Source organism: Dreissena polymorpha, chromosome 13 (genome assembly GCF_020536995.1).
Source record: "Dreissena polymorpha isolate Duluth1 chromosome 13, UMN_Dpol_1.0, whole genome shotgun sequence".
NCBI classification, from domain to species: domain Eukaryota; kingdom Metazoa; phylum Mollusca; class Bivalvia; order Myida; family Dreissenidae; genus Dreissena; species Dreissena polymorpha.
This window is the reverse complement of record NC_068367.1, coordinates 38244062-38316150: the sequence shown is the minus strand read 5'-3', so window position 1 is coordinate 38316150 and position 72089 is coordinate 38244062. Positions and strand designations below refer to the sequence as shown.

The following is a 72089-nucleotide window of genomic DNA, read 5'->3' as shown; positions in this document are numbered from 1 at the left end:
AAATGATGAATACCCCTAGACATCACCATTATTAATATCAAGTTTGTTGTAACGATTCAGAGTTCAACTAAGGGGCATGGCCTTTTTTGACCCCTAAATGAAATTATTTTAACCACACTCAGTAAAATGTTTCATACCAAATATTAAACCTTTGTGGCTTGTGGTTTCAGAGGGAAACAAGAGCTGTCACCATAGGATGACATATGCCCCTGAAAAACGCAATGATAGAAGTTATGAGCATTTTTTGAAACCTAAACGCAGAAATCAAAACCTGAACCCGGACCCTAAGTTCAAGGTCAAGGTCACAACATTTTTGTGCGTATGGAAAGGCCTTGTCCATATACGCATGCACACCAAATATGAAGGTTACATCTGAAGCGACATAGAAGTTATGAGCATTTTTCGAAACAAAAACGCAAAGTGTGATGGACAGACAGACAGATGGACATAGCGATCACTATATGCCCTCCTTCGGGGGGGCATACAAAATCTGTTAAAAGTTAAATTTTGTTATACAAGTCTATATAAACATGGCTTTTTTTCTTGATTTGGGGAAAGTGACGGGTCTACCATTTTGGGGGAAAAAATAATCCACAAACTTGAAAAATCGGAAGAAATTTCGCAAAGTAGGTTGAAATTAATGGGGAAAATTGCATCATTTTAAAGAAATTCTCCAACTGGGGAAAGGGCCTTTCTCATGGCTTTTTATATAAGGAATATTGTAATCCATGCATGTTGGCATGTTTAACCTTAAAAAATGTAGGATATTATCTCAACACAAATATATGTCTACCAACAGACAGACAAACAATAGACAGGCACTCTTACACACATACAGAGACGTCCATGGTGATTCCAGAATACCAATTTACTTCTTTTTTGAGGGACATCTTTGTATCTATGGAGAGTCACAGACGGATGGACAATCAGACAGACAGATGTCCAGGATAATTCAAGTAGATGTCCCTTTAGTTCATATCTGGAGGTATAATTATAATCATTATATCATAATCAAAATTTGCAGACTGTTTAGGTGATGTCGCTAAAATGAAAAGTTTCAAGTACACAGACAGATCTACCCCAAAAGCTCATTTTATCATACCACTGCATTGATATCTGCATGATATAACATTGCCTGATATATTTTTTCCATATCATGGTTAACAGGAAGTTCTTATATTAATCATGTGTGGAGGATGGTCATATTACTCTGAATCAACTATAAAGTAATCATTTTTAGTTAAATCGAATTAGATTCAACAAAACAAACCAATACCAAGATGTAATATATTTTAAACACACGTTTAAACAAGCGCGCGTGCTCATGACATCATTATTAACAAGTCAAACGACAAAAGTCATATTCCTTCTCGCTAAAACTGAAGCTTTTTAGCCATTTTTTTCATTCTTTTTTTTTTAATCAGGGACGTAGAGGTATGATAAACAGAAACACAGGTTATTGCTTGACCTTTTTGTAATATATCAGGCTCGACACGAATAAAATAACAGCTCGGTTAGCCTCGCAGTTATATTATTCTAAGCCTTGCCTGATATTATAATTACAAAAAGATCAGGCAGTAGCCTGTTATTCTCTATGTGTGCAGATTTGCTAAGATGAGCTCAAATGAGTTTGTTAATCGCATAAATTTCAATAAATACAACTAAAACTAGAATGGCACTCAATTCTTATTACATGCATCAATGCAGAGTTTATAAGGTCCCTGTTAACGTTGTATTACCTTGAAAAGAAATAGTAACCGTTTTGTATTGCTAAGTTACAACAGTACTACCAAATTCATACCAAAAAAAACATTATCACCACATGCTTCCTTGACAATGAAATGATGCCCCATTGGTCACATGGTTAAGTGTCACATCGTACAGTTTACCTTTTTGCACCAATGGGATGATTTGATCCACACCACCAGAGGTGGGAATCATGTGAAAAACAAGATGGCGATGTCCATGCTGAATCGAGACAGGTATTTTTTGCCGCTTTATACCCTTAATTACTTGTGTTAATTGTTTAAATGCAGCTCACTTTCCTGCCATTTCAACAAACATTAAGAGCTGTCAGAAGACAGTGCACTCGACCTTGTGCTTGACAGTAAAACGTAAGCCATCATGGGGAAATTGTTCATAGTCAATAAGGTCAAGGTAATATAGTCATATTCTAACTGGAAGAGGACCATAATTGAAACATATTGATCGCTTATGTTTTAAAGAAGTGGTACATTATAGGCGATTCTGAGTTCAGGTATCTTTTCCACAATCTATTGAACATTTGTAAAGACATAAAACAAACTAATAAGAATATATTTCAAGTTTGATAGCAATAGCTTGGATGGGATGGTTGGACGGTCCTTCAAATAAAAATAAATATTTGTGTTTTTTAAACCATGTTTCATATAAAAATCTTTTGTGGGGGGGGGGGGGGGGGTGGTGGAAAGGGGAATAATGTGTGGGTGTGGTCATTTATAAGATGATATTTCAAAAATAAGAAGAAAACAAGAGCTGTGTTTGTGAAACACAATGCCCCCCTAAGCTACGGTGCCGCTTTCAAGCCATATATTTGACTTTTGACCTTGAAGGATGACCTTGACCTTTCACCACTCAAAATGAGCAGCTCCATGAGATACGCATGCATGCCAAATATCGAGTTGCTATCTTAAATTTTGCAAAATTTGACCTTGACCTTGACCTTTGACCTTGAAGAATGACCTTGACCTTTCACCACTCAAAATGTGCAGCTCCATGAGATGCACATGCATGCCAAATATCAATTGCTATCTTCAATATTGCAAAAGTTATGACCAAATGTTAAAAGTTTTCGGACGGACGGACAGACACCATATATTTGACCTTTGACCTTGAAGGACGACCTTGACCTTTCACCACTCAAAATGTGCAACTAAATGAGATACACATGCATGCCAACTATCAAGTTGCTATCTTCAATCTTGCAAAAGTTGTGACCAATGTTAAAGTTTGACTGACACACAGACTGATGGACAGTTCAACTGCTAAGGAAAAAATTTTTTTTTTATTTTTTTTTTGGGGGGGGGGGGGGGATTCTGGGGTGGGGCGTTGGGGGTGGTTTGGGTGGAGTTCATTGTGGTATGTCAGGCAAGTGTTGTTTTGTCACAGTATGAATCAAATCTGATCCTAAATAAAGAAGTTATGGCAATTTAAGCAAAATTTATTTATTTGACCTTGAGAATCAAGGTCATTCAAAGGTCAAGGTAAAATTCAACTTGCCAGGTACAGTACCCTCCTGATCTTAAGAAAGTATTTGAAGTTTTAAAGCAATAGCCTTGATACTTTAGAAGTAAAGTGCATGTAAACACAAAATATTCAAAGTTACTTAGTCAAAAAAGTGCCATAATTCCGTCAAAATGCCAACAAGAGTTATGCAACTTGTCCTGTACAGTCTCCTTATGATAGTTAGCGAGTGTTCCATGTCTGCAAGCAATAGCTATGATACTTAAGGAGTAAAATGGACCAAAACACAAAACTTAACCAAATGTTAAATTTTCTAAGTATAAAAGGGGCCATAATTCTGTCAAAATGCCAGTCAGAGTTACATAACTTTGCCTGCACAGTCCCCGAATGATAGTTAGTAAGTGTTGCAAGCATGAAAGCAATAGCTTTGATACTTTAGGAATAAAGTGGACCTAAACACAAAACTTAACCAAATTTTCTATTTTCTTAGTATAAAAAGGGGCATAACTCTAAAAATAATGCTGACAGAGTTAAGCACCTGGACCTACACAATTGTCTTGTTGCCATAAAGAAGTATTCCAAGTTTGAGTTAATTATCTTTGATAGTGTTAAAGTTATTTGACTTAATAAAAAACTTACACCAATGGCGACGCCGACGTTGGGGCGAGTAGTATAGCTCTCATTTTTCTTTGAAAAGTTGAGCTAAAAAGTGTATTTCTTAGTAATATTCGCTCTTTATCTCGACTTAACTCGCTACAAATTTTCTTAGTGAAAGCTGTAATTTTGTGACCCGCTAAGAAATGTTGCAGCGAGTAAAGTCGAGATAAAGAGCAAATATAAAGGCTATAATCGCTTTTTTTGCTGATATGGTTGGAAAGTTAGCAGTATTAAAACAATTAATACTCTAAATAAGAGGTATAAAACAGCCAAAAATACCCGTCTCGGCATGGACATCGCCATCTTGTTTGTCACGTGATTACCCCCTCTGCAAACTCCTACAAAAGAAACATATCGCCACAAAATTCTCTGACAAAGAAATTTGATACTCATCTCTTGTGACTCAACATTGACAATAATTAATTGAGAACGCAAGTAAAAACACAATCAAATCTATCAATATATAACTAGAGTGTTTACAATTTAAATGTTGACACCTGATGACAAACCACTGACAAAAGGCGAAAACGAAAGCTCAACATTGTGCTCTGGCAGGCCTTTTCCTGGCCATTTTGAGAAAAAGTACAATTTTGGGATTAGGAACTTTGTCAGAATGTTACCTTCAACTTGCTGATTTCCTTCAATTTTGTATTCATCCCATATCTCAGCACCAAAATGCAATTGGGGCAAGGTTTGAACATCAAGAACTCCGTCTAAAAATACGCAACAAAACAAAAACTCAACAATGATAAGATGCCTGAAAGCTTCTCTATTACAGATTATAATGACTTTATTTAGTAGTTATAATTATTTATGCACATTTCTGCAAGATGGTGACATTAACCCTTTCAGTGCGGGAACCGAATTTTAAAGGCCTTTGCAAACAGTTTGGATCCAGATGAGACGCCACAGAATGTGGCGTCTCATCAGGATCCAAACTGTTTGCTATTCTGATAGTATTCTTTGAAAAAAATCGAAGAAAATGCTAATTTTAGAAATTCAGCAGACGACATTTTTGCAGACGACAAATTTCCCAGCATGCAAAGGGTTAAATTATTTACAGAAAAAAACCCACAATGGACATCATTATTACATTTACCATATATGAATGAATGTTCAATTGTAGCAATTTTTTGCGTTTTATAATGCTGAAAGATACGTTGAGAACAAATTAAATGTGTATAGTTTTTTAAAACTTGTTTATCAATATTCAAATGTAAGAATTCAAACAGAAAGTGTGAAACAATTGTAAGAAGTAAACAAGTACAGTGTTTCTTATTTAAGTGTCACACTTTAAGTCATTAAGCCCACGTTTCCAATCTTAAAAGTACAAACTTTTCACAAATGACATCCTTAAATTCCCATTGGATATTTTAAAAAATGTAAAAAAAATTGTTATGCATCTCTTTTTACAGTTCTATGAGTTAAAAACTTGGCAATTATTATGTAAAATAAAAACAAATTGTCAATTTATTGCATTATTGCATTAAAAATTTAGCAATTTTTCCAATCCAACGGTCATGTGTCTCATTTCCAAAATGGAGAAAAAAAGACTGGTCAGTGTTTGCATGCAAACATGTCCATAGGCATGATTAACATGTTTACACCTTAATGTCGGGCCCTAATGGAAGGAATATAACTTGTATCGCCTGATTTATCAATCTTCTGTGTAGGCAACTTAGCAACGTAAGAACGAGCCCAATATGAGACTCCAACCTGCGACCTTCTGCTTCCTTGGTTACGGCCCTTGTCACTGGCCATGGAGACAGATGTACATGTATTTGACAAGCTTATACTGCAAAGAAGAAACAAAAGGTATAAGGTTAACCCTTGAAATAGGTGTCAATATACTGCTAATAGTGTATCTAACTGAATAAATGGTCTCTTAACAATTCATAATTTGCAAATATTTTGTCATAAGTAAAACAAAATTGTAAACTTAAAATTGAAACCTGGACATAAGCTCTGACGGACAATGGTTACAATAATTGTAATTTTGACATTGGTTCCTATGTTATTTTGACTACAATTACAATGAATCCTCTGTAACTTTGAAGGCAGGACATTACAAGTTTCTAAATTGTATTGACTCCCTGGACTTTTGCTCCTGCATTTCATTATCAGCCTGGACATTTGTTCTTAGATTATAATGACACCCTGGGCATTGCATGGTTTCTACATTAGCTCTTTCAGTGCTGGAACTGAATTTTGAAGGCTTTTGCAAACTGTTTGGATCCAGATGAGACACCACAGAACGTGGCGTCTCATCAGGATCCAAACTGTTTGCTATTCTGATAGTATTCTTTGAAAAAAAATCGAAGAAAATGCTAATTTTAGAAATTCAGCAGACAACATTTTAGCAGACGACAAATTTCCCAGCATGCAAAGGGTTAATGCTGCTCTGACCATTTGTTTCCATGTTATATTTTATAAGAATTAGTGCCAATTCAAAAAACAATTATGATACAATATCAAATACAATAAAATAAACATGAGACCAGCTAAGAATTTTTTGTTTTTCTCAAGTGAACTTGCAATTATGATGTTCTGCAAAAGACAGTTCAGAAATAGAAATAAGCACAAACTTACATTTATATACTTAATTGTTACTGTAATGGAATATGCACAAGGAAGTAAAAAAAAAGGAACAGAAGCACATATGTACATTTATATAGATATAAACACAATCAAATATACATGTTGAATATAGCTGCAATGTACACATGTCAACGATATTAAGAAAAAACAAACACCCTAGTGCTCAAAATAATGTAAGAACAAATGTCCAGGCTGACAAAATAACAAAGGAAAATTGTCTAGATAGTCAGAATAACCTAGAAAATATTGCCAGTGTTGCCACAAGAAAGTAGGAACCAATGTCTGTTAGTCTAAAATTAGCATAGAAACCCATGTCCATAAGAAGCAATGTCCGGATATAATTTTACAAGACAGTGAACTTATACTCAAGGCAAAGAAATATTGGTGAAATTTTTTTCCTCCGTTCAATACAGTTCATTTTCCTCATGAATAGGTGTGTGTGTTGATTGCATATTATTGGTATTGGTATATGTATATTGGTGATTTAAAAATATATTTTCTTGATTAATATCCAACATTCAAAACTGATACAATTATCAGCAGTTATAAACAATCGTTGGATACCCTGGCCATCATGTATCATATGTTGTGACAAAAAAAGGAGATAAAAAGTATAAATGGCTGGAAGATTACCACATGAGATTTTTTTTATCTCAAATGTCCCAGTTTCAAAATAAAATAATCCAAGGAAGATTCTGTGTAAACTTTTTTAAAATATAATTTGTGTTTGTTTTACATTGCTCTAGTGACTCAATAAATTGGCAATTTTCAAATACAACATAATTCTGTGAACAGGACCCTTCCTGATATTTCTTGCAGTGTATTTAAACAAGACGGCCTGACAGACCCAAAGTCGCTCACCTGAGATTCAAAAGAACTGACTTGTTCTATGCAGCCCAAGATGTCATTAGAACAAATGTTCTAACCAACTTTCATGAATAGTGAACACCCTGGCGGCAACGTTTTTCAACAGACCAGAACCATTTTTGTACATATCCAATATATCATTAAAGCAAATATTCTGACCAAGTTTCATGAAATTTTTACAATAGCCATATAAGGAAAAATGCCCCGCCCCCTGGTGCCCATGTTTTTCGTCCAACCAGTACTATTTTTCAACTCATCTAAGATATCATTGGGACAAATCTTCTGTCAAAGTTTCATGAAGATCAGACAATAAATGTGGCCTCTAGAGTGTTAACAAGGTTTGACTATAGCCATTAGCATGGCCTCTAGAGTATTAATAAGGTTTGACTATAGCCATTAGCATGGCCTCTAGAGTGTTAACAAGGTTTGACTATAGCCATTAGCATGGCCTCTAGAGTGTTAACAAGGTTTGACTATAGCCATTAGCATGGCCTCTAGAGTATTAACAAGGTTTGACTATAGCCATTAGCATGGCCTCTAGAGTGTTAACAAGGTTTGACTATAGCCATTAGCATGGCCTCTAGAGTATTAACAAGGTTTGACTATAGCCATTAGCATGGCTTCTAGAGTATTAACAAGGTTTGACTATAGCCATTACCATGGCTTCTAGAGTGTTAACAAGGTTTGACTATAGCCATTAGCATGGCCTCTAGAGTGTTAACAAGGTTTGACTATAGCCATTAGCATGGCCTCTAGAGTATTAACAAGGTTTGACTATAGCCATTAGCATGGCTTCTAGAGTATTAACAAGGTTTGACTATAGCCATTAGCATGGCCTCTAGAGTGTTAACAAGGTTTGATTATAGCCATTAGCATGGCCTCTAGAGTGTTAACAAGGTTTGACTATAGCCATTAGCATGGTTTCTAGAGTATTAACAAGGTTTGACTATAGCCATTAGCATGACTTCTAGAGTGTTAACAAGGTTTGACTATAGCCATTAGCATGGCTTCTAGAGTGTTAACAAGGTTTGACTATAGCCATTAGCATGGCCTCTAGAGTGTTAACAAGGTTTGACTATAGCCATTAGCATGGCCTCTAGAGTGTTAACAAGGTTTGACTATAGCCATTAGCATGGCTTCTAGAGTATTAACAAGGTTTGACTATAGCCATTAGCATGGCTTCTAGAGTGTTAACAAGGTTTGACTATAGCCATTAGCATGGCCTCTAGAGTATTAACAAGGTTTGACTATAGCCATTAGCATGGCCTCTAGAGTGTTAACAAGGTTTGACTATAGCCATTAGCATGGCCTCTAGAGTGTTAATAAGGTTTGACTATAGCCATTAGCATGGCTTCTAGAGTATTAACAAGGTTTGACTATAGCCATTAGCATGGCTTCTAGAGTATTAACAAGGTTTGACTATAGCCATTAGCATGGCCTCTAGAGTGTTAACAAGGTTTGACTATAGCCATTAGCATGGCTTCTAGAGTGTTAACAAGGTTTGACTATAGCCATTAGCATGGCCTCTAGAGTGTTAACAAGGTTTGACTATAGCCATTAGCATGGCCTCTAGAGTGTTAACAAGGTTTGACTATAGCCATTAGCATGGCCTCTAGAGTGTTAACAAGGTTTGACTATAGCCATTAGCAATATAAGAAAAATGCCCCGCCCCCTGGTGCCCATGTTTTTCATCCAACCAGAACTATTTTTCAACTCATCTAAGATATCATTGGGACAAATCTTCTGACCAAGTTTCATGATGATCAGACAATAAATGTGGCCTCTGGAGTGTTAACAATTCGGTTTAACTATAGCTCTATAAAGAAAAATGCCACGCCCCCTTGGTGGCCATGTTTTTCAACCAACCGGAACCATTTTGGAACTCAACTAAGATATCATTGGGACAAATCTTCTGACAAAGTATCATGAAAATCGGACAATAAATGTGGCCACTAGAGAGTTAACAAGGTTTTACCAAAGCCATATATAGCCATATCAGGAAAAATGCCCCGCCCCCTTGTGGCCATGAATTTAAAGCAACCGGCATCATTTTCAAAAATGTTCAAGATATTATTGGGATGAATCTTTTGACCAGGTTTCATGAAGATCGGACAATAAATGTGACCTCTAGAGTGTTGACAAGGTTTTACTATAGCCATATATAGCCATATAAGGAAAATTGCCCCGCCCCTTGGCTGCCATGTTTTTCAAGCAAACGTAACCATTATTGAACTCATCCAAGATTACATTAAAACCAATCTTCTGACCAATTTTCATGAAGATTGGACAATAAATATGGCTTCTACAGTGTTAACAAGGTAAATGTTGACGCCACTCGACGCACGACGCACGTCGGACAAAAGACGATCACAAAAGCTCACCATCAGCTAAAAAGAGGGAATTAGGTGAGCTAAAAAGAGGGAATACTTCTACTGACTTTCAGAAATTACTTTTGTAAGTTACTTCCCTTGTAAGTTGTAACTGAAACCACAAGTTCTATTTGTTTTTACAAATTATTTAATCAGAAATTTAGAACAATTTAATAATCAGCAATACATACTTTTGACATCATACAATCCTGTTAAACGTATAAACAGTCAGAGGAAGAACAGTTGTATAAGAAAATAGTACATATTGTAATTTAGTATAATATCTTTGGGGATTTTTTTTCCTGTTCTAGCAAATATGTACCAGTCTTCACAACGGCCATGTGTCAGGACTGACCATATCTGCAACAGTCATAACCGCCCCAAATATCATTAACTAAACTAACTTGCAGAAAAACTAAACTAACTTACAGAAAAAACTAAACCCAAAATGATCAAATGCTAAAATTTGATGTTTTTTTATTATTAAAATTACGCAAAAATGTATATGAGTGTAGAAGTGCGTGTTTCAAAAACATCTATTAAACACTGGAAGTCTCGTTTTAACATTTGCCTACACACAATATAACAAATTACATGTTGTACACTTTTGTTTTAATAGTGTGTGCATACAATTTCATTATTTTAGCAAAACATTAATAAAACATTTTAATCATTCATAAATACATGTAAATAATGGTTTCACAAAGATTTGTCATACATTCTTATATCTATATAATTTCTCTTCAACATTTTTTAATCCAGAACAAGTATTGACAGGATTAAGTTGCTATATGGAATTTACTCTTATACAACTTTGTGTAATATTAATGCTTGTTTTTAGCAAGTTTGCTTTGGTATCTATTGTCAATGTTATTTGTATAGTCCTTGCCAATCAACAAACATCTAAAGTATGCAATATGTATCACTTCTTAATCTTAGATTCCTTTATTAGTTTAGTGTTGTTTATTTTTGGTTTGATTTGACAAATGTTTTATGTATTGGTTTTCTATAATCACCTGTTGTAACGCCAAATAATCCTTTAAAACACTACATTAGTATAAAAGGTGATGTGGACGCTACATCTTCACTGCATAATTAGTTTGAATAAATGTGTTTCACTATGGCTTTGCAGTCCTGGCTTCCTCATCTACTTCTCACAACAAATTTAAGAAGTCATTAGTCCAAATAAACGAACAAACAAAATAGAAGAACAGTTTCGTGACATAGCATTGCCCATAACAAATCGTTGTTACAATTGTTTAAATATGAAGCCAAAAGTTTCTATTTAAGATACATGACAACATCGGATCAGATTTACTTTGGACAGTTAACCTGCTCCGATTCTTGATAATCATTCTTTGGAATAGCTGCACACATTTTGAAAATGACAGATTACTGTTTATATCGGAGCCTACAAGTGTTTTGCTTGTCTTTTTGTGTAAAGACTATTCACAATAACAACATTGATTTCGTTCAAACACTTTGATTGACAGACTCTGATGAAAATATGTTTTCTCTTAAATTATATTTTTCATTCAAAGTTTAATTAAGAAATAAAAAAAATTCATTACCAGTTGGTGCAGGAAATTGCATAGACTATGTACCTTTTCAGGGTATCATAAATGTGAAAAAAAAGATGCAAAATTGCACAAACTAAAATTTTATATACATAATATATTACAATTGTACATTCAAAGGGCAGTATGTAATTTCCAAACTGTAAACGCACAGCCCTGGTCTTGATTCATGTCTACTTGAATGTGAGAATGTGGATTTATCAGTACATGCATGTTTCTACATCACTTAAGACATCTATTGTCTATAATTGAGGATGAAACTTTACAACAACTTTTCTTGATTACATTCTCATTGTTTGTATTTTTATTCTGAAAGTTCACTAGCTGGTTAAGTGTAGTTTCCTCTGCTTATGTTCAGGGACATAGCTTCATAATTTTTTTTTAACCCATTTATGCCTAGTGGACTCTCCCATCCTTCTAAATTGGATCAATTTATTTCCAAAATTAGAGATGTGTAGTATATTTATTTCTATATTTAGAATATTTCTTACAGAAATTAGCATCATGCGTCTACGCTGTTTGCCAAGGCCTTTTTTCTAGACGCTATGCATAAATGGGTTTAAAAACAAACAACAATAAACAACAACAAATAAGTGACATGCTTAAACAGTAGCTGCTAATTGTTGAAGTATTTTTTTGCACTGAAATTAAGCTTAACAAAGCAGGAGTGTTTTATGCATTGATAAGTGTAATTCATGATCAATTACGTTAAAGTCATACACAATGATATTCATCACATAAAAATGTTGGTTTTTGACTCCCATTTTAAGAGCCATCCTCTGCATTTTGCAATACTTTTTATATTTATTGGTTTACTTTCATCTCAATCAATTCTATTGATAGTAAAGGTCCCAAAACAGGGATAGATATTAGAGGTTGCCTATGATGATGGGGCATGTAGATTTAAACAAGTTGATTTCAAAAGTTGGTAATAAAACCTGGCAACTAGCTTTTCAGAAAAACTTGAAGCTTTGTTCCCCACAGTTTATTACTTTATTTTATAAAAAAATGACAAAATAAGGCTCATGAAAGGCGAATATGCATCGAGTAATGTCTGTTGTTAAATAATTTTTTTTTAACCCTTTACCTCATAGATACATATTCTTACGCATTTGTTGTCCCTTACAAAATTACATTTAATTTTAGACCTTTCTTACTGTATTTAAGTTTTATAGGCTTCATTTCTGACCCTTAGATACTGACAAGCAGCAAACATCATAAAACCTGAACAGACTGCCAGTCACTCGCAAGTTGTTCTGGTTAACTGGTTTTATGCTGTTTGCACATAGCCATTTTCACTTTGCTTCTGAGTGGGAGAGGGTTTAGTGAGCATCAGACAGTGTTTTTTTTCCATTCAAAATTGGGTCCGGTAATCGGCCCCATTCCACATTGAAACAAGAGCTGTCTCCATAGGATGACATATGCCCTTGAAAAATGCTTTGATATAAGTTATGAGCATTTTTCGAAACCTAAATGCAGATTTCGAAACCTAAACGTGGACCCTAAGTTCAAGGTCAAGATCAAAGGGGTCAAAATTTGTGTGCGTATGGAAAAGCCTTGTCCATATACACATGCATACCAAATATGAAGGTTACATCTGAAGCGACATAGAAGTTATGAGCATTTTTTTAAACCTAAACGCAGATTTCAAAACCTAAACGCAGACCCTAAGTTCAAGGTCAAGGTCAAAGGGGTCAAAATTTGTGTGCGTATGGAAAGGCAGTGTCCATATGCACAAGCATATCAAATATGAAGGTTACATTTGATGCGACATAGAAGTTATGAGCATTTTTCAAAAAAGTGTGACAGACGGACAGTGTGATCACTATATGCCCTCCTTCAGGGGCATAAAAAGTATATATTTTTCCCAAATGGGAGCTAAAAATTCTAATGGAAGGTTTCCAAAAAAAAAATCTTTTTTTTTTTTTAGATCTCAATATTTTGTTCATCTCCCATCCATATGAGTTCAACCTTAGTAAATATAATACTGAAAACACGTGTATTCTCAATTTTGAACCTTTCTAAGCAAAACAACAACAAAACTAATTTCCCAATTTTAGTCAAAACACCGCGAATTTTCCCAATTCAAAATGCTGGAAAAAAACTAACAGATAATTATGTCATGAACTTGGTTCTCGGCTCCTTAGTCTTTGCATAGTGAACAAAAGCACTAAAGATAGTTGCCCATGTGGGCAAACCACCTTTAAAGTTAGTTGACATCCTTGATAAACATTATATTTATATCTTCTGATTTCAGTCCGAAATTCACCTGAGAGATTCTATCTAGGACCTTTCAAACTCTAAAGCGGCATGCTGTCAATGGCCTTAAAATTGTCCTTCATCATGTTTACCAACGCCCCTGATGTTATGACAATGATCACTTAAGTTAAATTTGTGAGTTAAGTATTTACTTATCACACTGAAGTGCAATCTTACATGCCTTTGAATTTTGCCGTATTTAAAAGCTGAACATGTCACATCCGCACAGTAAACAAATAGAACAACTACACTTGAATGTGATCATATGACCCAAGAGTTAAAGATAACTTAAACCCAACGTAAGTATGTACTAAGTTCAATCAATTAGCAGTTATAAACTGACGGTTACAATCGGTGTTTAACTGTGCCGAAGAGATTTGGCTATAATTATTTAAAGTAAAGAACAGGACTTAATGCATACTGGACACAGTTACCTAAATCTGTAGATATCAAGCGATTTACTTGTTTTCGTATCTCAGTTTCATCTTGACATTTGGCGGGAGAAAATACCAGGACCAAACCCGAAGACAACCGAATGTGCAGAAAGCGCGCATAAAGGGAGATCAATCTTACGAAGAAAAAATGACAGCAAACGCGAAAGCTGACTCCAAAGATTTGTTTCAATATTTAGCATTGTACGACGAAAACAGCGAAGATCATGAAAATTTCGTGCCTTTCTCGATGGGAGCACCTGGAGCAGAAAGTCTTGCAGGATGCAACCAGCTGTTAGATAAAGCAACACGCATCTTATTGGTAAACGTTCACGATTTTATCTAATTAACTAGATAATTTAAGTTTTTGAGACTTTTATCAGTTTTCAAGGGACATTTTCACAGATTTTGGCATGTATTGGAGTTTTTCATTAAATGCTTTTAATTGATAAATGGAAACATCGGAGCTAAACAGCACCAGTCAAAAAACAAGAGTAAAATTAAAGAAAGAAAAAAGTAATTTTACTGGGATCAACAATATACCCTTGGAAGTTGGAGTAAAAGTCTAGCACTTTTACCACTCGTTTATCTGTGCTCATATAATCAAGTGGTATATTTTATACTTTATTGTTTCATGTTTGTTACTGTTGATAATTTTCAGGTTTTTTCAGGTTTGTAAATTGTCTTAAGATGACTATAATGAGTATATTAGAGATTAGGTATACAGACTATACGGACCATGGACCATACGGCCCAGATCATAAGTCCCAGATTAGCGGACTATACCGCCAAGATTAGCAGACTATATGGCCCAGATTAGCGGACTATACGGCCCAGATTAGCGGACTATACGGCCCAGACCATACAGCCCAGATTAGTGGACTATACGGCCCAGATTAGCGGACTATACGGCCCAGATAAGCGGACTATACGGCCCAGATTAGCTGACTATACAGCCCAGATTAGCAGACTATACGGCCCAGACCATACAGCCCAGATTAGTGGACTATACGGCCCAGATTAGCGGACTATACGGCCCAGATAAGCGGACTATACGGCCCAGATTAGCTGACTATACAGCCCAGATTAGCGGACTATACAGCCCAGATTAGCGGACTATACGGCCTAGATTAGCGGACTATACGGCCCAGATTAGCAGACTATACGGCCCAGCTTAGCGGACTATACGGCCCAGATTAGCAGACTATACGGCCCAGATTAGCGGACTATACGGCCCAGATTAGCGGACTATACGGCCCAGATTAGCGGACCATACGGCCCAGATTAGCGGACTATACGGCCCAGATTAGCAGACTATACGGCCCAGATTAGCAGACTATACGGCCCAGATTAGCTGACTATACGGCCCAGACCATACAGCCCAGATAAGTGGACTATACGGCCCAGACTAGCGGACTATACAGCCCAGATTAACAGACTATACGGCCCAGATTACCAGACCATACGGCCCAGATTAGCGGACCATACGGCCCAGATAAGCGGACTATACAGCCCAGATTAGCGGACTATACGGCCCAGATTAGCGGACTATACAGCCCAGATTAGCGGACCATACAGCCCAGATTAGCTGACTATACGGCCCAGACCATACAGCCCAGATTAGTGGACTATACGGCCCAGATTAGCGGACTATAGGGCCCAGACCATACGGCCCAGATTAGCGGACTATACGGCCCAGATAAGCGGACTATACGGCCCAGATTAGCTGACTATACGGCCCAGATTAGCGGACCATACGGCCCAGATTAGCGGACTATACAGCCCAGATAAGCGGACTATACAGCCCAGATTAGCGGACTATACGGCCCAGATTAGGGGACTATACAGCCCAGATTAGCGGACAATAGCCAAGTATGCTGTGATACGATACATGTGTTAAAACTAAAAAACGGGAAATGAAACGTTTGTGTTCATGATTATTTCAATCAAGTTATTCATTTTCTCAGATTTGTTACTCATTTTAATTGTGTCATCAATTCTTCATTTAAACAGTATGCATTCATGAATAAAATCTATTTTTTATAAAATTTGACATTAATACTTATTAAACTAATAGATGCAGCTTGGTGACAACGTTAATTTTTACTCAGAATTTTTATGTGTGTTAAATTGTTATATATTGATAACATTAATTTGCAATAACACAAAATAGTCAAGAAAAATTAAACATTGAAGACGAATTTCATAAAATGCAGCAAAGACAAATAAGCGCCCGAGACGATTGTGGCGAAGATATTTCAATGTTCAAATATAAACGAGTATTTTGTCATCAATGGCATTACAGTTATTTAATATTTTAATTAATTTATTGATAAAATATTGAAAGAAGTGGAACAGGAAATGAATAGTATTATAATTAAAAAAAATGTCATCAATGTCATTACAGATACTTTAATTTATGTATTGATAAAATATTGAAAGAAGTGGAACACTAAATTAATATTATATAATAAAAAAGTATTTTGTCATCAATGTCATAACAGATACTTTAATAATTTAATTTATTTATTGATAAAATATTGAAAGAAGTGGAACACGTAATAAATATAAATATAATAAAAAAGTATTTTGTCATCAATGTCATTACAGATACTTTTATATTTTAATCTATTTATTGATAAAATATTGAAAGAAGTGGAACACGTAATGAATATTAATTCAGGCATGTTCCGTATGGTCCGCAAATCTGGGCCATATAGTCCGCTAATCTTGGCTGTATAGTCTGGTCCGTATAGTCAGCAAATGTTCAAATTTAAACAATTATATTATCATTAGTGTTATTACAGCAACTTTTAATATTTATTAAATTTATTGATACAAAATTGAAGGAAGTGGAACACGAAATAAATACTAATATAGACATGGTCTGTACGGTCCGCAACTCGGGGCCGTATGGTCCGCAAATGTTCAAATTTAAACAACAATGTTGTCATAAATATAATATAGCAACTTTTAATATTTTATTAAATTAATCGACACAATATTGAAGAAGTGGGACACAAAACGAATATTAATTCTGACATGTTCCGTAGGGTCCAAAACTCTGAGCCGTATGGTTCGCAAATGTTCAAAATTTAAACAAAAATGTAGTCATGAATGTCATGACATCAACTTTAATATTTTATTTAATGTATTAATACATTATAAGGAAGTGGAACACTTAATGAATATTAATTCACACATAATTTGCATGGTCCGCAAATCAGGGCCGTATATTCCGCAAATTTGGGTCGTATGGTCCGCAAATCTGGGCCCTATGGTCCGGTAATCTGGGCCGTATGGTCCGCTAATCTGGGCCGTATAGTCCGCTTATCTGGGCCGTATGGTCCGGTAATCTGGGCCGTATGGTCTGCTAATCTGGGCTGTATAGTCCGCTAATCTTGGCGGTATAGTCCGCTAATCTGGGCCGTATGGTCCATGGTCTGTATCGTCCCTAATTCAGAGATTAGAGCATAGTTAATTTTTAGCTCAACTATAATATATGAAATATATATATAGTGGAGCTATCCTACTCACGTCGGCGTCTGCGTTAGCGTGCAAATGTTAAAAGTTTTCATACTACCCCAAATATTTTCTTTGTCCCTTGACATATTGCTTTCATATTTTGCATACTTGTTTACCAACATGACCCCAACCTATAAACAAGAGCAGACAACTCTATCAAGCATTTTGTCATAATTATGGCCCCTTTTCCACTTTGAATATGCAGCAAATGTGAAAGTTTTGGTACTACCCCATTTATTTTCATTGTCCCTTGACATATTGCTTTCATATTTTGCATACTTGTTTACCAACATCACCCCAACCTATAAACATGAGCAGACAACTCTATCAAGCATTTTGTCATTATTATTGCCCCTTTTATAATTAGAATATGCATATTACATGTATTGATAAATCTATGTTAAAGTTTGCGTACTACCCCAAATATTTCCTATATCCTTTGACATATTGCTTTTATATGTTGCATAGTTTTTTATGTCCCCCACTATAGTAGTGGGGGACATATTGTTTTTGCCCTGTCTGTTGGTCTGTCTGTTGGTCTGTCTGTTGGTCTGTCTGTTTGCGCCAACTTTAACATTTTGCAATAACTTTTGCTATATTGAAGATAGCAACTTCATATTTGGCATGCATGTGTATCTCATGAAGCTGCACATTTTGAGTGGTGAAAGGTCAAGGTCATCCTTCAAGGTCAGAGGTCAAATGTATGTGGCCAAAATCGCTAATTTTATGAATACTTTTGCATTATTGAAGATAGCAACTTGATATTTGGCATGCATGTGTATCTCATGGAGCTGCACATTTTGAGTGGTGAAAGGTCAAGGTCATCCTTCAAGGTCAGAAGTCAAATATATGTGGCCCAAATCGCTTATTTTATAAATACTTTTGCAATATTGAAGATAGCAACTTGATATTTGGCATGCATGTGTATCTCATGGAGCTGCACATTTTGAGTGTTGAAAGGTCAAGGTCAAGGTCATCCTTCAAGGTCAGAGGTCAAATGTATGTTGCCCAAATTGCTTATTTTATGAATACTTTTGCAATATTGAAGATAGCAACTTGATATTTGGCATGCATGTGTATCTCATAGAGCTGCACATTTTGAGTGGTGAAAGGTCAAGAACAAGGTCATCCTTCACAAGGTCAAGGTCATCCTTCAAGGTCAAATGTCATATAGGGGGACATTGTGTTTCACAAACACATCTTGTTTACTAACATGACCCCAACCTATAAACAAGAGCAGACCACTGTATCAAGCATTTTGACATAATTATGGCCCCTTTTACACCTAGATAATTGAACATTTTGCTTAAATTGCCTTAACTTCTTTATTTATGATCACATTTTATTATTAGTTTGACAAAACAACACTTACCTGAATACCACAATGGATTCCACCCAAACAATACCCCACGCCCCTACCCAGAATCCCTCTCCCCCCCCCCCCCCCCAACCTCCCCCCCCCATTTTTTTTTAAACATCATCTAATAAATTACCCCACCCCACATTATACCCCCTCTCACCCCCCGACCCCTGCCCCCCCCCAATTTTTTTTTTTAAACATCATCTTATAAATTACCACACCCCACATTATACCCCCCTCTCGACCCCCCTACCCCCCCCCCCCCCCCCCCCCCCAAAAAAAAAAAAGGTGTTTTTTTTCCTTTTTTTATTTTTGAAAGATCGTCTAATACATGACCACACCCCCACATTATACCCCTCTCAACCCCCCCCCCCCCCCCCAAAAAAAAAATCTTTTGTTTCCTTTTTTTATTTTTGAAAGATCGTCTAATAAATTATTGAATATGAACAATTTCCCCATGATGGCTTTCGTTATACTGTCAAGCACTCTAATAGTCGAGTGCGCTGTCCTCTGACAGCTCTTGTTAGTATTACTGTTTCCTCCCAAATAGCAAAACTACAACAAAAATATGCAAATCTGAAACAATTTTCTTTTATTTTGTCAATTAACCAAAATGTGGAAAGGTCCCTTTTAAATCTTACATCTTTCGGAGAAACATCTAATAATTACATGTATCATTATATTAACCTGGAGTAAGAATGACAAAATTCATGGTAAACGAAAGATCCCCTGTGGGATATAGGCATTTGACAAAATCTATTGAATTAATTTGTTGTTTAAATGACACAATTTTATTTTGCAGTTTATAAGAACATTTTACATTTGCTATTTAAGTTAATCAACACAGAGATATAAAAGCATCAGTGAAACAGTATAAAGCAAAGTATAGAACTTTTGACAGCAATATTCATTATCCTTTAGTTGTCACACATGTCTGATGGTTTTTATAGAGTCTTTTATGCTGTAAGTTTGTTAGCGATGTGGCAAACGTAAAGTTTGTAAAAGAATAAAGGCCCTTTACAAATAATAAACTACTTCTTTGATGGATAATATTTGCATGGAAAAACTGAATAATTAAAAGTGTATTTGAATGTTAATTGAGTAGCGACACAATTTTTTTTACTTCTTTTGGACTCTGCGTTAAGATATTTTACACGTTGCAATAAAATTTACATACCTGGTAAAATGTTCCAGATGAATGACTTAAATACTTGATTTTCTTTCATCATTTCCAATTAACATACATGTCCACATCATGTCTAAAATGATATTAAAATTTGAAAACTGACTTTGAAAAAAGGTACTGTTTGACATCTCTAGAAGTCTGATGAATGATTGAGTTACAGTTTGGACCGGCAACATCATACCTGATTTCATAGTGCAAATTTGACTTCTTGGTTAGAGACATGGATCTTTCATGTCACATTTCTTCTCTTCATGGCGAACATAAAACATAAATATTTAATTCCTAGACACATTTTTATTTTTGAATTTGGCCGAGATATCATACAAATTAATGTGTTTTGTCAAAGTTTCAGTAAGTTTGCGCATTTCTAATGGTAGTCAATGTCCCCGCTTCATATACTTACCACATTGAACTGAGGTCCCATTTAGGCTGTTACGCTAAAAAAAATGTTTTTGAATATGTTTAAACCATAACAGACAGGAAAATAGTACATATCAGTTATCTCAAACATTCAGTGTTAGAAGTTATAAAAAATCCAGCTTAGGCGTAAAGTGTCGTTCCAGATTAGCCTGAGCAGGTTTCGGATGCAAAAGAACGCGATATTTCCCAATCCAAAGCTACCCGGCCCCATTCCCCAAACGTGATATTTCCCAATCCAAAGGTACCCGGCCCCATTCCCCAAATGGTGAAAAATACACTGGGTATTTTAACCCTTTGAGCGCTGGAACCGGATTTTGAAGGCCTTTGCAAACAGTTTGGATCCAGATGAGACGCCACAGAACGTGGCGTCTCATCAGGATCCAAACTGTTTGCTATTCTGATAGTATTCTTTGAAAAAAATAGAAGAAAATGCTTATTTTATAAATTCAGCAGACGACATTTTAGCAGAAGACAAATTTCCAGCATGCAAAGGGTTAAGGGAATGATGACTCCATTGCTCTTTCAGTCTGACGATGGGGAAGAGAGGTTCACATTCCAGTATGGGCCGTGTAAAGGGTACCCAGGCTTCTGTAGGGAGATGGCAAAATTTCTGTCTTCAGAATATGGGCAAACTGTCAGCAGGTATTTGTATAATTTAACTGATTCCAGCTCAGAAGCAAAGGGAAAATCGCTAAATGCAACCAGCGTAAAACCAGAACAGTTTGCAAGTAGCTTACAGTCTGTTCATTTTGTATGCTGTTTGCAGGTCAACCGTATGTTTGAACATATCAAAATAAATGAAAACTACACAAACCATTTACAGTAAGCACTTTATCAGTTTTTTTTTGTTTCAAAGTTGGGCCATAATAGGGATCCATTCCCTATTACAATTTCCAATTGAATGTTTCCAAAAAACCACTGTTGAATACTATAAATCAATGGTGACATAATGGTACAAATCTTATACCAGACTTGAGGGATGACCTGATAATAGTAATGACCAGCGCCATTTAGTGCCTTTCTAAACATTGTAACTCAACTTCATGGATGACATAATGGTAACGTTGAATACTAAACTCCAGGGATAACATAATGGCTGGTATACTTAACAGGGATGACATAATGGTAAAATAAACTACTAAACTTCACGGATGACAATATGGTAACAGTGGGTGCCGCCAAAGAATATTGAATACTAAATTTCAGGGATGATATAATGGATACCACTGATGCCACCCATTTAAACATTGTATACTAAACTCCATGGATGACATAATGCTAACTTTGTATACTAAACTCCATGGATGACATAATGCTTACTTTGTATACCAAACTCCATGGATGGCATAATGCTGACTTTGTATACCAAACTCCATGGATGACATAACGCTAACTTTGTATACCAAACTCCATGGATGGCATAACGCTAACTTTGTATACCAAACTCCAGGGATGACATAATGCTTACTTTGTATTCCAAACTGCAGGGATGACATAACGCTAACTTTGTTTACCAAACTCCAGAGATGACATGATGCTAACTTTGTATACCAAACTCTAGAGATGACATAATGCTAACTTTGTATACCAAACTCCAGAGATGACATAATGCTAACTTTGAATACCAAACTCCAGGGATGACATAATGCTAATTTTGTGAACCAAACTCCAGGGATGACATAATGCTAACTTTATATACCAAACTTCAGGGATGACATTATGCTTACTTTGTATACCAAACTCCAGGGATAACATAATGCTAACTTTGTATACCAAACTCCAGGGATGACATAATGCTAACTTTGTATAACAAACTCCAGGGATGACATAATGCTAACTTTGTATACCAAACTTCAGGGATGACATTATGCTTACTTTGTATACCAAACTCCAGGGATAACATAATGCTAACTTTGTATACCAAACTCCAGGGATGACATAATGCTAACTTTGTATAACAAACTCCAGGGATGACATAATGCTAACTTTGCATAACAAACTCCAGGGATGACATAACGCTTACTTTGCATAACAAACTCCAGGGATGACATAACGCTTACTTTGCATAACAAACTCCAGGGATGACATTATGCTAACTTTGTATACCAAACTCCAGGGATGACATAATGCTAATTTTGTAAACCAAACTCCAGGGATGACATAATGCTAACTTTGTATACCAAACTTCAGGGATGGCATTATGCTAATTTTGTAAACCAAACTCCAGGGATGACATAATGCTAACTTTGTATACCAAACTCCAGAGATGACATGATGCTAATTTTGTAAACCAAACTCCAGGGATGACATAATGCTAACTTTGTATACCAAACTTCAGGGATGACATTATGCTTACTTTGTATACCAAACTCCAGGGATGACATAATGCTAACTTTGTATACCAAACTCCAGGGATGACATAATGCTAACTTTGTATAACAAACTCCAGGGATGACATAATGCTAACTTTGTATAACAAACTCCAGAGATGACATAATGCTTACTTTGTATACTAAACTCCAGGGATGATAATGCTAACTTTGTATAACAAACTCCAGGGATGACATTATGCTAACTTTGTTACTTTGTTTAACAAAGTCCAGGGATGATATAATGCTTACTTTGTATAACAAACTCCAGGGATGACATAACGCTAACTTTGTATTCCAAACTGCAGGGATGACATAACGCTAACTTTGTATACCAAACTTCAGGTATGACATAATGCTAACTTTGTATACCAAACTCCAGGGAGGACATAATGCTTACTTTGTATAACAAATTCCAGGGATGACATAACGCTGACTTTGTATAACAAACTCCAGGGATGACATAATGCTAACTTTGTATACTTAACTCCAGGGATGACATAATCAGTGTTCATTCTGGGCAGCGCCATTGCGGGATTCCCGCATCAAAATATTAATGGGCGCATTCTTAAGAATATCAGTGGGCCAGTCGGGCGCAAACATAATATAATTGGCACATTAAAAATTATATGAGTGATTTAATTATAAAAACCAATGCGACGGAATCGTATTGCTAATTTTAAACACTTGTCTGCTGAGTCGAAATGTTGATGGAAAATAACCGTTGCTTGGCTACCGCGGGCGCACTGTGTTGAATCCTGCACTTCCATTGGTTGATAGATGTCACATGTAAGCAAACTGTGTATACTTCATCAGAAAGTGTTGAAAACATTTGTCAACATATTTTGTTGTGATTTTCAAACATTTTAAATAAAAAATAAAGTGTTTAAACATGTCAAAGTGTAAAGCAGAAAAGGAGAGCAGCGAGGGACGAACTCTCCTACATTTTTTAAAAACAAAAAACCAAGGGAATGTGAAAGGGCTTCTGATTAGGAAGGTGGCAAAACAGCAGATGCTTTGGCTGAAGCGAGTATGCCTACATCGTCTGCTGGTTCAAGCGAACAAATGAAAGGTTCGGAAAATGTAGATGATCATAAATTCCAGAAAGGTTGGTTAGAGAAATTTACGTGGTTGTCGTACTATGACACAAATAATTTAATGTTTTGTGACATTTGTAAAAAGCATAGTAAAAGTAACATGTTTATTAACTGCTGTTCGAATTTTCAGACAAGTACTCTGAATAGACATGCAGCTGGTAGTGATCATAAATCCTGCAATCAGGTGGCCCCTACAAAATCTTTAAATGGCCCACTAAATTTATGGCTGATGGGCCATTAATGGCCCACCAGAAATCTGGCCCAGAATGAACACTGCATAATGCTAACTTTGTATAACAAACTCCAGGGATAACATAATGCTAAGTTTGTATAAGAAACTCCACTGACCAGGGATGACATAATGCTAGCTTCGTATACCAAACTCCAGGGATGATATAACGCTAACTTTGTATAACAAACTCCAGAAATGACATAATGCTAGCTTTGTATACCAAACTGCAGGGATGACATAATGCTTACTTTGTATAACAAACTCCAGGGTTGACATAACGCTAACTTTGTATAACAAACTCCAGAAATGACATAATGCTTACTTAGTATAACAAACTCCAGGGATGACATAACGCTAACTTTGTATACCAAACTCCAGGGATGACATAATGCTAACTTTGTATACCAAACTCCAGGGATGACATAATGCTAACTTTGTATACCAAACTCCAGGGATGACATAATGCTTAATTTGTATGCTTAACTCCAGGGATAACATAATGCTAACTTTGTATAACAAACTCCAGGGATGTCATAACGCTAACTTTGTATAACAAACTCCAGAGATGACATAATGCTAACATTGTATACCAAACTCCAGGGATGACATAATGGTAAATTAATTAAACTAAATCAACATTTTAAACATTGAATAATAAACCTCAGAGAAGACACAATGGTACCCACTGGTTCCTAGGTTAACTACACTAACCATCCTATGATTCTATTCTTCAGGGAAGACATTATGGTAACAGCAGGTGCCACTCAGGGCCTGCACCTGGTTGCCACGGTGATGTTCAACAAGGACACGCCTGTTTTCATGGAGGACCCAACCTACTTCATTGCTGTCAAGATCCTTAGGGAGGACTTTGGAATGAATATCATACCAGGTATCAGGCCTTTTATCAGCAATTTTGGTGGAAAAAGCAATTTTTGGGATCTGAAATGTTTTGCGCAAGAAGTCCACTGATTTGGGAGATACTAATCTAATAAGTATCTTTATTATGCCCCCCTTCAAAGAAGAGAGGGTATATTGTTTTGCACATGTCGGTCTGTCGGTCAGTCCGTCCACCAGATCATGAAACTTCATAGGTACATTGATCATGACTGGCAGATGACCCCTATTGATTTTCAGGTCACTAGGTCAAAGGTCGGTCTGTCGGTCGGTCCGTCGTTCGGTCCCTCCACCAGATGGTTCCGGATGATAACTCAAGAACGCTTATGCCTAGGATCATGAAACTTCATAGGTTCATTGATCATGACTGTCAGATGACCCCTATTGATTTTCAGGTCAATAGGTCAAAGGTCAAGGTCACAGTGACTCGAAATAGTAAAATGGATCATGAAACTTCATAGGTACATTGATCATGACTGGCAGATGACCCCTATTAATTTTCAGGTCACTAGGCCAAAGGTCAGGGTCACAGTGACTCGTTCATTCATTGTATGTGTATGTGTCCAAAAACTTAAACCTTGGTTAAAGTTTTATAACTTTTGCAATATTGAAGATAGCAACTTCATATTCAGCATGCATGTGTATCTCACTGAGCTGCACATTTTGAGTGGTGAAGTCAAGGTCAAGGTTCAGGTCACTAGGTCAAAGGTCAAGGTCACAGTGACAAAAAATGTATGCACACAATGGCTTCCACTACAACTGACAGCCCATAAGGGTGGCATGCATGTTTTACAAACAGCCCTTGTTTTTAATTTTGAAATTTTATTACCATATTGATTTGGGAATGGGTCTGTTTTACTGACCAGTGTGAATGGCTGTATAAGGCCTAAGCTATACTTATTAGTGTTGCTGAACAGCGTTTGTACTCACTACATTTACATTTGGATACTTATTGCCAGATTTATTGGCATCTTTGGGGTGAAAAACTGGTCAGAATTTGGGGAAAATCATGTTTCTTGTTAAGCCCCCAGATCGAATGATCAGGGGTATATTGTTTTTGGCCTGTCTGTCTGTTTGGCATTGTATGTGTCTGTCATTGTATGTGTGTGTCTGTCCCAAAACTTTAACCTCGGTCATAACTTTTGCAATACTGTGAAACCATTTATTTTCGTCAGCACGAAATTTCGTCCTTTTAAAAAAAATGACTATTTAGTCAGCACTTAAATTCGTCCATTTCTGGTTTTGAAAAAAAAAGCGTCCAATTTGTTTGTAATGTTTGTAATACATGTAATACGCGGTTGCGAAAAAATCGTGCTGGGGAAAGAGGGGTGACACTTGGTAGTCACTTGCAGGAGGTGGGCCTTGTTTGGCATATGCCAATTAACAAGTCTGTTATTTCAGGTGATAGTAACTGTCCCTTATTATTTTATGTCATTGACACGTTCTTTGTTATGATTTGCGAATAAGTGGGACTGAATAACCGTTAACGAGTGTTTTAAACAACAAAGCCAATTGCCAATTAGTCTTTTTCCATTACAATCACGGACAACCAAACATAAATCAATATGTTCTTTATTAATTTGTAATAAAAGCGCAGAATATATTTCAGTCAGGTGTTGATCACACATCGTCATATTTTAATTGCGTTAAATTATAGTATTGTCTTTAATCCGGATTCGCCGCGTGTTGGCTGTATAATCTGCAACACCCCTGAAAAACACAATACACACAGTGGGTAATAAAGTTGTGAACAATTAGCGCTAATCAACACTATTATACCTAAACGAAGTCAACGCATTCGATACAGCCTTATTGCATTCGCGTTTTACAGGAAATGTCAGTTGTCAGTACACTGTATAATGTACACCCCTTTGTGTCAAAACCGGATTTAACTTGAGTGTGAATAGTCGACTGTTTCATGTTCTTTGTATCAATACCATCCGGGTATCTGTATTATAAGTATACCAGTCTACAAACAAGGTGCGCGCTTCCGCATATGGGTATTCAGACGTTCAAAAAATTGACCTACGGTTTAGCGTTCACGCCGTCGAACGCATTCAGCAATATAACTCGTTTTTTTCACTATTTCTTTACTTGAAAAAAATACTAGTGGCTTATAACTTACCTTGCAATCTTTTTTTCTCGCATTTTGCGAGTGTGCGAGTGTTAATTTCGAGCCCTGTGTATATGCCTGGATTACGCTGGATTTAAATGCCTCATGCCTACGGTAATTCAGTCTTATTTGTTACAAATAATATGGGACATGATTTTTCATAAGGATCTTGAATTCGTCCAAAAAGACAAAAATTAATGTCTGACGAATAATAATGGTTTCACAGTATTGAAGATAGCAACTCGATATTTGGCATTTATGTGTATCTCATAGAGCTGCACATTTTGATTGGTGAAAGGCCAAGGTCATCCTTCAAGGTCAAAGGTCAAATATATGGCTTCAAAGCGGCGCAGTAGGGGGCATTGTGTTTCACGAAAACAGCTCTTGTTGATATTGGAAAACGGCCTGTAAATGGCAGTAATTTTTTTGGGGAAAAAAACACGGAAGGAACACTGTATTTCAGTGCCAACCGACAGCGAAGGTATCAATGCAGAGAAGCTGGAGTCAATGCTGGTCCAACACAAGCCAACCTCCATTGCTGGACAGAAGACTCCGTTCTGGGGCATGGTTTACACAATACCCACCTTCAATAACCCAAAAGGCTACTGCATGTCTCCAGGTATTTTTATGTGAGAAAGTTTTGTTTAAACCTATTGATTTTAGCTCAATTGCATCGAACACCAAAGGCTTATTGAAACACTTTTTTGTCTGGTTCCTGGGTAGAACCCTTACTTGGTATCTTTGGGTTACATCGTTCCAGATTTGGTAGGATTTTATTTTTTGTTTAAGATCTACATTATGAAAAGAAGCATCATTTTCTTTTATATTTTGAAAATAGTGAATTCATTTAGGTTCATAATAAAAAGATAAATAAACCTAAACTAAAAAAAGTAAAAATAACAATGGTAAAATTATTGTACCACGTGGCTAGGCTATCATCACATGGTTGGTTATGAAGGCAGGGGTTTGATCCAGCAATGCAGGTTTCAGTCAAATATCTGAGCAGAGGTTGCAAAAAATGCATCCTCAATTGGGATCAAACCAGTGAGTTACCTGTCACTAGTTGGACACCATATCGTCGCTGTCGTTCTCAAACCTCGTAGCTACAAAATGCCAACTTTTCAGGAGAGAGAAAAAAACGTCTCTTTTTTTATAGGAAACCTCGTAGTTGTAAATATTTTTTTTTATGAAAACGTTTTTGTCAAATTTGTCCAAACGAAACGACGGTGAAATGGCGTTGGTACGACTTTTTGCCGGGAAAAAAGCCAACAATCATTCTACAACATTTCGTCACTTCACTTGGCTTTTTCAAGGGCTCTGATTGGCGTAGAGCTAAGAGATATAGCACAAAACACGCGCCAGACTTCATATATTCGGAAAAGACGAAAAAAATATTTTGAAAATTTTGGAGCTACGAGGTTTGAGAACGACAGCAACGATATCCAATATGCCACTTTGAAATCTTGGTATTGTTGTGTGTTGAACTTTTGTACAAACAGCATAGTGCTGTTTGCTTCTCATCTGTTTACAAGTATTGGAAAACTGAAGCCTTTCAATCTAGTGAGAAAGGTCTTTAATTGTCCCCTACTGGTGAAACCGGAGGGGACTTATGGTTTGCGCTCTGTCAATCAGTCTGTCACACTTTTCTGGATACTGCGATAACTTTAAAACTTCTTCATATTTTTTTCATGAAACTTAAAACATGGATAGATGGCAATATGGAGATTATGCACGTCATTTCATTGTGTTCCTACGTCAAGAATTCTGGTTGCTATGGCAACAAATAAAAAATATAAAAAAGTATATAAATTCTGACAATGGTGGAGTTTCACCGGTAGGGGACCATATTGCTTGGCAATCTCTTGTTTTATTTGGTTTTCTAAGGGACTTCAAACACATCAAAATGCATTGCATAGCCGTAAATGGTTAATTTTTTCCCATATTTTGTAGAGCGTTGCAGAACGCTTATTCGGTTAGCGCGGAAACATGACGTCCTGCTGTTCACAGAGGACATCTACAACATGCTGCATTATGACGACAGTCCAGTATGCCCACCGAGACTGATGTCGTATGATAATCAGTAAGATTCTCACATGGCTGTGTTAATTTACCTCCCAAACCGACTTCACTTTAACCCAATTGTTGTAGTGCAAGTTTACCTCTCCCCCTAGTCCTTACTGTACTAACGTCCGAAGATAATAACCATTATTTCATAATATATATATAAGTAAGAGCATGAGATGTTGTGTGGATATTTACCCCCTCCCCTTCCAACTATATATTCCTTCCTTTTTGGGAATTTTATAACTCCCAATTACCCAAATCAACCCACCAGATAATTTGTGTGATTTGTTCACATTACCCAACTCAACCCACCAGATAATTTGTGTGATTTGTTCACCTGATGATTTGTATGTGTTTGAATTGTTGCCTTATTTACCCTCTATCGAAAATCTCAACTTTTCACTAATGTTTTATAATAAACATTTTTCAAGAAAAGTCACATTTGATTTTGTTATGCCCCCCGGTAGGGTGACATTTAGTAGTCGCAATGTCTGTCCGTTTGTCCGTCCTGCATTCCGTTTTCTGGAAAAAAAAAATACGCTACACTTTTAGATATAAAGCTGATTTTTGGTATGTGAGTCTACCTACATGACCAACAGATCCTGTGTGGTATTTTTGACAAATATCATTAAATCAATTAAGTAACAAAACTGTTAAATTCGGATTGATAACAACTATAACACATAACAACAACAAAAATATTGTTTTGTAATTTGCCTGCCTTGAGGTTTGAATCTTGGAACTCCTAAATCAAAAGCTAGCCTTGTTACTGCAACAAATTTGCATAGAAGTTTAAACACTGTCAGTAGTACACATTTTTTCTAATATTCCATGAAAAGAGTTACACTCACTTATTTCTCCATAATTTGTTGATTAATTGCAATAAACCAACATATAATTTCAACATTTTTCTCAGTCATGAGTGTTATTTTTGCTTGTTCGTATTTAAAACATACATTCTTTGTTGAATTAAATATAATATTGCATGGAGTCATCAAAGTACCATTCGTGTGAGCTTTTTAGCTCACCTGATTGCTAAGGTGAGCTTTTGGGATCGGTCTATGTCCGTCGTCCATTCGTTCGTCGTCGTCCGTCCACATTTGGTTGTAAACACTCTAGAGACCACATTTCTTGTGCGATCTTCATGAAACTTGGTCAGAAGATTTGTCCCAATCATACCTCAATCAAGTTTGAAACTGGGTCGTGCTGGGTCAAAAACTAGGTCACTAGGTAAAAAAAAAGAAAAACCTTGTAAACACTGTAGAAGTCACATTTCATGCCCAATCTTCATGTAACTTTGTCAAAATGTTTGTCTTAATGATATGTTGGTTTAGTTCAAAAGTGTTTGTTGAAAAACAGGGCCGCCAGTGGCGGGGCAGTTTTCTTAAAAGGTTAAAAAGGTTAAAGGTGCGGTTTATAGTCTGCTTCGATAACGTGCGCATCTTCAGACGACTTTGACATTCTTTACCAACATGACCCCCAATCCATAAACAAGAGCAGACAACTGTAACAAGCAATTTGTTACCTTTTTATGCTTAGAAAATTGAAAATTTGGTTAAGTTTTGTGTTTAGGTTCGCTTTATTTCTAAAGTATCAAAGCTTTCATACTTGCAACACTTAATAACTATCATAAGGGCACTGTGCAGGCAAAGTTATGTAACTCTGACTGGCATTTTGACAGAATTATGGCCCCTTTTACACTTAGATAATTTAACATTTGGTTAAGTTTTGTGTTATGGTCCAGTTTTCTCCTCTAAAGTATCATAGCTATTGCTTTCAGACTTGGAACACTCGCTAACTATCGTAATGGGACTGTACAGGGCTAGTTGCATAACTCTGGTTGGCATTTTAACAGAATTATGGCCCTTTTTTGTCTTAGTAACTTTGAATACTTTGTTAAATTTTGTGTTAAGATCCACTTTACTTCTGAAGTATCAAGGCTATTGCTTTCAAACTTCAAATACTTTCATGCTATCATGAGGGTACTGTACCTGGCAAGTTGAATTTGACCTTGACCTTTGAATGACCTTGACTCTCAATGTCAAATTAATACATTTTAATTAAATTGCCATAACTTCTTTATTTATTATCAGATTTGATTCATACTTTGACAAAACAACACTTACCTTACATAACACAATGGACTCCACCCTAACCATCCCCATGCCCCACCCCAGAATCTCCCTGTCCCCCCCCCCCCCCCCCCCCAAACAATTTTTGTTTTCCTTTTTTTGTGAAAGATCATTAAATAGATGACCACAACCCCACATTATACACTCCTCTCCACCCCCACCCCCCACCCAAAAAGATTTTTTTCTTTGAAACATGGTAAAAAAAACACAAATATTTAAAAAAAATAAAATTGAAGACCTGTCCAACCATCCCACCCAAGCTATAGCTATCAAACTTGAAATTAAATCTTATTACTTTGTTTTATGTCTTTACAAATGCTCAATAAATCGTGGAAAATATACCTGAACTCAGAATCGTCTATAAATTACAACTTCTTTAAAACATAAGCGATCAATATGTTTCAATTATGGTCCTGAAACCGGACCGGGGGAAATCTGTGCCCTTGTTATGATTAGCACAACACAACTCGCTTGCTGCGTTTACTCTTTTATTCATTCATTATAAGTTCTCATAATTTCTCATCAAATTCCAGCCTCCTATTTCCAACTGTCTCTCTAACTTGTTACTGACTTTCTATTTTTTTCTTACTGATTTCTACTTCCTTCCTCCATAAACTAACTTGTCACTCTTTTGAAACCCTTTCATCCCTAATACCAAGTCACACCCACACATCTCACTGACCAATCATATCTCTCATTCATCCATCGATCATACAGATCCTTAATGCCAAGTCACACCCACACATCTCACTGACCAATCATATCTATCTCTCATACAGTACCTTACTTCCTTACTTCTATAAGACTGTAATTAATTAGCACCTAGTCTAAGAATCTTTAGTCACAGTCATTCTTTATAGCTAGAACTGATCAGCATACAGTCAGCACACAGTCTGCATATTGAGTGTGAATTTAACATGAGAAGACTTCCAAGACTGAAACTAACACAATGTAATCAATATCAAGTTAAACATGTGGTTCCAAGTAACCTTCAACTGCAATTCAGAAGACAAAGAAATCATATTTAATAACTATGATATTGTATGAATTTATAATGCACTCAATCAAAATCATATAATAATAAAATAATATTTGTAACTCTGTGACAGTCCTCTTCCACTTAGAACATGACTATATTACCTTGACCTTATTGAAAATGAACAATTTCCCCATGATGGCTTACGTTATACTGTCAAGCACTCGAATAGTCGAGTGCGCTGTCCTCTGACAGCCTTTGATTTGATAATCATACACCGTCAGCTCAATACATTATATCCATGGTAAGAATAAGCTGATCGTGCTGTAAATACCACAGAAAGGTACCATGCTTTTGCCCCATCTACATGTATGCCTGATTAAGTGTGAACCATTTCTTCATATATCACACAACTTTAAAGTGTTTACCGTTGATGCATTTAATTTCATTGACAATACAATTTTTTAAATCATCAACTAATCTTTTGGATCTTCAATTGTGTGAATGTTCAATGATACCTGATATAAGATTTCAGACATATACATTTGTTTGGCGTTTTATTTCATTTTTCAGCAGACTCATAAAAATGCATGGAAATGATCGTTCCACTAATAATAATGGTTTTACAGTTATTTTCTTAGGTTTGAAAACTGACTGCAAATAAACAACCACTTTTTCAATACCAATTTAAACAGACATATTTTTAAGTCATTAGGCGTTCAGAACTACAACTTAGTTGTCGTATATTTACGGCGCTAGGAATTCACAATGTAGATTATTGGACTCCTATATACGACGCTAGCAACTCCACTGTAGATAATTGGACACATATACAACACTAGGGCTGAATGGGTAAAGCATTTTTATTTAAGCTCAATTGCATCAAAAGCCGTAGGTTTATTGAAACTCTCAAATCAGTTCCCTGGGTATAACCAGTACTTGGTGTCTTTTGGGGTAGATCTTGAGAACACTCAAACGTTTTTTATTGATTCTGGAAACTCCTCATTGCTAGATGGACACTATATCCATTATGCCGCTGGGACCTCTTTGTATTTGTACCAAAACTGATGCCCATTGTGCCTTTTCATTCATGGCTGCAAGATTAAAATGATTTGCAACTGTAAACCCATCTTAAACGTTTCTCCATCAGAAGCAAAGAGAAAATGGCTTTTGCAAATAGCATAAAACCAGGACAGCCTGCGAGTAACTCGCAGTCTGGTCAGGTTGTATGCTGTTTGCTTCTCATCAATATCTAATGGTTGGAAATGAAGACTTTAAAACTTGAATTTAGTAAGAAAGATCTTTAATTAAATTTAACTTACAAAGGGACCACAAATGCGTCAAAATATGTATCTAAGAAGTAAAGGGTTACGGTTTTGGTAAAGATTGCTGTTAATCAGTTAACCTCAGCTTAGCTTAGATCATTAGTTTGAAGCAATTATTTGGACTTGTGTTAACCTTCCTATTTTCAGCATGGATGAAGATTTCCAGGGTCATGTTCTCTCCAACTGCACGTTCTCAAAGATTCTGGCCCCTGGACTTCGGCTGGGCTGGATTGAGGCGCCCCCTAGGATTATGAAGTACTTAGAAAAAAGGTGAGATCAATCAATAATTTTACTTTTTAGCTTGGCCTTGGGAAGAAAAGGCAATAGACGATATTAGCCTCGGCGTCGGCTTTCAAGCTAGGTTTAAGTTTTTTGTAAGTTACTTTCTCAAGGAAAGCTTGAGGGATTTTATTCAGACTTCAAACATGCAATTTAATTTGAAAATGATTCCAAAGGTTAAGTTTGGTAACTGTAGTTTTATTGAAAAATATGTTGAAAGTAGGGGACCATTACAAATTTAGAAATGTTAGCATACACTATATAGGCAGGTTACATCAGGTTATTTCAGTAAGCTAGTTTCTCAGGAATGGCTTGAGGGATTTAAGTGAACTTTGTTACCTTTATTCTCCATAAGAGACCCCACTAAGTTTGGAAGTTTCAAATTTGCATGTTTACAATAAAGGGAGATTTCGGTAACCTAGTTTCTGAGGAATGTCTTACAGGATATTATTCTTCATATTGTTATGACCCTATAAATTTGAAATTTGTCATAATGCGGGCTTTTTTATCCAGGTTTTCCGAAGGAAAAAACTGGTTATTAGATTGGCGAATGCGGGCGGGCTGGCTGGCTGGCTGGCGGGCTGGCCGGCGGGTGGAACAAGCTTGTCCGGGCCATAACTATGTCGTTTATTGTCAGATTTTAAAATCATTTGGCACATTTGTTCACCATCATTGGACGGTGTGTCGCGCGAAATAATTACGTCGATATCTCCAAGGTCAAGGTCACACTTTGAGTTCAAAGGTCAAAAATGGCCATAAATGAGCTTGTCCTGGCCATAACTATGTCATTCATTGTGAGATTTTAAAATCATTTAGCACATTTGTTCACCATCATGGGACGGTGTGTCGCACGAAAGAATCACGTCAATATCTCCAATGTCAAGGTCGCCACGACTAAAAATAGATTTTTTTTAAAAACAAACTTACAAAGGGGGTTAATTTTGTTTGTTCATTTCAAAAGTTCAGTTTGAGTTTTCTCCCTTTATCAGATTTTTTTTTCACAATGAAAACCTGGTTTTGTGACAATTTTGTCCCTTGTTACACTTTGAAATGTTACATATTAGCTTTATAGACAGGTTACAGCTAATCATGTAGAATCTTTGAATAGAAAACATACTCCAGGATTAAAAATTGAGATGTTTGTGATAACCATGCCTTACAGACTAAAATGCAATATCACTTTATGTGTCCCACCATGAAAGTAAATGTCCCAACAATGTTCTCAAAATGTTTTAATTTTTGCAGAAAAAATATGGTGTGTCTTATAATAATTCATTGATAATTGGAAGAGAACTAATAACAAATGCATTTTAGATTGCAAGGAACTGCATTGACAAGTGGAAATGCATGCATAACAATTTGTGTAAAATAATTCACTAGAAGTTTTTTTATGCCCCCGGTAGGGTGGCATATAGCAGTTGAACTGTCTGTCAGTCTGTCCGTCCGTCCGAAAACTTTAACATTGCCCATAACTTTTGCAATATTGAAGATAGCAACTTGATATTTGGCATGCATGTGTATCTCATGGAGCTGCACATTTTGAGTGGTGAAAGGTCAAGGTCATACTTTAAGGTCAAAGGTCAAATATATGGCTTCAAAGCGGGGCAGTAGGGGGCATTGTGTTTCTGAGAAACACATCACTTGTTTATAATAAAGTTAATATTTTCTGACCTTTACAGTGCTACAGCCTGGAGTGGTGGGGCATTTAACCATTATACATCAAAAGTGATAGCATCAGCCTTGAAGGAAGGCTTGATAGCCAAGCACTTGAATAAGCTCAGGAAAGAATATAGGGTAAGTGATAGCAGGGCACTTGAATAAGCTCAGGAAAGAATATAGTTTAAGTGATAGCAGGGCACTTGAATAAGCTCAGGAAAGAATATAGGGTAAGTCATAGCAGGGCACTTGAATGAGCTCAGGAAAGAATATAGTTTAAGTGAAAGCAGGGCACTTGAATACGCTCAGGAAAGAATATAGTTTAAGTGATAGCAGGGCACTTGAATAAGCTCAAGAAAGAATATAGGGTAAGTGATAGCAGGGCACTTGAATAAGCTCAGAAAAGAATATTGGGTAAGTGATAGCAGGGCACTTGAATAAGCTCAGAAAAGAATATTGGGTAAGTGATAGCAGGGCACTTGAATAAGCTCAGAATAGAATATAGGGTGAGTGATAGCAGGGCTCTTGAATACGCTCCGAAAAGAATATTGGGTAAGTGATAGCAGGGCACTTGAATAAGCTCTGAAAAGAATATAGGGTGAGTGATAGCCGAGCACTTGAATAAGCTCAGAAAAGAATATTGGGTAAGTTATAGCAGGGCAATTGAATAAGCTCAGAAAAGAATATTGGGTAAGTGATAGCATGGCACTTGAATAAGCTCAGAAAAGAATATAGGGTGAGTGATAGCAGGGCACTTGAATAAGCTCAGAATAGAATATAGGGTGAGTGATAGCAGGGCACTTGAATAAGCTCAGAATAGAATATAGGGTGAGTGATAGCAGGGCACTTGAATAAGCTCAGAATAGAATATAGGGTGAGTGATAGCAGGGCACTTGAATAAGCTCAGAAAAGAATAGTGGGTAAGTGATAGCAGAGCACTTGAATAAGCTCAGAAATGAATATAGGTTAAGTGACAGCATGGCACTTGAATAAGCTCAGAAAAGAATATTGGGTAGGTGATAGCAGGGCACTTGAATATGCTCAGAAAAGAATATTGGGTAAGTGATAGCAGGGCACTTGAATATGCTCAGAAAAGAATATTGGGTAAGTGATAGCATGGCACTTGAATATGCTCAGAAAATATTATAGCGAAAGTGATAGTAGAGCACTTGAATAAGCTCAGAAAAGAATACAGCCTGATTGATAACAGAACACTTAAGTATGCTCAGACAATAGTATATCCTTTGTGACAGCAGAGCACTTGAATAACTCAGAAAAGAAAATAGCGTTGATGGGCACTTGAATAGTTTAGGAAGGAATAAAGTGTAAGTGATAGCAGAATATAGGAGTATAATAAGGAAGGAATATAGTCTAAGGAATAGCAGTGTTTTATTATGCCCAGAAAGGAATATAGTGTACGCTACATAGTGTTATATGGGCCTGGTATCAGGAACATGCTTAAGTCAATATTGTAACTCAACTTGAGTTTGATCAAAATGCTCAATTTAGTGTTCACATGCAATTGTTTTGTGTCTGACTTTAAAAATTTCATGATGTTTTTCGAGGAGGAATATGCACATATTCTTATAGCTGAGATTTGAGATGTTTATGCGCTGACCTACATTCTCAATACTCAGGCGAGTGTCAATACTCAGTCGAGTGGAAACTCAAATCTGATTTTCTGAGTTGAGCTCAACAATTGAGAATGTTTATGATACTTGGTGATAGTCATTAGTAATGCTGTTTTTAACACTAGTTTGAAGCACCTCGAGCCCACGTGGCTGTCATGTTTATCTTTAATGCCAGATACAGGAGCGCATGGATATACCATGTTGACAAGCTTTAGTTCACATGAAAGTCACATTTTATCTTCAATATTTGACACAGGATCGCATGGATATACCATGTTGACAAGCTTTAGTTCACAGGGTAGTCACATTTTATCTTCAATATTTGACACAGGATCGCATGGATATACCATGTTGACAAGATTTAGTTCACAGGTTAGTCACATTTTATCTTCAATATTTGACACAGGATTGCATGGATATACCATGTAGACAAGGTTAAGTACACATGGTAGTAACTGTTTATCTTCAATATTTGACACAGGATCGCATGGATATACCATTTTGATAAGCTTTGTTAACATGGTAGTCACATTTTATCTTCAATATTTGACACAGGAGCGCATGGATATACCATGTAGACAAGCTTTAGTTCACATGGTAGTCACATTTTATCTTCAATATTTGACACAGGATCGCATGGATATACCATGTTGACAAGCTTTAGTTCACATGGTAGTCACATTTTATCTTCAATATTTGACACAGGATCGCATGGATATAACATGTTGACTAGCTTTAGTTCACAGGGTAGTCACATTTTATCTTCAATATGTGACACAGGAGCGCATGGATATACCATGTAGACAAGCTTTAGTTCACATGGTAGTCACATTTTATCTTCAATATTTGACACAGGATCGCATGGATATACCATGTAGACAAGCTTTAGTTCACATGGTAGTCACATTTTATCTTCAATATGTGACACAGGATCGCATGGATATACCATGTTGACAAGCTTTAGTTCACAAGGTAGTCACATTTTATCTTAAATATTTGACACAGGAGCGCATGGATATAGCGTGCTCATCCCTGAGGAAGCATTTGCCCCAAGATGTGAAGGTAGACTACCCGAAGGGTGGCTTTTTTATCTGGCTGGAATTACCTCCCTCCGTGGACACAATGCTGCTTCTAAAACTGGCTGTGGAGAAGTACAAAATCAACTTCATATTTGGTGCTAGGTATGCAAATATTAAAATCACAAAAAACTTGTTAAGAACATTCTCCATAAGTTAACAAAATTCTGTCTGTCACATTCCATTGACATGCTATTAAATTGAAATATATGTTATCTTGAAATGGCTATGTACTGATTGTATTCGCAATTAAAATTGTCTGTCATTCTGTCTTAAGAGTTTGCCTGTGTGAGTATTTTAGCTGGTTTATCAATTCTAAGTGCTGATACTTATGCCAGTAACTGACTACTGCCCCTCTCGAATCAGGGGTAGAGAGAAATTAAGGCCTTAGAAATAATTTCATGACCAATCCCAGATTAAGGGCTAAATTCACGAAAGAAGGATTGAAATATGCCCTGTTACAGAATTAAATTAATAAACAATTATTTTAAATCATGCAATAAGCCCGATGTTCCCTGGGGTGGTATTCCAGAAACATCTTAAGTCATTTCTTAAATAATTTCACTTAAGTTCAAAATTACAATGTTGTGTATTTCTTTACCAAATGAGAACACATGTTTTTTTTTGCTATTCCTTACGTAGCATTTGCACAATCATGTTATTTCAATGTATATCTTGATTTCAATCTATTGCAATATGAAATGAAACACTTAAGAAAATTTCCCAATATAAGAATAAGAATACAATTTAACTTAAGAAGCTTCTGGAATACGACCCCAGAACAAGGCTCGAATTATTAACTTTTTCAGCACTTCTCCCACTGGAGGTTGCCGAAACTGTGCCCGCCTATCAATCAGCTTCTGTGATAAAAAGAAAATCGAGAAAGGCATCGTCGCATTCTGTGAGGCCCTGCAAGAGATGATGGAAACGAGCAAGGGGCAGTAGCCAAAAAGGTGTTCATTTAGGCTTTGTTGTGGTATTGTATGTTGAGTCTATAGGTTAAAGGTCAATTATGTTGCATACATAAAATAAATTCTGTACATTGCGCAATAGCTCAATCTACTTCACCTAACCCTGTTTGGATTGCATCTTTTATGTTTTAAGTATTCATGTATTGTATAGCATATATTTTGCATTTCTGTTTCTATGCAAGAATCAGCTCAAAATATACCATGCCTGTTGTTATGGAGGCATAGTGACAGTACATAGACAATAACTTTAACAGAATAATCTATTTTTTGTAAGTGTAATATCAAATCATTGTTACACAGTCTTAACAGTCTTGCTAATACAATAGCCAAATGGATACTACATATTTCTTAAGTATTGAAAGTGACTTCATGTCATTTTTTGCTGGTGACAAAAAATGAAAACTGAGCAGTATGAATATAAGATGCATGTTTGCCCTTTTTGTTTTTGCTCAATATAAATAACATTTCTTTATGCATAATTAGCATATGGTAGGTTGCATTTTCATATTACCGTTGATTTGAAGGAATTATATTTTGCTATCTTGTTTATAAAGTAATTGAAAAATATATTTAATTACAACTTTAGTGATTGTTTTAATTATTGTCCAATTTTTATGCCCCCCGGATCGAATGATAGGGGTCATTGTGTTTCTGACAAACACATCTCTTGTTATATACCATTTATTATTATTGTATTTGTTAGTTTTGTTATAAATTTTATTAAAAGTCTATTTATTCTTGTTTACAACCAGATATTTGTGAATGCATTACACTTTCAATGAAGTTTCTTATTAATTCTTTGTTCAGATATTTTTGATAAATATATAACTAATCTTTCACATTAATTCATGATTATTTGTTTAAAAATTATTTTAAAAATATGAATTATTGGAATAAACTCTTTACCAACAATCTGTTATTGTAGTTGCAAAAAAAACACTACAGTCCATGTTCTTTGCATATAATAATGTAATCAAGCATAAAAGTACATAATAACATATTCAGTCATATCTGTTAGCACTTGTATGTTTTTGTAAACATTTCACTGAATGCCACAGTCTCCAAGAATTCTTTGATGTTGTATTTCCCGTCGCTGTCAAATTCTAGCTCCTCTAGGATGACCTTTGCTTGTTCACGGTCAAAACCTTGACCTGTCAGGCCTGTGTAGAAACAATAACAATCAATTAAAGTCAAAGGAATAAAACATGTTGTTGGCCTCTATGCACCAAAAAATTCTTAGACTTACGAATTTAATTTAATTTTGAATATTCATTTGCTCTAATTTTATGTCAAACTTAGTTTAGTTAAAACCTATTTATTTTAGCTTGATTGCATCGAAAGCCTCAGGCTTATTGAAATGGTCTCAAGTCTGTTTCCTGTCCCTAGAACCAGTACTTGGTGTCTTTGTGGAGATCTACAGAACGTTCTCACAGTGGGGATTGAACCCTTGACCTTCCGGTTGCTAGGCTGACACCATATCCACAACACCACGGCGACCTTTTAGTCAAACTTGACACTAACTTCTCTATCTTCATGTAGAGCATTTTATTAATGACATTTTCACCAGTGGTGGTTTATATATATTCAAATTGAGGATGCGCATTTATTGATTCTAAGTCTTTTCTTTATTCTTAAGTCTTCAGAATTTTTTTGTGAATGCAGTCTCTGGATTTTCCCCATTGGACGTTTTGAAAATAAGCGCATAGATTAGTGTTATAAAAATACAAAGGCAGTTTATTAAACTCTTTTAGTTATAGTTTGAGTGTTAATGTAATGACTTTGAAGTTACATCATATCTTTAAGTTTTCATTTGTAATCTTCCAGTATTAGAAGCGACTTGTTAAGGACTGGGCATATTTTATATGAGTGGTAAATAATGGCTTCTGTTTGTTTAATATATTGATTTACTCTAACAAACAACATTAAACAAACAACAAGACAGAGAGCTCTTTCTTTGTTTACTAGTTCAGGAATTGCATTAGGGATTATAATATGCATTTTTTACCATTATCATCTTTCATTATTTATATAAGCGGCGCTCTGTGGGTCTAAATGAGTGTGCGTAGTGTCGGTACAAATTAACCTGTACAGTCTGCTCATATTAACCCTTTGCATGCTGGGAAATTTGTCGTCTGCTAAAATGTCGTCTGCAGAATTTCTAAAATTAGCATTTATTCGTTGTTTTTTTTTCAAAGAATACTATCAGAATAGCAAACAGTTTGGATCCTGATGAGACGCCACATTATGTCTAAAACGACAATTTGCTAATCTGAAACATTTTTATGCCCCCCTTCGAAGAAGAGGGGGTATATTGTTTTGCACATGTCGGTCGGTCCGTCCACCGAATGGTTTCCAGATGATAACTCAAGAACGCTTTCGCCTAGGATCATGAAACTTCATAGGTACATTGATCATGACTCGCAGATGACCCCTATTGATTTTCAAGTCAAAGGTCAAGGTCACGGTGACTAGACCAGTAAAATGGTTTCCGGATGATAACTCAAGAACGCTTACGCCTAGGATCATGAAACTTCATAGGTACATTGATCATGACTTGCAGATGACCCCTATTGATTTTCAGGTCACTAGGTCAAAGGTCAAGGTCACGGTGACTCGACACAGAAAAATGGTTTCCGGATGATAACTCAAGAACGCTTACGCCTAGGATCATGAAACTTCATAGGTACATTGATCATGACTCGCAGATGACCCCTATTGATTTTCAGGTCACTAGGTCAAAGGTCAAAGTCACAGTGACTCGAACCAGTAAAAGGGTTTCCGGATGATAACTCAAGAACCCTTACGCCTAGGATCATGAAACTTTATAGGTACATTGATCATGACTCGCAGATGAACCCTATTGATTTTCAGGTCACTAGGTCAAAGGTCAAGGTCATGGTGACTTGACACAGTAAAATGGTTTCCGGATGACAACTCTAGAAAGCTTACGCCTAGGATCATGAAACTTCATAGGTACATTGATCATGACTCGCAGATGACCCCTATTGATTTTCAGGTCACTAGGTCAAAGGTCAAGGTCATGGTCGGGTGACTCGACACAGTAAAATGGTTTCCGGATGATAACTCAAGAAAGCTTACGCCTAGGATAATGAAACTTCATAGGTACATTGATCATGACTGGCAGATGACCCCTATTGATTTTCAGGTCACTAGGTCAAAGGTCAAGGTCACAGTGACAAAAAAACGTATTCACACAATGGCTGCCACTACAACTGACAGCCCATATAAGGAGGGGGTGGGCATGCATGTTTTACAAACAGCCCTTGTTCTTTACAATTTTGTCAATTTACCAAAACACGAAAAGGTTTCTTTTATGCCATGTATTTCACAGAGCGCGGTTCATATACACTGTTGCTGTGTACCTGACTCCAGTTCCTCCTTGCTGAGACTTCCGCTACCGTCTTTGTCCATGGCTTTAAACTGTTGTTCCAGTGATGTACTGCAAACGAATACAATTGTGCCTTGTTCTGAGAAAACTGGGCATAATGCATGTGCGTAAAGTGTTGTCCCAGATTAGCCTGTGCAGTCCGCACAGGCTAATCAGGGACGACACTTTCCGCTTAAACTAGATTTTCTGTAAAAAGGGACTTCCTTTAAACGGAAAATACCATTTAAGCGGAAAGTGTCATCCCTGATTAGCCTGTGCGGACTGCATAGGACACTTTACGCACATGCATTATGACCAGCTTTCACAGAACAAGACAGAATTAATGTCAATTAAATTAAACCTTTTACATGTTTACCTGGCAAACTTGTCGAGTATACCTGACACACCCATAAAAACAATGCTTCTATTAAAACTTATTTTGAGTACTAATATAAACACTTTACATGGCATATTCTCTTCGATAAAAATGTTCACAATTGTTTTTGTGCTGTGCTTTCAATGTACATGTATGTTATAATTACTGGGGTTTTAAACGCCAAATACATGGGGGGGGGGGGGGAAATAATGATCTGTTTAAATATTTTCGTGTTTAGTTCTCTCCAGTAACAATAACATGCGCGTATGTAGGTATTTTGAAGATGATGTGGTCTTTAAGCTAAATTATGTGAGGACTGGGAATTCGTACAAGTTCTTCTGCCTAATTGATTAACTTGACCAACTGAGTTTCGGCGACCTTTGAATGATAGCTTCAGTTTCCAGCTATTATTTATGAAATTTATTTTATGGAGTTCTGTTGTGTGCTGTTGGGTAGGGGTGGGAAGTGCCCGGATAAAAATCCACCTATCTGGTATGGAGGCACCAAGAAAACGCGTATTCACATGAGACCCGTATTCTCTTGGCACAGTAAGTGTGATGCGTGGTGCACTTAAAATCAGGAATGCGAATAGATCTTCAACACTACTAATCTTGTGACATGTCAAGTGGTTTGCTACTTCCGTTGTCAATTGCATTCCCAAAGTAAAGAATGTCAGAAACTACTAGTAGAAACATAACCTTAAAGCAAACTACGTGCACTCCAGTACATTCCCGTCTAATCGAGCATTCCATCAGAAGCTCTACACGTTTTAATTAATCGGCATTATAAGATGTTTTGCCTTCTCTCCAAATTACGCAAATGACTTCATTAGATACACAGGAGACACCCTGAACATGAATATTGACTAAATAGTAATAATTTGTTCGCTGGTCCTCTGTTGGGTAGTTAGTTTACACATTTGAAAACATAGTTTCAAGAATACGCCAGTAAACACTGAAACTCTGAAGTAGGGACTAATGCTGCGTTTACACCATGTTCACGGCAATCACGTTTCGGGCCACCATGGAGGAAACGGGATGAACGTGAGGCAACGTAGCGGAACGGAATAGCCAAACGTGACACAACGGGGTTGCCGTGGTTGCCGTGCCAAAATTTTAAACTGTCAAAAAGTTTGCCACGGCATTCACGGCGGAAATGAGAAACGTGATAGAACTTGTTAAACGCAACACAACTTGACAGTACGTAGCAGGCCGTAACAGAACCCGAAAAGTGTCCGTACTCTGACGGGAATCCTTTTCATTCCCCGACATGTTAAGTTTCTATCACGTTGTGTTACGTTTTGTTACGCTTTGTCAAGATAACTTCGGCAAGCTAGGATAATTGATAGCCGTTTTGCTCCGTGTTTAATCCGACCCGTTACGGTGTGTTGCGTTTTGCAGGCAGATGCGTTACGGCCAGTTGAGTTGTTGTACGGTCTGACACGATTCGCGCGGTCTGAAGCTGAGTATATAAAAGCCGTGCTTCTCAGGAAACTTTCATTTCAGTCTGAACACTCGATGAGCAAACATGCCACCAAGAAAGCGCCGAACAAAGACTACCCCCCGCGCTGCAAACGACGTTCAAGTGGAGGAACAACCTGAAAGTACTTGCCTTCCACCAAATGCCTCAGAGTCAGTGCCAGTTTCAATCCAGGTGTAAGGGAGGAGCGATACTTCGTATCTTGTCTTGAGATGACTTGAGATATCCGTTCAAGGATCTCGTCGAATAATTCTGGGGGCATCCTCAGATAATTCTGAAAGGTGTTGATATCTTCGTTGCGGAGTTCCCTGGTAAGAAATGCATCAGTGCCCCTGCTGCTGCCTTCTAGCTTCCGATAGCCATGGACGAACCCACAGGGACCTTGGCCTCCTTTTTCGTCTTTCCCGGACCTTTTTGCTTCTTTCAGCTCTTTACAACGCAAAGATTTTATTAATGCTGCAAATAAGCAGGCAAACATAAAATCATCCTCGTCGTTCACATCCATGTCACTGGAATTATTTTCTTATAATAAATACTGTTGCTTGAGAGTTTTCTTTTATACCGGGAGCACAATCGTGCCCGAAACCTCTTCGATGTCCACGTTTGATCCGCACGGTACCTTGACAGAACGTGACAAATGACTGGCAAACGTGTACAACGTATCAGACCCGCATGACAAACGCAAACAACGTGCGGGAACTTAACAGAACGCATCGTACCTTGAAGCAACATTTATACATCCGTGGCAGACCGTGGATGAAAACTTAGCGCACCGTCGAAGGGCCGCGTTTTCGCTTCGACGGCACGTCACGGATACCTTGATAAACCGTGAGGAAACTTAGCACAACCTACCAAACCTTGGATTTAAGGTCAAAAATTGCAAAAGCCACACGGCGCGATAAGTTTCGGACAAACGGGACTGCCGTGGTCGCCGGGAACATGGTGTAAACGCAGCATTAGCAAACAGTTGCTTGAACTAAACAACACACATAATTTTATAAACATTACTAGAAGCTTTAATCAAACGCCAAGTTCATTGGCCCGTATTGACCAACCCATTTTAGACTTAAGAATAAAGAATAAACTAAGAATGAAAAAAAATATGTTCAGCGTTTGAAAATATACAGGCTCCCACTGGTGATTATGTCATTGACAAATGTTCTTCGTGAAAAAAGGATTTCAAGAGAGGCAATTCATGACAGTTTGATGCAAACTGAAAGCAATTCTTTGATAGTCCAGTGTAAAGAATATTCTTTTTCTTTATAGACTTAAGTGTACCAATAGTTGGTTGAATACGGGCCCTGTACAGTACTCAGGTGTTGGGGGCCTGGTCAATTCACTGAAACACTATCAATAATGTTGTTTTAAGACATATTGATAGTGTTACAGTGAATTGACCACGCGCCCAACACCCGTGTACTGTATATGTTCATATATATAATATCAGATTTTTTTTGTCAAAGTGATGAAAAAAGTTGTATTATGACATATTGATAGTGTTTCAGTGAATTGGCCACGCGCCTTACACCTGTGGTACAGTACGTAACGTAACAAACCACTTGTCTGTGCGCAGCATCCCTGCCAAAAACTCCTCCTTTGTCAACGCTTTCGCTTCCTTCTGGCCAAAGAAAGCGAACTTCTCCTGCAAACCAAAATGCAAACATTAAAGATAGGTTCTTTCGGGCCAAAGACAGCAAATTTCTTCTACGAACCAAAATGCAAGCATTGAAGTTGTCTTCGTTCGGACCAAAGAAAGAGAATTTCTCATTTAAACAAATGTGCAAGCATTAAAGTTGTCATTTTTTGGGCAAATGAAAGCGAATACCTCCTGCAAACTAATATGCAAGAATTAACGTTGACTTCTTTCGGGACAAAAGAAACGAATTTCTCATAGAAACCAATGTACAAGCATTATAATTGCAATAATGTTACTCCCTGCTAATGACCCTCTGGGTCGCTGAGATGTACGTATAATGTACTCGTTAAAGCTTAACTCATTCAGGAAGAACTAGCAAGCATTACAATTAACAAAATCATGTTTTTATTTCTGCTTGATTTTGTCAAAAGGCCACGATATCAAATGCACTATCGACAACCACCTATTTCCTTTCGTGAAAAAGCAGAAATTAGTCAGACAGGAAAGTAGGGGGAACTAATTCACAGGATACTTTTGTCGCAATGATACGATATCTATTATCTAATATTGTTTGCCATAGTCTGTTAATGTCAAGGATTAATGATTTTACAAGTTATTATGTTTACTGTGGATTCGTTAATTTAAGTGTGATGTTAAATTTCGTGGTTTCATAAAATCGAGTGTATTCGTGTGTGCTTTTAGTTGCGTTACCGACTATAAACCAAGCATGCGTGATTAACCCTTTCAGTGCGGGAACCGAATTTTGAAGGCCGTTGCAAACAGTTTGGGTCCAGATGAGACGCCACAGAACGTGGCGTCTCATCTGGATCCAAACTGTTTGCTATTCTGATAATATTATTTGAAACAAATCGAAGAAAATGCAAATTTTAGAAATTCAGCAGACGACATTTTAGCAGACGACAAATTTCCCAGCATGCAAAGGGTTAAGACTTTTGCTCATTATTTTACCATGGAAAATATTGTTTGTATTCAGGTGAACTATTGAAAAAAGATAAACCCCAAAGTATTAAATAAATATAAATTATCGTATATGCTCCTTACCGGTAGAGACACATTGATTAACATGTTATTATCTTTAATTGTATATCGTTTAGTGAACGCATGTCAACACAACACGTACACATGTATGAAAACGAGTATACATGTAATAGTGTGTGCGTATTTTTAATTTTACATAATCTAGCACAAAATGTTAGAGGCAACCTGCTTACTTAAGGTGAAGAAAAAACCATTAATTTAATTGGCACATTATTGACTCCTTAATCCCCAAATTTCTGATTTAAGGAAAGTTTTCATTTGCAAATCAAACATTGCACGATACCACTAATTAAAATCAATAATAGTAAGTATGCACTATGCAACATGCGATTATATGAACATACAAAGATTATCTATACAGATTTTATTGAAACCTATTTATGTTAGCTCGATTGCATCGAAAGACGGAGGCTTATTGAAACGCTCTCGAATCCGTTTCCTGAATATAACCAGTACTTGGTGTCTTTCGGGGTCGGTCTAAAGAACGCTCCAACAGTGGGGATCAAAGCCTTGACCTACCTCATGCCAGGCGGACGCCACTACGCCACTACGCATCGGCAACCTTGCCAATATGTAATTTTATCAACATGCGATGATTAAATATACACAAACTTTTTGCGGTAACGTTCTTACATTGACATCGAAGTCATCGACGGTGTCGTAGACCTCCTGGAGGCATTGCTTCACCTCCTCCACTGTAAGCACATCGTTGCCATCCTTGTTATACTTCTTCCAGTAGCCCTCAGCTTGCTTTTTCGTTACCGTTCCCGCCATTGGTGAAAATCTCGCGGCGTCTGTTTAAATAAAAATACCAAGTAACACAAAATCCTCCCGAAGAACTTAAAATAACCAAACTCTCGTGGCGTTTTTAATATCGCGTCTGTTCAGTTCAACATACTTTGTATCACAAAATCCTCCAGTGTAACTCAAAATAACAAAACCCTTGTGTTTACGTTGTAATATTATTATGTTTACTTTTTATGAATGCGCTAAAGTTTAGTTCTTCATCTGGCGTCTGTTCAGGTAAATCTACTAAGCGACACAAAATCCGCCAGGACGACTCAAAATAACAAAACTCGTGTTATTGCATTGTAATATTATTTCGTATGCGTTGTATAAATGCGGAAACGTATTAGTATTTCTCATCTGCTTTACCATATAACGAACCTTTATCTGTTCAGTTTAAAATACTAAGTAACACGAAATCCTCCAGAATAACTTAAAATAATAAAAACCCTTATCGTAACGTTGTAATATTATTTTGTATTCGTTGAATAAATGCGGAACGGTTAAGTATTTCCCATCTGCTTTAATATCTAACGAACCTTCTCTTCGAAGGTGAGCGTGAAACTATCGTATCTGATGTAAGTACGTCAAGCCGATACAACAGTTTAAATGTAAATGCTCGAGTTGCGTATACATACATTCTGTAAATCAAACGCAGTGAAGCAATAAGGGAAAAGTGTAAATATTAAATGCACAACGAGACGCCCGATCGGTTTGTTGTCGTAGGAGGTTGACGATCCGAATTCATGCGATAACAATTTCAGGAATGTTGACAACATTTTTGCTACAGGTTAGGGCTAAATACACGTGTATATCGCTGGATAAATGACCAATTAATGGGGGCTTAGGCGAATAGATTGTGTGATCTTGGTCCGCAAACGTTTAAGCTTTTCAGTGCGGGAACCAGATTTTGAAGGCCTTTGCAAACAGTTTGGATCCAGATGAGACGCCACAGAACGTGGCGTCTCATCAGGATCCAAACTGTTTGCTATTCTGATAGTGTTCTTTGAAAAAAATCGAAGAAAATGCTAATTTTAGAAATTCAGCAGAAGACATTTTAGCAGACGACAAATTTCCCAGCATGCAAACGTTTAAGCTTATAATTGAAGAAGCTCTGTTATATAAATGTCTTAAAGTGACATTATGCGTATGTTTAAAGGTGTCTATTGCAACCGTTGTTTAATTTTTGGTGTTTTCACTTCATATACACTTATATTTGTTAATTCAGCATCAACATACTAACACATATCCCGGAAAGAGAAAACTAATGAATTTGAATATCAACCGTACTTTCGTTTGACAACTGATCATGCATGTACGATGTGAATCTAAATTTAGTTTTAGTGCAGATTCGTTCATACGACACAAAGACATTTCCTGCAACGATATCTATTCATACGACTCACGAACAATAACTCCGATCCAAATAAGAAGACAGTTCCGCTCGGCTTAGAGGACTGGGACAGTCATGTAAAATATCGAATTTAATATATATATTTTTATAAACAACTAGTAGCAAGATGAGTTGCAGATAATTGGTCAGTTACCACATTTTAACTTACGATTTTGACCTGTTAATTCTTTTCAGCTCAATTCAACAGTGATGCGCACACTGTAGCTTTTAACACAATATTGTTTGAAGAATGTGTTGCGTTTTGTGCTATTTTGTGACTAATATATATATTTCGATGAAATTCACTATAAATCGTACGTCAGTTCATCGTGTTTGTTTCGCAATACTCCCACTTTCCTACTACAAAGTCACGTTCAAGAAGAAGAAAAGCAAACGACTTCACTGCATACGTTATCCTTCAGCTTCCTCTTCATTTACATTAAACACATGCGTCAATATTGTCACCGAACAGTTTCATTCCAATGGGTTTATTTTGGCATAAACAAACATTGCATCCATAAAACGCATTTGGTTCCAATTCCGCGCCATAACACATGGTTGCGCTTTTATTGCCGCTCGGACATTAGAAAACGTAGGGCAAGCTTTGCGCCATATGCCATGCGGAGGTCACGTGACTTTATACCAATTTCCGACAGAATTGGAAATCAACGGATCCTTTGGCCACTGTTTGATTGAGTCGGCGAAAATGTTAATTGCTTTACTAATTTGAAGTTTATGGCCTGTCCTTGCGAATCTTGTGACACAAGAACAACTGGTATATAAAAAGGCTTTCAGATATTTTACGATGCATTCTACCAGCCTGTTTCAACTGTGAACGACTTGAACATTCACCCGAACTTTCTTCCGATCCAGCGACAATCAAAACAGGTATGTAGTATACGTTCTTTGAACTATTTTTATTTCGATAGTTTGTAAAGCAAACCGTGGTTCGAATCTTACATTTCTTTGAGATCACCCTAAATATTTTACAAATATATTTATATATTTTATATTTATATATTTTGATAGGTTGGTGTTTTGTGATTGATTCAACCAATATTAGTAAAACCATAATGTAATTAAATGATTCAAGGAAAAAACTTTTTGAATGTATAATTTTTTTTATAATAAATGGGATGACTTACACTGGGTATCCTTTAATGCCATGACCTTTGTTTCGAAAAGCGGCGTTGCTTATACTGAACACTGCATGTGCATAGATTAAAAATTAAACTATTAGTAATTCATGAATATGGAACTAATAACGATTCTTGAAAACCGTGTTCCTAACTTTGATAATATAATTTTTCAGACAAAATGAAGGCAGTTTTCGCTATTCTTTTCGTCGCCCTGGTTTCCTTGAAATTTGCAGATTTAATAGACGCCGCGCCAACACCAATGGACGACGAAGACAGACAGGTAAACTGCAGTTTTGAATCCTATCCGTATTCCCATCGTATCATATTACATTTTGACCAATTGTCCGGTGTTTCAACTATTTTGCGTTAACGCATTTATGCCTAGTGGACTCTCCCATCCTTCTAAATTGGATCAGTTTATTTTCAAAACTAGGGATGTGTAGTATATGTTTTTCTATATTAAGACTATTTCTTACAGAAATTCCTTTAAGCAAACAGCGCAGACCATGATGAGACGCCGCATCATGCGGCGTCTTATCTGGGTCTACGCTGTTTGCCAAGGCCTTTTTTCTAGACGCTAGGCATAAATGAGACAAGCATTTATTATTTGCTTTGTTATTATTACATTTTAAGTTATAATTCTATATGCCAAACAGTAGCCTGTGCGATACGGACACTCTTTATAAAAAGCCTGTGCGATACGGACACTCTTTATAAAAAGCCTGTGCGATACGGACACTCTTTATAAAAAGCCTGTGCGATACGGACACTCTTTATAAAACTGTCCAAATTATTTTAGTATATTGTGTAAACTTCTTCGTAGTCAAACAAAAGTGATGCGTCTTGCAAAGTCTAAAAACTCGTTGCGCGTAATGTTTATATACCGATATGTGGGAATAATTAAACTCAATGAACACTAGCAGGTGAGAAATTATTAATGCATTGCGAAAGTATGCAATTTTAGGCAAGAAACCAATTGCTTAGAAAAAAGACGACAAAACATTCAACATACTATTTTCGATAATGAAATGGCAAACTAACTACATTACAGATGCTAACGAAATGTTCAAACTACTTTCAAGCCATAATGTTACATTATACTAAATAATCGAGTCTAAAATTGTCGCTTTTACATTTAATTATTTAAGAAACACATTGAGTATACAGTGACAATAAGAAAGCTTCCGCTCTTTCAGGAAATAGCCAATTTAGCTGCAAGAATCATTAAGGTCGCCATCTCGAATACCGGATACTATGCCAGTGAAAAACGGAACGCCGGAACTGTGGACTCACTCTACAATCTCCCCCACCTTCTTAGCGTTGGAAAGAAGTAACTTTATGTAAGTACTATACGGTTATTTCCCGTTACAATTTGCTACCACGTTGTCGATTTAAGCTCATTCTGTATGGTAATTGGTCACTGGCCGATAATTAAGGACCACGTGGTGTAATAAGGGTTCTCTCATGCAGGTGTTTTGCGAACGTTTCAATTCGTTTGTATTTTATAGGGACCTTTGCACACAAAAATTATGTTTTAAAGTTTGTCATTTAAATGCTTTAGATTGATAAATGTAATCATCGGAAGTGAAGAGTTCCAGAATAAAACAAAAATATATTTAAATAAAGAGCGCTTAAACCGGTCGGAAATCCGTGCAAAGGTCGCAGGGGTATTGTATACTGTATATCAGCAATCTCGTAATGTCACATAATACAACGATAACAAATTCTTCAATCGTTTCGCGTTTGTAATGCTTTGTAATATCAGGTTTTTCCAATCTTTAAATCGTCAACAGATTTAGATAATTGATATTTTAGAGCATGGTAAATGTTCAGTATTACTGTTTCCTTGCGAAAAAAATAAGTACAACGAAAATTTGCAAATATGTAACATTTTTTTCTTCAATTTTGTCAATTTATCAAAACGTAAAAAGATCCATTTAAATAAGAGCACTGCTGTTTCTATACCTAATAATAAGTATAATTTCTGAAAATGTATTATATTATTGTTAAAAATTCAAATAAGTTTTTTTATTTCAATGAGTTTCCGCCGAATATTTTCGGAATTAAGGCATTACTTTAATGCGTCTTTAAACTAAATGCATTTTGGATTTAGTTTAATATTATATCATAGACCTTAGATTTGTAAGTTTGCTTGCTTACAGTTTTAGTCTTGTTTGACGCATAATGCGCAAAGGTCCGATTTTGTAAATTTTGTCATAAAATAGCATGGCCTCATTATATATATATTATTCATATATTGCATATTGTATCGTTAAATCTGCGTCTTTTGATTGTTTATTTGATAAATACGATTCTTTAAACTTCATTAACATACTATCATTCCGAAATATTCTCTTTCGCATTATTTGCGTTTGAAACATTTTTGTTCACGGTAGCAGTCTTTAAAATACACAGTGGTACAAAAACGGATATTAATTGGGACACTATGAAACATTAAATCAACCTGCGCGCAGAGATTTGACTGGAACCAGCAAAGCTGGATCAAATTCCTGCCTTTATAACCAACCCCTTGATGATATTCGAGCTTCGAGGTACAATAATTTTCCCTTTGTTAGTTTTACTTTTTTAATTTAGGCAATTTACTTTTTATGATCAACCTTAACTTATAAACTATTTCAAAATATATAAGAAAATGATACTACTTTTCATAATAATTATTTTATACGTAAACAAAAAAATGCTACCAAATCTGGTAAGATTGTCTTGTGATGGCAGATATTGTATGTTAGAGCATGAAACGACAACTCTGCGTGGAGATTGCATGTGAGAGCATGGAACGACAACTCTGCGTGGAGATTGCATGTGAGAGCATGGAACGACAACTCTGCGTGGAGATTGCATGTGAGAGCATGGGACGACAACTCTGCGTGGAGATTGAATGTGAGAGCATGGAACGACAACTCTGCGTGGAGATTGATATTAAATATGTAATTATGACAATTTCATAAACTTAAATTATACTATTGTTCGTCGCTTTTGATATGGGATGTACATGTCCAGCGTTTGTCCTTACGGACTAAAATTTTATATCATTATTTGCTTATGAAAATTGTTTAGCGACGGTTTATGATATTGCATTTGTGAATTTAGTTAAATTTATTTACAAGTGAATACATTACAGATACAAGATGGCGTTGCATTCTGGACGAGTCACATTTCGGCAGTGGATAAGGATTTTCAAAGTGTATTTTTCGGACTTATTTTGCATAACGGATTGTTTTACATATTGACAGTATTGTGGGCTTACTCACAGATGTTATGACAAGAATCCTTATTGTGACGATTTCTGAATGTTGCGTGTTATGCTATTGAATAAAGTTTATACCAGCTTATTTTATGTTTTCTTTTCCATTTAACTGTACTTGATGTCGTGTTTTTTCATTTGAAAAGTCTTAATGAAGATAAGTTTATTTTGTAAAAGTTAAGAATACATAAACCACGATCCAGTTTTGGCGAGGGGTTAAATAGTATGTGATGAGAAATAAACTGATCGCAATAAACACTTATGAACTAGTTCTATAATACCACAACATACTGTGTCTTTATTTTGAAGATAGAAGAAAGAAAATACACACACTAGCAAGAAAAGTATAAATCATGTCAAGAGAAACAACAATATGACGTCATTTGAATGCGCGTGTTGTTTTATTAAACGGTGTGTTACTAAAGCTAAATTAAGTTGTATTCAAAGACAGTGTGATTATATCAGGGACCTATATTATATGTAGTAACTCAATATGGATGGAATTGACATTTAAATAACATACATCTTCTATAAACCTATTAAAGTAACGTGTTTTTAAATCCACAGGCATGATCAAACATTAAAATAAAAATGAGCCGCGCTCTGTGAAAAGGGAGTTTAATGCACGTGCGTAAAGTGTCGTCCCAGATTAGCCTGTGCAGTCCGCACAGGCTAATCAGGGACGACACTTTCCGCATAAAGTTGATTTTTGCGAAAAAGAAACTTTCTTGAAACAAAAAATATCATAAAAGCGGAAAGTGTCGTCACTGATGAGCCTGTGCCGACTGCACAGTCTAATCTGGAACGACACTTTACGCACGTGCATTAAATCCCCTTTTCACGGAGCACGGCTCAAATGCATCTGAATGCGTTGTTAACTTGTATTGCAGTGATGATGCACGATTAATTGAGATACATCTAAAACCTTAGGGTTTTAAGTACGTGTGTTCAAATATGAATCGGTGTTGTACAGTTGAACTTCAGTTGGACTTCATTCAACATGCCTTAACTTAAGCTAGAATGTGTTGTATCCAGCGACACAATTAAGATGCTTTTATGTTTTCGACTTCTGCTTGCACCCTACAGTAGCAGGAATATCAACGTCGTACATAACTGAAGGTCCAATAAGCAAGATGTATTGTTTTATAAAGAATATTTTACCATTTTAATTATGTTTGCTTAAAATTCAGCGTTCAATCGATTCTTGATTGTTAAAGCTATGTTTGGTTTTGCACCATCTATAGAAGGCATTATGGTAGCATTTTGCATTTGTATATGGGAAGTTCTTTTAGAAATTAAAGTAGTATTTGCTCCACCACGTTTTCAGGGCCTGCGTAACATTTAATCAAATTTCTCATACTACGGTGAGGACAATTTGTAGTCGCAAACGAATCATGGACAATTTATTAAAACAGTTGTGGCATTCACGCGTCGCTTATCAGTAATAATAAGTGGAACATGTCGTTGTTGTTGTTTGTGGAATCAGTAAAGTGGAAAAAATAATTAATAATATAAATGAAACACTGTTTTTTTACATTCGTATTTTAATTACTATAAAACTGGAGACACTTTTTTATAATATGTAGAAACTTATTTAAACTGAAATAGTCAATACTGTGAAACAATTATTATTCGTCAGGCAATACTTTTCGTCTGTTTCGTCAGTGGACTGAGTTACGAATTTAAGATCCTAACGAATAATGTCCATTGTTACATTAAAATTAAGACTGAATTACCGTAGGCATGAGGCATTTAAATTCAATGTAATCCATGCATACATATTTCGTCTGTTTCTAAGTAAAAATAAATCCGGTTTTTACACAAAGGAGGCACATAACACAGTGTACTTAACTGACACTTGACAATGCTGTCAAACGCGGATTCAGTTAAGCTGTATCAAATGCGTTGATTGCGTTTAGGCAGAATAGTAATGGTTAGCGATAATTGTTAATGTTCAACTTTATCCCCAATTGTGTGCATTGTGTTTTTCAATGGTGTTGACTAATTGGCAACTGGCTTCGTGTTTCAAATACTCGTTGAAGGTTTTTCGGGCTCGATTTGTCATTGTCGGCTCGGGTACTACCCATATGTACCACGGGTACTCTTAAGTATTCTTAAATGTACCCCGGGTACGGAAAATTTACGGAAACGTACCCGGAAATTTCAACGCTAAATTGTTCGTTTTAGGCTTTTTTCAAATTAATTATGTTCATATTTATGTCAATAGTTTGTCAAATGACCCCTATATTATCGAAATTCCTGCTCAAAAAGCATGCTGAGATAGATTTTTTTCAAATAGAATTTAGTTTTGGATGCCGTAGTGCGTTTTACGACATCGGATTTTGGGCGAGAATAAAACTCGGGTACAGATTAAATTTGCCTGGTACGTGTTAGTACATTGTCCTTACTCGGGGTACATTGAAGTATACTTAAGAGTACCCGGGGTAAATTTAAGTAGTACCTGAGCCGACAATGACCAATCGAGCGTTATTCCGTCCCGCTTATCCGCTAATCATACAAATGAATTTGTCAATGGCATACACTGATAATGGCTCATTACTGTCACCTTATACCAAAATACTATTTAATTGGCATGTTACAAATAGGACTCCCAAGTGCCCTCCCTTTTCCCCACCATTATTTTTCGCAACCGATAAGAACCGGTCACTATGTTCATTTATAGGCAGCGCGTGCTAAATATAGAAGCACGTGTAAAATAATATTCATAATAGTCGTATATGTAATAACTATTTTCGATTAATAGTGTATTTCAAACAGAAAATATGATAATACTAGAAACACGAACGTTTACCGATTACTGAGCTCTGATTAAGGCTTAAAAAGTTGTTTGTTTCCACTACAAATCTGACCATACTTAATATTGTTTGCCTATCCTTAGCTCGTTTTTGGTATTCCGCGTTTAGTTTTGCTTCAATTAATTGTATGTTCGTCTCGAGTTTCAAGTATCGCGTTGTTTTCAACAATAATTCTATGAGTTGGAAGTCTAATATCGGACCAAAGCACGCTAATAAAGTGCCACACTTAAGTTTGGATTACATACATCCGACCTGTAACAGCGTAAAAACACTTGTTGTCGGATTCATTAAATAGCAAGTCATTAAGTACCTCCTGCGTGAGCTGGGTTTAAATCAATGTTTGCATTGTCCGGGTTACGACCGTTTGTATAAAAATCAACACATTTGTTCGATCGTTTCGAAACAAATTAACGGATATCAGTGTTTATTAAACTTAAAATCTGTGTCAGAACTCAAGTCGTTGATATAAAGGCGCCATGTTACGAAACATCGGGAATGTGGTCTGCTTCATCATCGTCTTCATGACGTCACACCACGTTACCGGACGGGCGAATGACGTGACACAGTTGAACAGAAGGCTGACGATCCTCAAGAATTCCGTTGAGGACGATATCAATGACATCCGGCTTGAGATCTTGGACCTGAAGATGACCGTCGAGCAGATTGTAGTCGGTCAGAGGAACTCTAGCGATGGATCCATTATTGGTAGGAAGATTACAGAAGAGAAATATAAATAATAGATTAAGCATATAGAACTTATTTAAATGGCACGTTTTCCTTTGTATGTCAGCGTCTTGTTTTATCAAAGATCTTAAGACAAATTTTAAGTTCCGATTGAGTTGTGTAGCTTTAAAATATGTGAGGAATTTGCAAGATATACATCAGAAGATAATACAGAATATACGGTTCACGAACTTATTACCTTACCCCAAGTACTTTGTCGTATGATGGTTTATATGACCTGCCCCAAAAGAGTTCCAAATCCTCACCTTCAGTTATAATGATTCGTCAATTATTCTAAAACTCAAAATGCATCTTAAACATAATATGTTATGGTATAGAAACACAAAAATGCCTGGCATTTTGTTGATAAGACAGATATTAATATTGGTGGATGACAAAATTGTACCGTCAGAAAAAAACAATCTCAACTAATCTCAAAATTAGGCTAGTACATTTGATAGCGTAAGTTCATGAAAGAATACATATAACTATGAGGGCATTTAGTTTTAAAGGACGCGGATTGACCGGGATTGATCAGATGCAAATTAAAGCATCGAACCGAGCTCGAAAAAGATCAAAATAAAGCTGCTATTATATTAACTTAATCTAATAAAGTTCATGAAAGAATATATACATTTAGGATATAGTTGCCTCATTATAAAGCTGACGCATAGAATTAAGTCACGTTAAGAGTTGTTTTTTTTTCTATATTTTATCGATAGGCCATGGAATGACAGATATTAATCAAAGGGAGATTACAGATCTCAAGAATAAGTTGAATGCACATGAAAGTCGACTGAACAGATTATTTAGTGCTGTCAGCGAAATTCAAGTGGACAATTCGGCACTTAAAAGTAAAGTCAACCAATTGGTCGTAGAGAAAGAGGATAAAGCAAATGCTGAACTTCTCAGGTTGAACGCAGGGATTGAAACAAATTTTGGCGATAAATTCAACGCTCTTCAAAAGAAGTTTGAAGAAACCGCAGCTGTTATGATGAAAGGTTACAAGGACCTTAAGACGCACGTGTTCGATCAAACAAATACCCTTTCCCAGTCCATGATCTCCGAACAAAACAAACTGAGTATAAAGATTGACAAGGCAATCGTTCGACTGGATGGTGAAGTGAACAAACTCGAAGTCAACGCATTGGTCGAGAAAAATGAAAGAAACGAATTGATGAAGAACTTTAAAGCTGAACTTCTCCAGTTGAACGCAGGCGTTGAAACGAAATGCGACGACAGAGTCAACACTCTTCAAAAGAAGCTTAAGGAAACCGCAGCACTGAATATGGATTGTTACAAAGATCTGGAGACGCGAATATCCGTTCAAATGAATAACTTTTCCCAGTCGCTGATCTCCGAACAAAACAAATTGAGTACAAATATTGACAAGGCCGATACAAAGATCGTTCGACTGGCCCTTGAAGTGAACAAACTCAAAGTCAACGCATTGGTCGAGAAAAATGAAAGAAACGAATTGATGAAGAACTTTAAAGTTGAACTTCTCCAGTTGAACGCAGGCGTTGAAACGAAATTGGACGACAGAGTCAACACTCTTCAAAAGAAGCTTAATGAAACCGCAGCGCTGAGTATGGCAGGTAACAAAGATCTGGAGACGCGAATATCCGATCAAATGAATAGCTTTTCACAGTCGCTGATCTCCGAACAAAACAAACTGAGTATAAAGATTGACAAGGCAATCGTTCGAGTGGATGGTGAAGTGAACAAACTCCAAGTCAACGCATTGGTCGAGAAAAATGAAAGAAACGAATTGATCAAGAACTTAAAAGCTGAACTTCTCCAGTTGAACGCAGGCGTTAATAAGAAATGCGACGACAGAGTCAACGCTCTTCAAAACAATTTGAGTGCGAGGATTGACAAGGCAGATGCTAATATAGTAAAACTGGACGCTTCGATAAAAGACCTGAAAACACAGATTGGTAAGTGCATAACGGGCCAGTAGGTTTATTACTTTGCTGTTAACGAACAATCATATACTTACAAAAATATGACCTTTAACAATTATAGACACTGAACATAAAATAACCGCACACAATTAACAACATTTATGAAACAAGCATTTCACACAAAAACATTCGCATACATTAAATGAAACAAGTTTATATGCATGACTTATTGATTTTCAATGATTAATTAAAAATAGCTACAGAAGGTTAATCATAGTTTCATCCGACAGATAACTCGCTACGGGCTCCCACAAGTAAGGAAGAGTCTTATCCACAACCTGGATTCATTACCAGGCTTTCACAGCTTAGTGTAGAACGTGATTTAACTAAACATTGCAAATCATATGGTTTATTTAGCAGAGATAATACAATGAATTAATTAATATATATGAACTAGAAAGGAAGTTTCATTTATAAGAATAATTATGACGAAAGACTTATTGACATACCGAGGAAAATCCAAATGTTTTTTCTTCCAATCAGAGAGGTATTGCATGTAGAAGGGGCCCCAGAGCCAATTCTACGTACAATCCTCCTCCTCCTCCTCCTCCTCCTCCTCCTCCTCATCATCATCATCATCATTATCATCATCATCATCATCATCATCATCATCATCATCATCATCATCATCATCATCATCATCATCATCATCATCATCATCATCATCATCATCGTCATCGTAATCGTAATAATCATCATCATCATCATCAATATCACAGGCTATGGGTTTGATGTGTGCTATTAAAATAACTGGGAGTGATTTATATATTTTATCATATGAATAGGTTTTGCGATAAATATGTCAAGGTCATCGGTTGATGTCGTATAAAACTGAGTTTAACACACTTACAGAACTACATTTAACAGTCATGTTGGACAAACCACATTTACTTACCAATATGTACCTTTACTCAATGCAATAACATATTTAAACACAGTATCGAATGATGTTGGTAAAAAAACCCATTGAGTTTGAGTAATCGCAAGCATAGATAGAAAACCTATAGTTGTGTTTTCTCGTGGGATGGTCAATAAATATAGGTTTATTAGTGATTATTGCAGTGCTTTTGTACACCGTCTGCATTTATTTCATTGACGCTCAACATGTAACATATCTAGGTAAACATTTACAAAACTTATAAAACAATATCTATTATATCTTAGCCGACTTCAGAAAGACGCCATGTGTGGTAATAATCTATGTATATTGAAGAAAAAACTTGTTTACACTAGCATAAGCATGGATTACCCAACCTTCATATAACTTGTTTAAACATTAATCCAAACCTGGTTCTTAATTTACTTCCTTGCACTACTAAATCACAATTATTTACAAAATCCTTATATCCAATTGCTGTATTATCAACAGCAGTACAACAGTTACCATTTCGGGGCTGCGATGGACTTGTTGCATAAGGGCTCCAGAAAAACAAACAAGTTTTACCGTATACGCTTGTGTTAGCGGTGTTTCAACGTTTCTTGTAATATCATAAAAGTATGATTCATTTTCTCAAAACAGAATAAACGAAAATAATTTTACCACATGATAATTACTTTTAATGCAGCTTTGTTACCAATTCAGTACCAAGTATTTTGCCCACACATTCAATAAATATATTAGAAGACCAATACATGATGTTACTTATCAAATACCAAACCTGTGAAGCATCTGTTTTCAGAGGAACATATTTTGTAAAGTATAGATGTAAGGAATACAAGTTACCTTAATTGCGGGGCCATTTTTGACCCAACGGGTATACATTCGAACAACTTGGTCGAGGGCCATTATACGATGTCAGAGAACAAAACCAAAACACTGAGCCGTTAGGTTTCAGAGGAGATTTTTAAGTGTTAACTTTCAAGATCTATTTCAGCTCTGGTGACTACATTTACAGCAGACTGGAAGGTCTTTAAAAAAACTTAAGAGGGTCATCCAATGATTTTTTTTTATTTGATATAACACTATACAGGAATTTCCTATATCGCGCAACATGTATTCACGCAACATATATAACATAACCCCTGCACCCCCCCCCCCCCCGAAAATTTTTTATAAATAAAAGTATTGAGTATATATCGTGGATTCAATACGATTATTTAACACCTTTTCGTTGAGCGTAGATCAAGTAATTCATACATAAAAAAATACCAAAAATCAGAGGAAACTCAAATTATTTAATAGATTTTTTGAAAAAAGACTCCTAAGTGAATGTTTACCCTTAACTTTAAATTAATCCATATTTATAAGCTACAATATGCATGTATTGATGTACACGACAAAACAAAATCGTTTATTTAAGCTTGATATATAACTTAACTCATTATCCATAGTAGAAGAACATGTTAAACAAGTTTACATTTTATTATACAAATTACTTTACAACTTCTTTTTTAAAGGGAAGCTACCATTGTCAGCCAACGGGTACCCCGTGAAGAGGATATTCGGAAGTGACCTAGAAAAGCACATCAAATTCGAGACCAGGGTCGTGCGTGGTGAAAACTGGAGTCATGGTGACGAGGTATATTGTGCGCGCTGGATGACTACATTTTTCATGAATCGTATTGTTACATCTTAAACGAGATCGAAGTAGTAAAAGCATACTTCTAATGTTTAAACACTCAAACCACAACACCCACCCTTCTGATTATGTTTGTTTTTATAGATCTGTTAAAGAATCGTATACTCCCATTTTTTAACTTATCTATAGCACGAGCGATTTGTGCTCATTCGTCATAATGGTCTGTTCGGCGTTATAACACGCGAACTTCATTCAATATGAATTGTATTTCGTATGCACATTTTCTTGATAGTTGACCCTTAACAAACATGGAAGACTAAATTATAGAATGAATTTTATACCTGCTTCCATCGACCAGCAGCTCCAATATCTAGCTTGAGGTTTTGGACGTTAGAGTGGTTTTTGATATTTTTGTAGATTACTTTATTTTTACGGTTTTGATGTGTGTGCTTTTTAGTGTATTTGCGTTTGCATGCGTTCACATTTATCTTTAGTTACTTTTTTATCCAGGGCAGTTTGTCGTTGTTTCAATAAGTGTATTTGTATGTTTTAGATAGCATTTTCTCGAAAGTAATTGTAATCATACATACATTATTCGCATGGTATTTAAGTAACACAATGGCTTTCTAAGATAGTCATGGTAATAAGACCTTTAAATTAAAAATATTAATGAAAATATCTCGACAAAATATTTACATAAGGCGTTACCTAATGTTACATAATGACGCCAGCTGAAATCTAACATTAGATTGAACCCATAAATAATTCACACGTATTAACTGCTGTGTATAATTGCTCTACGTACTTTGATTGAAAATATCAAGTTTCTGCTAAGTTAAGTTCCTGAATGGTAACGTACCTGAAGTAAAGGAAACCCGCACACACTCCCTGTTGAGATATTGCTATGACAACGTCATACTGATCTGAATATGCGTTTGCTTTTATTTCATTCCACAGGACGGCGGTGGCCCAGGCAAAGTGATAGGTTATTACGCGGGCGATTTTGGTGACAGAAACGTGATGGTCAGTTGGGACAAGGCCGGGACGGGCACCTACCTCAAAGTCAACCTGTTAATATTGAGGGATTGACAATAACTGTCCATGTCACCCGTTTATTATGGACTTAGCGCACACATTAAGCGAGTTCTTTATATATTTTGTATCTGATTAAGCCGTTGATTGAACCGCAGAACGTTGTCACTTACACGGAAATACATTTACCTATGCTTTATCAAGAGTGCTCTATAACACCTGGTCAAGAATTGATAAACAACCCAGACATTTATCGAGTGAGGAATTACCACTGAGAGCATTCATTCTCACAATTTTGTATCAAAAAGTATTTTCTATTGGTAAATGCTTAAAAAAAAAATTCACTATCATTTGAAACATTTGATAGTTGCAAATAATATTACAGCAAATAACGTCAGAATCTGAGACAAACAACGATAATGCCATCATTAATTGTAAACAACATTTAACAAAAACTTAAAACTTCATTTAAAATAATAACTTTTTCAAAAATAAGTCAACGATAATGTAAACATGTTAATGTATTGTGATTTATATTAAGTGTGGCTCTTGGAACGCCTTTAAAACTTTTTGAACGTCGGCCTGTACTGTAACTCAAATACATGCATCATACCATTAATTCAAGACTTCATTCCCTGGTAAACAATTGTACGTATTGTTGAAAGCGTTGTATCACATATTTCTGTGTTTCTACCAATCTATGTGCATTAACACAAACATTAAATACCTTTCAACTAATATAAATATTTGTTGATCTGTATAAAATTGGGATATAAGATAGGTAAACCAAAATAAAACAAAGTCTTGTTACGAATTCTTTTACAATTTTACAAACACAATTTCAGATTTTGCAACGATGTTTATTGCAGTTTAACATATGCACTCTATACCAGCAGTGCAACATTTTATTTCAGACCAATACCATTGTCCAATAAAGCAAAATACACAATCATTAAACAAACGGCTTTAGTTTCTTTTGTTAAAAACAACAACATATAAATTAATAAAATGTTGATCACCACCATGGGCTATGCAAGCAAATCTTGTATGTACGCCGTTTAATTATCACTACATGGTGTCTTCTGTTTATTTTAAGTTTGTGTGAAATATATATCTCACGCCATTCTTCCCTGTTAATAATTGTTGCGTTATATTATTGTAATGTTTCTCTAACACAAAAATGGTGTCGCGTTATTCGGAGTCAATATTGCATTACGATGTATATTATTTTATTTATTTTTTTCTTTGGACTTAAATCGCCATTGAGTTTCAGCCTTGCTTCAAATGTGTGTTATACTTAAGGTCGAATCAAAATTACAAATCATCGTAATACTCGTAGTTTGTTCCAGTTCAATACAGCATAATATGTTTTTGTTCTCTACTCCTGCTATCTTGACATAATAAATTATGATTGTCCAATTAAATTATTTTTTAAATCGTTTACCCTGGTGTCCGTTTTGCCTTGATGTTCTGAGACCGTTATTAATAAATATTGAAGTTAAAAACACCTACACAACTCCATGAGCAATATCATATCCTACAACTTAATTCCGTTTTAACCAGCAACTTTATAGAACGTTTCTCGTGAACAAGGAACGCACACATCGTCAAACCATGCACTGTAGTTGGGATTTCAAAGTCGCATTTGGACACAGTTTATCATTGCAATCGTGATAGAATAATTACACTGCGAGGTATTCTCTTTTTTTTCATAATGCAGTTTTATTCACCCCATATCATCACAAATTTAACGTTAATATACATATTAATTTGTAATTGTAGGATATAGTTCCTTTAACAATTCCTTAGAATTGCAGGTTTGTCTAGGGATAATCTTACGCTGCGATGGTTAGTCCATTTCACATCAACCACGATTACCATAGAGATACCTTCATTTCTGATCGTCACGCTAAATACAAATAACGTAGTATTTTAGTCATTGGAATGCGTTCTAGCCTAAAATTGACTGCCGTTCTTGTTGACATCTGTTATTGTCTCCAGGATGATACGTCAACCGATCCTTTGATCACTCGCTATTTACGTCAGACAAAAATAAAAATACGTTGTCAACCTAAAAATGCAATCTCAACAAGCCGTCATTGGATTACAAGGATTTTGCCTTCAACGCAAACAACATTACCAAACATCTAGATTCAAAGATAAATATTTAATAATATTGATATTCGGCATTTTCGCGGTAAATCAGATTTTATGAATAGCAGTTTTCAAACATTTTGTTCACAGCTGCAGAAAGCTGGAAATTGTAGTTCGTGTGAATCATTTCAGTTAAACCCTCGGTTTAGTTACTGCAAAATAAGGTATAATTGTTTACCAAACAGATGTACATTTAACGATGTATTTTGATGACACCTTTTTGAATTTTAAACTTTGGATCACCACGAAGGGGATGCGATTGCTATCTGTGTTGCAATGGTGATATAAAATTGTACAGGCCTAAATTGAAGATTGCGATTCATACCCCAAGTTACAGATACAAAGTTAATAATAAACGTTACGCTGGAAAATTAGATACTATATACAACCTGTCTAATCTTCACAGCGTTGATTATAGTAGAAACATGAAATCATGAAAGTTTTACATTTTACATCGGCAAAGATTTTAACCATAACTTCAAGTACATGTAAAGGTGTAAAACGTGGAATGTTGGACATATGCGTTCGGGGTTTGCCCAAAGTGTTCTTTTTGAAAGGAACCTCGAGCGTGAAAACGAATCCAAGACGTTTTGTGAAGTTATAACAGCGACATTGCTTATAAATGAATCCCTCACACTAGGCGACATTATAGGTCACAAAAAACATAAAGCGTCATCTTTGAAAAGTATTCAGCTTGGAGGTCTACTGATAACAAAGAAAGATCAATTACCTTATACTGCAGATAATCGAACACAAGGAATGTCTTTAAATGATGATTTATCGGCTACAACTGCTGTAATAGCGTCAAAAGATAACAAGAACTCAACAAAAAGTACAGTTAATACCAGACGTTCTTCAACTTTGCTGACGCCTGAACGTAGTCCAATGCAATCAAAATCACCACAGAATCGGAGTGGTTCAAGTAGAACGGATTTTCGTGAGTCACCAGCGTCTGTAGGTAATATTCAAACACCAAAGTTTGCGAAATCGGCTGTGGTAATAGCTGACGATTTTCCGTTGAAATTGTTACAAAGAGTAAGCCTTGAAAGTGATAAATTACCAATGAACATTACGTCCAGCCCCTTCTTCGATGATGGAGTCATTGTGCTGTGTGGTACAGCCAATAAGAAGCTTCTTTTGTTTCAAGATTATAAACAAAAGAGTGACCTCGGGTTTGCCTCATCTCCACATCACATAGCTCATATACCCCGCTATGGTATCGCAGTTACATTTCCTAACAGAACTTGCATTCAGTATATTCGGGTAACTAATGGTATTTTGGCAATTCTGAAGTACAGGTTGAGATGACATCAAACTGCAAGGGCGTTTGCTTCGCCAATGGTAACCTCGTCTTCGCATCTAGAAATGACGTCAACATCGTAAAAATGAGTTTAAAAAATGAACCCAAGCAAACTCAATGTCTAAAGAAAGCGTTCAAAAGCCCATGTTCAATATCTTTGGACAATGCTGGAAACATATTCATCACATGTTTTGGTGTTAGGGAATCCAATGGAGAAATAATTAAAATGACAAGCAACGGCAATATCGATACAACCTTTAATCGCAAATGCAAAAAAATATGTAAGCCTGTGTGTACTGCCTGTGATCGCCATGGTTATATTTATGTTTGCGACACAGTTCCTCCGTCCATTCACCAGCTCTATCCAGACGGAACATATAACAGGAAATTGCTTAGACAAAATGATGGAACTTTTGAACACATAAACGTGTTACCTTATGGCGATTTTCTAATAACGGAAAAAGATAAGAATACGATGTCGATATACAGGTTCTTACTATAGAATATATAGTCTCAACAATAACTCGTCTTAAACTGCTGAACTGACTTCTCTAAATGATTCACAACTTCACGTGTATGTGATCATCAAGATTGTATTTTTCACTGTGATCAGTTTTTAAACAATACTAGACACTTTGTCATGCTTTGCAAGGTAATATATAGCACCTAAACACTATATGCACTCAAATGTTCTTGAGATTCTTTGCAGATTTCCAAAAAAAACAAACTTTCACCTGTGAATGTCCATTATTTGTAGGTTATGTGTTTCTTTTTTGCTTCAAATGGTTTTTGCAGCTGTATGCCTCGTTGTATTTGTCTTCGCTATAATAATATAATTATTGTTATCCAAAACTCGTGCCTCAACCCTTTCAGTGCTACGTGGACCTCGCTTAAAGTTTCACTGCTGAATGACCGTAATGAGTCGAAAGAAATCAGCATGGATGGAATTCTTGTATCGAGCATTTTTGGTTAAATTATGGTTATATGTCTGTTTTTGATATGAAGTATAGGTCAACAAGTACTGTGTACTCATTTTTTATGACTTCTTGTACTTATAGTTTAGAGCTGAATTATCATAATTTGAACGAAAAGGAAACACTTTTGGCTGCAATATTTCTGTAATAATTACGACCATTTGTTATTTTTGCCAATGTATACTATTTATAAAAATAAAACTGTGGTGACAATTCCTCTTTAACAGATTGGTGAATGTTCTCAAAAGTTCATGGATGATTAAACACGTGATCGGAGAGAATGAAATTGTAACAGCAGCACATTTGGTAGCATTTTGCCAGTGTTCGCAGGTTTACAAGTATTGAGTCCCTATAAAGATGATTTTGTGTAAAAGCAAGTCATCTTGAATTAACCGGTAGATTTTTTAGACATGTCGATAGGGCATCAGTGTATGCGATACTTAACGCAAATTTGTAAATAGTGTAAAGACACTTTTAGCAATTTTAGTAAATTTGTCCGAGTTTGTCATACAGATCGTCAATGACAATGAAAATAAGTGACAATTATTGAGTCCTTCGTATTAACAATGTAATGAATTATACTACATCTCAATATGCAGATACTATTGAATGTTTTATTGGAACGACTTTATGTTTGCATAAAATTGTCACATTTTTGTTACAATAAAATCCAGTTAGATTAAATGAATATGAGTTTTTAACAAGAATGAACTAAAACTAACGACACTTTTCGCCCTTTATGGAATAAATGTGAAACGCCATGGTGTACTTAAGTATTTATCCAATCTGTATTCACATTCCTATAACAAATCAAAATAACTACTTAACATCCAGGTGCATTGAAGTATTCCTTAATATCTTATCAAATCTGAAACAGCATCTGCCCTGATACTCAGCAATGGCTTCGGGTTAGTTTAAACCTCTTGATGTTTGTGTGCCATCCTAGATGCTGTTGTACGTGTTGTCATTATTATTTAGTATGTAGTTAAGTACTTCATTGTGTGGATATATCCATGCATTATATGGATATCAAAAATAACCAAAATAACGTTAAAGAAAAAGTCTTCCTTCATGTTAAGTAGTTCAAGAATTCTGCAAAGTATACACAGATGTTATTAAGCGGAAAGTGAACAATATTGAAATATTGACTTTTATTTGTTAACCTGGTGTTTTATAAATGCTAAAAATCCTGGTTATAATGGTGGGCTATGCGGACGTCAATCGGCGGCGCAAACAGGTAATTTTCGGTCAATCTAGATATATTATTCTTATTTTTGGGCATTAAACAATAAGTATTGGAGGACCGCAAATCTTGTTTTTAAATATTTTTGTTGTATTGCGTTTTCTTGTCAGGAACATTATTCTTTTAACATAGACTTGTTTCAAATTAAATTAAATGTTGAGATAGATTGCTATTAGAGAAAATGCATGATACAGAGACATATTTTTCTTAATCCTTTCGGAATGTAGCCTATTCATTTTTTGAGTACATATCGATTACTCCCCATGAAGTATTCAAGGAATATCAAACAAAATCTCAAACTTTTAAACAAATGGGAGAAGATATTTAACGTATAGATACAAAAGCTTATTATTAATAACTAACGCTATTTTTTCACTTTTATGAATGTTCGTATACGCAACACAACTTCATTTGTGTTACAATAGATCTAAAATAAAATCAGATTTAAGAGTTGAAAGGAAGTGTAATATTTCTGATATCATCTTGTTTACTACGGTACAGTATTACAACAAATAATATCGAATGCTTTCAAATGATAAGAACGATTGAGGGAGGGCATAGTACGTTTACCATAATACAATATTTTCGTAAGCCTTCTACGCACATATAACGCTGGATTGTAAAATTTTGGGAACAATCAATTCATATCTTTTCCCCTTCGTAACAAAGCTGTAAGTGAGCATAATCGAAAATTATGCATAAACTGCAGTAATAATATTTTCGAACTTTTTATTTTTGGCAAGTTTCATTCTCGATACCACATTTAATGAAACTGTTTCTTTTATATACATGTAAACGAATAGGTGTTTGTTAGAAGGCGTTTTATGCACTAGATTGAAAACTCTTTGAATTGCGACAGCTGCAATATGTAATTATGTCTGTCTTTCTGTCCGTCCGTCCGTCTTCTTAGTGATTACTTTTAGCACGTTTTTTCCATTGTATTCATACATACAACTGTATTTTGTGGAAATATCGTATCAATATGGCGCTATGTATACATTTATAGGCAAATAATTTAATGATTATTTAGCTGTTAAGTCTATTGTATAAGGGAAGTTTTGAATTGAGTTTTCGGCACAAGTTCGATTTGAGTGGTTGCAAAGAAGGACGCGTATCGATAATTATTCAGAGTTGATTTGAATAATTTTATTGTTCAAGGACAGTGTTTTTATTTTGATATCACAATTTTTCGCGAAAAATTAGTATCTGCTAGCATAAGCCGTTACGTTTTATTCCGATGTATTGACATTTTCAAGATATTATTTCAAAATTTATTTGCATCCGTAGTTAGGCTTCTAATGGAAAGAATTACGTTGCAAAGGCTTTTAATCATGACAGGGGATCTAATTCGTGCATGGTGTGTTACAGCCTTTGTAGAAGTTTCTTTCCTTGTCGGTACCCATTACAACCGTTCACGTGTACCGCGCACTGATAGCAAAATAAGTGAAGAATGCGTTTGAAATATAAGTTTAGAAACGTGAATGTGAACTCTTTGTTAGAACAAATGATATCTCAAGACAGACATTCATAGGGAATAACAAAAACATAACTAAACTATAGTTCAAGCGAGAATTCAGGCCACATTTTTAAGACGATTACGATGTATGTATATATATTCCAAAAGTTAGTAATTTCATGTGACAAATCTGTTATTTATAATGTATGTAATATATGAAAGACGCTCTTGTTTAAGAAATACGATCTAAATAATATTGTTCAATAAATTGCATTACCGCCTAGATAGTTTATTAGTATTTGTAAATGTTCGTCGGACTACCGGCATGTCCATTTTGATCCGCATTCTTTTTTCTCTCTAAGCAGGTTTGTTTTCTTCTGTTCAATTATCTGAAGCTGTATAGTCTCTTCATTGGTCGTTAAAAAATCACTCGACATACAGCAGCATTAAAATAAGGCTTATGCGTCCAGTAGAAATATGGCACAAATATGTACGCTATGCATTTTACATTCTGGGTTTTGATTACATGCACATTGGAATTGAAATAAAAATGTTTATTTTCATTTTGATTTCGCTCCATTATTTTGAAGCCAAACTTTGTCTATCATTTAATTATTTGGCAAATACGTTTACAAATAGTTATAATACACATACTATAAAATTGTATCAGATTAATTAAAACCATAAACCCTTATGTTCCCTTCCTGATGAAAAATACTCAATTTAATAAGTTTTTTTGTTCGGTCGAATAATTGATCGCTTATTTTGTATTAATTAATTGTAAGGGTTGGCATTCAGTTTAACTAGATTTATAACAACAAAACATAATAATAAGTAAACACTCTGTACATACAGAAAATGACTTCTTTCATGCATTGGACAAGGAAGTAATTTGTGGCTTTTTGCTATTTATATGTATTGGTGAACGCACATGTTTCCATATGGGTAGATAAAGATAAATGATAAGTCGTCTTTATATATCTCGTAATTGTGGTATGTTACGTCAGCTTATAATAATTTCTCATATTGCCATCTTAAAATGATAACAAGGACGTAATTATCTGTTTCTTTTTTATAAAATATAGAACTTGTTCGCGAAAACTGAAGGTAACATTATACTTAACCCTTTCAGTGCGGGAACCGAATTTTGAAGGCTTTTGCAAACAGTTTTGATCCAGATGAGACGCCACAGAACGTGGCGTCTCATCAGGATCCAAACTGTTTGCGATTCTGATAATATTCTTTGAAAAAAAATCGAAGAAAATGCTAATTTTAGCAGACGACACATTTCCCAGCATGCAAAGGGTTAATAATCGAATGGAGAACCTCAATAATCCTATTTTACTCGAAGGCATGTTTTACAATTTAGAATGTTGTTCTGGTTTTATCTTTTGGAGATATTGATAGTGTACGCAAAGGTGTTCACCACTAAAGCCCTTAAATATGATCAAGTAAGAGACTAAAGCAAAATAACTGCACAGAAAAAGATAACACCCCACTAGAAAACGGCCGAAAAAAAAAGGTGCAAAACAATCGATTAAAATTAGTGTCGAGTTCTCGCAGGATTTGTACATGGCATATTTGTTGTATTGCTTACATCGATTTTGCTAAGAAAGCCCTTTAAAAAATATATTGTTTTGGGGTCTCTTTGTGCAAATTGTTGAATTTATTTTCGCTTAAAAGTGTCTTTTTTACATTGTATTATATAGGGAAAATATTTAGTATATTGTGACCTGAAGATACCGTGACTATGCGGTAGCTTCACTGGTCTGTTTGCACATTCTTATTACCGTTTTAGTAAAGCGTTACTTAAAAAAAAATCTTCCTGATTGATAACGAATGTGGTGGCATGGTATATATAGCACAATGACCTGAAGTTAACGTAGGCCGTCACGAAAACGACGACAATGTTCTATATTGAAAGTCAAGCATACATGTCACTGGCTAAAATGGTCTATCAATATATGCCAGACTTTGTTCAAGTGTGTCAACTATTAACAAAGACGGAAGTGCCATGAAATAGAAACGTTTTTAAATATAGCAATATATGGTCCTTCAGCGCTTCTACTTATACCTGCCTCTTTCTTTTAAACAGGTT

At 35.9% G+C, this 72089-nt stretch overlaps 3 protein-coding genes across 4 annotated transcripts; 2 read left to right on the top strand and 1 right to left on the bottom strand.

Moving 5' to 3' along the window:
- Positions 1-13819: 13819 nt before the first annotated feature.
- Positions 13820-40198, top strand: LOC127856015 (uncharacterized). Its single transcript, XM_052391980.1, has 9 exons — positions 13820-14302; positions 20998-21113; positions 24904-25058; positions 27640-27795; positions 29127-29256; positions 33821-33943; positions 35632-35746; positions 38245-38420; positions 39125-40198. The coding sequence occupies exons 1-9, from the start codon at positions 14132-14134 to the stop codon at positions 39258-39260; spliced, it is 1278 nt and encodes a 425-aa protein (XP_052247940.1). The 5' UTR covers positions 13820-14131; the 3' UTR covers positions 39261-40198.
- On the bottom strand, positions 39952-48609 carry LOC127856029 (uncharacterized). Of its 2 annotated transcripts, none has more exons than XM_052392020.1 (5): positions 48556-48609; positions 47858-48018; positions 46086-46171; positions 42670-42746; positions 39952-40446 (listed from the first exon to the last, which is right to left on the bottom strand). In XM_052392020.1, the coding sequence occupies exons 2-5, from the start codon at positions 47996-47998 to the stop codon at positions 40301-40303; spliced, it is 450 nt and encodes a 149-aa protein (XP_052247980.1). In that variant the 5' UTR covers positions 47999-48018; positions 48556-48609; the 3' UTR covers positions 39952-40300. The 2 variants fall into 2 exon arrangements, with proteins under 2 accessions (XP_052247980.1, XP_052247981.1); XM_052392021.1 differs by lacking the exon at positions 48556-48609 and adding an exon at positions 48392-48439.
- Positions 48610-56924: 8315 nt separating this feature from the next.
- Positions 56925-62921, top strand: LOC127854598 (putative leucine-rich repeat-containing protein DDB_G0290503). Its single transcript, XM_052389661.1, has 4 exons — positions 56925-57328; positions 58069-59286; positions 61711-61832; positions 62790-62921. The coding sequence occupies exons 1-4, from the start codon at positions 57100-57102 to the stop codon at positions 62919-62921; spliced, it is 1701 nt and encodes a 566-aa protein (XP_052245621.1). The 5' UTR covers positions 56925-57099.
- The last annotated feature ends 9168 nt before the right edge of the window (positions 62922-72089 follow it).

What these genes read in the sequence shown, in the direction of transcription:
- LOC127856015 (XM_052391980.1), top strand. Translation starts at nt 14,132, where the DNA reads ATGACAGCAAACGCGAAAGCTGACTCCAAAGATTTGTTTCAATATTTA. An exon ending in AAGCAACACGCATCTTATTG is followed by an intron (nt 14,303 to 20,997) that starts GTAAACGTTCAC and finishes TTGCTCTTTCAG; the next exon opens with TCTGACGATGGGGAAGAGAG. An exon ending in TGGAATGAATATCATACCAG is followed by an intron (nt 25,059 to 27,639) that starts GTATCAGGCCTT and finishes ACTGTATTTCAG; the next exon opens with TGCCAACCGACAGCGAAGGT.
- LOC127856029 (XM_052392020.1), bottom strand. Translation starts at nt 47,998, where the DNA reads ATGGCGGGAACGGTAACGAAAAAGCAAGCTGAGGGCTACTGGAAGAAG. An exon ending in ATGCTGCGCACAGACAAGTG is followed by an intron (nt 42,747 to 46,085) that starts GTTTGTTACGTT and finishes ATTCGTTTGCAG; the next exon opens with TACATCACTGGAACAACAGT. An exon ending in CAAGGAGGAACTGGAGTCAG is followed by an intron (nt 40,447 to 42,669) that starts GTACACAGCAAC and finishes GTTTCTACACAG; the next exon opens with GCCTGACAGGTCAAGGTTTT.
- LOC127854598 (XM_052389661.1), top strand. Translation starts at nt 57,100, where the DNA reads ATGTTACGAAACATCGGGAATGTGGTCTGCTTCATCATCGTCTTCATG. An exon ending in TAGCGATGGATCCATTATTG is followed by an intron (nt 57,329 to 58,068) that starts GTAGGAAGATTA and finishes TTTTATCGATAG; the next exon opens with GCCATGGAATGACAGATATT. An exon ending in ACTGGAGTCATGGTGACGAG is followed by an intron (nt 61,833 to 62,789) that starts GTATATTGTGCG and finishes TTCATTCCACAG; the next exon opens with GACGGCGGTGGCCCAGGCAA.